General features: G+C 44.3%; 1 protein-coding gene across 2 annotated transcripts; it reads right to left on the bottom strand.

Moving 5' to 3' along the window:
* Positions 1 to 39369: 39369 nt before the first annotated feature.
* On the bottom strand, positions 39370 to 63513 carry Ly96 (lymphocyte antigen 96). Of its 2 annotated transcripts, XM_075971438.1 has the most exons (5): positions 63309 to 63510; positions 58923 to 59015; positions 53071 to 53199; positions 42319 to 42371; positions 39370 to 39506 (listed from the first exon to the last, which is right to left on the bottom strand). In XM_075971438.1, the coding sequence occupies exons 1-5, from the start codon at positions 63457 to 63459 to the stop codon at positions 39408 to 39410; spliced, it is 525 nt and encodes a 174-aa protein (XP_075827553.1). In that variant the 5' UTR covers positions 63460 to 63510; the 3' UTR covers positions 39370 to 39407. The 2 variants fall into 2 exon arrangements, with proteins under 2 accessions (XP_075827553.1, XP_075827554.1); XM_075971439.1 differs by lacking the exons at positions 39370 to 39506; positions 42319 to 42371 and adding an exon at positions 42378 to 45726 and having other exon boundaries at positions 63309 to 63513.
* Between the last annotated feature and the right edge of the window lie 8576 nt (positions 63514 to 72089).

Below are 72089 nucleotides of genomic sequence, written 5' to 3'. Positions count from 1 at the left end.
ATGAATTGATGAATATTGAATTCCAGAGAGCCAAGCAGCAGCAGGACATTTCTGAGATTACTCAGACAAGCACACTGAAAGTCAGAAGTGTGCAGTAGTTGGCCTGAGATCCCAATGTTACTTGCTGGAAAAGATTGTATGGTACAAACAAGAAATAAGCTTCAGAGGTCTGGGACCAGCTGAATAGAACCCACTCTGGAAATTAAGCCCGGTCTTCAGGATTTGGCATTTCCCAGGCACTACTTGGAATCAGTTTCTCAGACATGAATGCACGTGAGGCACACCTAGGAATCCTGTCAAAATGCACACGTCCTCTAGAAGTGCTCGTAACCACTGCACCATCTCTCCAAGCCCTGTACCGAGGCTCTTGAAAGTAATCAATGGCAATCTCCATGCTTACACATACCCACTTTTATGCCAAGTCGTTAAGACTGGGTTTCAAGTATGCTGTCATCAAAACAGTGACTGTGAAACTAGTTTTTAAATTAGTTTTGTCATGATATAACATTAAGTTAAAAAAGAAAAGCAGACCGCAGTTGTGGACTATGCAGCTCAGCAGAAAGCTTACCTGGCAGCCGCGAAGCCTGATTCCATCCCTGCACACTCACATCCAAAACCAGAGAAAATTCAAAATGAGTCAAGCGATACCCTTCGATTGCCTAACTGTATGTCTAAAGTGGGATCCCACCCACTCTCTAGAACAGCCGGAAAGCTTCCTGTTCTTTTCCTTTCCAGAAATCATCCCAGAGGAATCCTCACTCTCCTGCCTCAGCAACCAAGACCTTTTAAAGTGAGATGTTGGGCTGGGGAGACAGCTCAGAGAGCCATAGTACTTGCTGTGAAAGCATGACGTCATGAATTTGGATCCCCAGCACCATGTAAAATCTGGGCATAGTCACACATGCCTGGAACCCTGCACTGTGGGTTGGAACTCATGGGTGGAGTCAGGAGGCTCACTTGCATGTTCTATGGTCACATTCGCCTGGAACCCTGCACTGTGGGTTGGAACTCATGGGTGGAGTCAGGAGGCCCACTTGCATGTTCAGGCCTGTCAATCTAGCTCTAGCTTGGTGAGAAGACTTTGTCTCAAAGTGGACAGCAACAAAAACACTGATACCTTCCTCTGGCCTCCACACTCATGCACACATGAGTGCACACACATGCATACACCATGCAAACACTATGCATGGGGGTGGGCAGGAGGGAGGAGAAGAAAATGAGGAGGAAGATGATAAAGAAACAGAAACATGAGGCCTTAACTACACAGAGGCTTGAGGGTGGCCCATAGGAGCAAGGCAGCTGGCCACCCACCTTGACTCATCAGCACACGTTCACTGAGGGCTCACTGTGTGCCACACACCACACTAAGTGCTGAGTTGCACAACAGACACAAAGCCCTACCCCCTTGAAGATTATAACCTAGTGCAGAGAGGCTAACAGCTACAAAATTAAAGCAAGCACATTGCAGTGTCTTACTAGATGATAAATGTCACTGAAAAATAATAAATCAGGGTAGGAGAGTCAGGTACGCAAGGCTGAGAGAGGATTGCAGTGCCAGTGAGGGGCATCAATGTGGCCATGACGAAAAGGTGACGTTGCGTAAAGGGTTTATGTGAGGGGATTAATACTCATGTCTGGGGAAGAACATTCCAGGCAGACAAAACACCAGGTGCGAAGGCCCTAAAATGGAAACGTCTGAAATCTTAAAGAGCAGCAAAGAGGTCATTATATCTATAGTAGCTATATGATGGGAGAAAAAGTCAGAGATCACAGGTGAGGGACAGCTCATGCAGTTTTTACATTAACGTTATGGCTTAAAACCGAGAGTCATCAACAACCAAACACAGAGCTCAGGGAATCCTGCTAAGGACAGGGAGGAAGGATTATAGGGGCCAGAGGGGTCACCACAAGAAAACCCACAGAATCAACTTATCTGGGCTCATTCAGACGCATAGAGCTCACAGAGACTAAACCAACAACTAGGGAGCCTTGCATGGATCTGCCCTAGGCACTCTGTGTATACGTTATGGCTGTATAGCTTGATCTTCTTGTGCGTCACCTAACAGAGGGAGCAGGGGATGTCTCTGACTCTTTCGTATGCTTTTGGAACCCTTTCGCTCCCACTGGATTGCCTCACCCAGCCTAAAAATGAAGAGAGGTACCTAGTCTTACTGAAACGTGCCTTGTTTGGTTGATATTCCTGGGAGGCCTGCCCTTTTCTGAAGGGAAATGAAAGAGGAATAGATGGTGGATGATGGGAAGTGGTGGGGGGTAGAAGGGGAGGAGGGAGGAGAGAAAAGAGGGGAAATTTCAGTTGGGATGTAATATATGAGAGAAGAATAAATTTTAAAAAAAAGTTATTGGAGAGTTTCGAATTGAAACGTAGACTGATTTGGCTGATGTGTCAAAGAGTCAAGTATGTTGGACTGAGGATGTGGCTTGGTGATAGAATGCTTACCTATGCCTGGGACCCTGGACTCAACCCCATGCCCCATAAAGGGGTAGGGGGAGGATGACAATTAATGAGAATCACTGCTATCTATCTGGCCCCAAATGTGGAGTGGAGAACAAGGATAGAAACTTAGAAACCAGCTAAAAACAACTGTAATAATCCATGTCGGGAAGATGGTGAACCACACTAAAGGTAATAACAACGGAAACAGCAAGAAATCATGAGACTAAAAACCAGGAATTTCTTTAATGCATATACACCATTATGCCAGAAGAGGGCATCAGATCCCATTATAGATGGCTGTGAGCCATCACATGGTTGCTGGAAATTGAACTCAGGCCCTCTGGAAGAGTTGCCTGTGCTTTTAAGCACTGAGCCATCTCTCCAGCCCATCAGGGGATTTGATTTGAAGGATTCTATGTGGGATGCGAAAGAGGAGGAGGAGGATATGTTTGACTACATCACTTATAAAAATGAAGCAATCTTTAGCCAACATGCGAAACAATATAAGGAAAGCCAACTTGAAGAAAAGACCCAAGTTCATCTTTGGCTGTGTGATGAGAAAGACCCAATGATTGGCTGGACTTGAATACTAGGAGTGGTCATCACAGCAGCCAGGAGGGCAGAGGAGATACCCAAAGGAGGAATCAGGGAGAGACACAGACTCATCCCAAGGGCTGAGATCTGGGTGCGTCATGGAAAAAGAAAGAGGCAGAAAGTGTCTGGATAAATCTTGCCTCTCACTTTCACCTTTAAGACCTCCCACCAGTAGCTGGCGTTGTTGTTGGTTCTTAGCACCCAAACACTGGATTTCTCTTGCTTGCCAAGTCGCCAGCTTTCCTGGTTTACTCTCTCTCTCTCTCTCTCTCTCTCTCTCTCTCTCTCTCTCTCTCTCTCTCTCTCTCTCTCTCTCTCTCATCTTCCCAGACACTTTCTGCCTCTTTCTTTTTCGATGACACACCCAGATCTCAGCCCTAGGCAGTTTGGATGCTCACCTTACTAGACCTGGATGGAGGTGAGTGGTCCTTGGACTTCCCACAGGGCAGGGAACCCTGATTGCTCTTTGGGCTGATGAGGGAGGGGGACTTGATTGGGGGAGGGGGAGGGAAATGGGAGGCCATGGCGGGGAAGAGACAGAAATCTTTAGTAAATAAATAAACAGGAAAAAAAAAGATTTGGATAAAGTCAGGCAAAGGACAGGGTTAACCTTCAGGAAGGACAGAAAAGATCAACAATAGAAAGAGAAAAAGAGCCCTGTGCCTGGGATTAAAACTAGGAAGGGAAGAGGTGACGGTGCTTTGGGCCTTTAAGGACAGACTTGTACACACCTAGCTGAGACTTCTCCATGCATTCCTAAATCTATGTTCTCGTGACTCAGCCGACGCTGTTGCTGACTTACTGACTCTTTGTTCTCCAGCTCTGCCCTGAACCAAGCCTAATCTTTTAAGTTGAAGGGAATAAGTAAAGGTCACCTAGCAACAACTAAGCCATCACTCACACAAAACCTGGACTCAGTCTGTGACGTGAAGGGGGCACTTGCCACATTCTTCTCCAGCCATGAGGCATCGCTCCAGCAACGGATCTGTGTTTTTAATAGGGTTGCCTCGGCTTAGGAACAATGTTGAGAAACGCACACTGTCCCTTTCTCAGTGTTCAGCCCAAGGAGACCAGACGTCTGAGGTCAAAGCCAAGGGTGTTCCTTCTGTCATCACACACTGTCTCCTGCCACCAGCCTCCCTGCCAAGTTACCCATTTAGAACTGTCTTTCACACAAAGTCATATGTGAATGCAGAAGGGAGGATATACTTAAACCCATCAGAATAATTTCTTTTTTAACTCAAAAGTGAAAAGTCTGTCTTGAAATTTTTCCTCAACATTAGCTTTTCCTGTTTCCTATTTCCCTAGTTAAGCCAGAAGATGAAATTCATCTCTAGGGACCCTAGATCATTATATTCAAGTAGGCGATCTGTTTTGTTTCCACTCAATGGAAATGACTACCATCAACTCTCATAACTAGAGAAAAGAAAAGGTTCTGTAACACCTCTCCTTCTAGGATCCCAGTACTTTAAAACCAACCGAAAGAAAACCTTAACTCAGGAGGAACTCTATAGCATGTTGGAAAGGATGCTTTGCAAAAATAATGATGATGATGATGATGATGATGATGATGATGATGGTCAGGGAAGGTATTTCCACCACTCAAAGCTTAAAATGTTTTAGATATTATCTACTTGTTAAAGGAGAATCATCTGCAAGAAGGCGATATAAATGTGTCTGTATGAGGGCTCCTTAGCTATCTGTTTATTATTCCCACTGGTTTTCTAAACTTATGAACTTTTGTTGTAAATAATAAGCTACACGCACACATGCACATACACACATACACACATATGCACACGCACACACACCCTCACCTACAGTCATGCAAGTATATATAAACAGCCATCCAACCCACACATTTTATCTGCCAACACCCACACCTCACCAGCAAATAGGTTTCCCTGATTTAAGAAAATAAAAATCACTGGTCCTTTCTTTCTGTCCCTTTGTTCATGAGTCAGTGAACTCCTCCCCAGACTGTTTTTTTCATAATCATAATTAAAATTTCAGAGGTATAAATTGAAAATAAAAGGTGGTTCTTATTGTATCAAGTCAACCCATGGGATTTGACTCTTCACCATGTCTGTAAAATTCATTGCAGAGTAGAAATAATCAGGGTCTGAGGGAAAAAAAAAAACGAGATTCATTTACAAAACTCAAAGTAAATAATATGCTTTCTTAAAATATTATTTTTAGAAGTTGGGCTGTATAAGCAAGCTGCAGGAGATGGGCTCTGAAGGCAGCTCCTCACGAGCTAGAAGCTTGAGAGGCATATATTAAGCATCTCCCGAGCCCAGGACCAGCGGCTGATGAAACCTGACAGATTGCCTGGCATCATCTCCCCCATTCTGGGTGCTTGTCTCATGCAATCTGCTCCCACGGGGCTGAGCCATTGCCTTGTTCTAAAAACATCAGCCACACACACACACCACCTCCAATCCTGGAAACTGGAGAACGCTACACTGTGGCAAACATTTGTTCGCTGAAGTTTCCTCACTAACTTCAGATTCGGATGCACCACCTGTTAAGAGTGCACTATGTGCACAACATCCAGAGAATTTCCTCCATCGCTACTGACAAAGGTTGAAAACCATTTGCTCATCAAACCTCCTCTGAGCACCTTCCAGGCACTGCAACAGCTATTAAAGACATAAACCTAAACTGGAGATCTTTTTTACTTTTGTTTTTGATGATGGTGCTGTGTGTGTGTGTGTGTGTGTGTGTGTGTGTGTGTGTGTGCGCGCGCGCGCGCTCAGAACTAAATCCAGATCCTCACACATGCTAAGCAAGTATCTATTAAAAATAAAAACTGTATTACAGTCCATGTTCTTTCTCTTTCTTCTCCTTCTCTATCAATCAACTATTCATCTATCAATTATCTATTTGTCATCGATCTACCTACCTGTCAATCACCAATCTATCTACCTTTATCTATCTACCTATCAATCATCTATCTCTGTCTCTATCTTGGGGTTCTCTGTAGCCTGTGTAGCTTAGGCTGAAATTCTGTAAATAGCCCAAGCTGGCCTCAAATCAGTCATCCTCCTGCATCAGCTTCCCAAGTGCTGGGATCACCAGTGTGTGCCCCCCACATTGGTTCCACAACACGTATGTAAGAATCAACATCAAAAACTATGGCAAAAATAACGCAAGGGGAGAAAAGAGGTAACATGCTTGTTCTGCCTGGCACCTTGAAGAAAGCCACACTAAAGACCCTACATTAGCTGGGCTCACTGGAGGAGCTTGTGAAGAAAAGAAAGAGAGAGACCACTAGCTGCAGACCCACCAAAGCCCAGAGACCCTGCTGGAAAAGCAAGGAAATGGAATGACAGGGGCAAAGCATGGAGGTCATCAGGCTGAATGCCAGGGTAGGCAGGAAGGACTTCAAATGCCAGGCTTTTATTGGATACTAAAACAATAAGAAACTGTGAGTGACTTTTACCCAGGGATGAACAGTCGGGTCAAATCATACAATGTTATCACTGTGGCAAGCATTAAGGATGAATTGGAGTAGGCAGAGGAAAGTGGGACTTTTAGTGGGTCTGTAGTCTCCCAGAGAGAAAGAAGCGAGAGCTGGTCCAGAGAAGAGATTTGGGGGGCTCAGGAATAAGAGGAAGAATATAGCAGAGATCCAGGGGTCCCAACTGCAATGACAGACAAGACGGACTTGCATGATCAGTGAGGGCCACTCAGAAGAGACACAAGTCCGGATGCACAGAGGAGCTGGGACTTTGTGGTTTAGTGGACGGCCTCGGGATGGGCAGTCAGGCTGGGACTTTGTGGTTTAGTGGACGGCCTCGGGATGGGCAGTCAGGCTGGGACTTTGTGGTTTAGTGGACGGCCTCCGGATGCACAGATGAGCTAGGACTTTGCTGTTTAGTGGACGGCCTCCGGATGCACAGACGAGCTAGGACTTTGCTGTTTAGTGGACGGCCTCGGGATGGGCAGTCAGGCTGGGACTTTGTGGTTTAGTGGACGGCCTCCGGGTGCACAGACGAGCTAGGACTTTGCTGTTTAGTGGACGGCCTCCGGATGCACAGACGAGCTAGGACTTTGCTGTTTAGTGGACGGCCTCCGGATGGACAGACAGGCTGGGACTTTGCTGTTTAGTGGACGGCCTCCGGATGGACAGACAGGCTAGGACTTTGCTGTTTAGTGGATGGCCTCTGGATGCACAGAGGAGCTAGGACTTTGCTGTTTAGTGGACGGCCTCCGGATGGACAGACAGGCTGGGACTTTGCTGTTTAGTGGACGGCCTCCGGATGGACAGACAGGCTGGGACTTTGCTGTTTAGTGGACGGCCTCCGGATGCACAGAGGAGCTGGGACTTTGCTGTTTAGTGGACAGCCTCTGGATGGGCAGTCAGGCTGGGACTTTGTGGTTTAGTGGACGGCCTCCGGATGGACAGACAGGCTGGGACTTTGCTGTTTAGTGGACGGCCTCGGGATGAGCAGACAAGCTAGGACTTTGCTGTTTAGTGGACGGCCTCTGGATGCACAGACGAGCTAGGACTTTGCTGTTTAGTGGACGGCCTCTGGATGCACAGATGAGCTAGGACTTTGCTGTTTAGCGGATGGCCTCCGGATGCACAGATGAGCTAGGACTTTGCTGTTTAGTGGATGGCCTCCGGATGGACAGATGAGCTAGGACTTTGCTGTTTAGTGGACGGCCTCCGGATGCACAGATGAGCTAGGACTTTGCTGTTTAGTGGACGGCCTCCGGATGCACAGACGAGCTAGGACTTTGCTGTTTAGTGGACGGCCTCTGGATGGACAGACAGGCTGGGACTTTGCTGTTTAGTGGACGGCCTCGGGATGAGCAGACAAGCTAGGACTTTGCTGTTTAGTGGACGGCCTCCGGATGCACAGACGAGCTAGGACTTTGCTGTTTAGTGGACGGCCTCCGGATGCACAGATGAGCTAGGACTTTGCTGTTTAGCGGATGGCCTCCGGATGCACAGATGAGCTAGGACTTTGCTGTTTAGTGGATGGCCTCCGGATGCACAGATGAGCTAGGACTTTGCTGTTTAGTGGACGGCCTCCGGATGCACAGATGAGCTAGGACTTTGCTGTTTAGTGGACGGCCTCCGGCAGTGAAAGAGAAGGAGTGGGTGGTGGAGGTCAAGGAGTGCTACACCAAGCATCAGTGTCAAAGTCAAAGTCAGTCAGAGAACAGCAGGAGATGGTCAGGAGAGAAAGAACAACCCTGGAGTCAACAAAGTCAACAATGTGTCAGGATGCCCTGGATGTCTACACACTCTGGCAGCTTATTTAGATAGACCATAATCCCACAAAATGGACACACCTCGGGGCACATGTGTGCATCTGGCTTACTCCACAGCAATCCCAAACCTCTTTTCCACAGAGCCAGACACTCCTTTTCCAGTATTGCTTTCAACTGGAGGAGCAGTGGGGCCTTGGGAAAACTCTTGGGAGCCCCAGGAAACACAACTCCTGCCAACCTCGAATGAAGAAGTGATGCTTCTTACTTCCTTGAGCCAGCTTGTCACTGGAAGGTGACAAAAACCCACTCTATGAATGATAGCTGCAAGGTCAAAGAAAGTCCCAATTTCCATCCCTACCTCTAGGGGACTTTAGACAAAGACGAGGAAAAATGTCATATAGAAGAAAGATAAGCTCCAAATGAGCACAGGCTCCAAACGAGCACAGACAGGCTCATTCTAAGGAGAAACTGGGGGTACAAACAGCACCCTGCTGGCCTCGGCACCTGCACAATGCCTGGTACCCGATGCCTTGCTGATCAACAACCACTGAGCAGAGGGCACAGTGAAGGAAAGAGCAGCAGAGCAAGAACAGCTGAGCCAGACAGCGAGCTGGTCAGTTAGAAAGGCTGCCCTGATCGCAGCGAGGTGTGGATGGGTTTTAACCTCAGCAAGAGCGAAACCCAGCTAACTGCTCTTTGAAGCTACAGACCCCAGATTCCAGGGAGAAAAGAGCTGAAATGAGGCTTGAGAAGAAAATTATCTGAGCCAAGGTTTCATCTAGATGGTGTAGGAGGTTCTTCTGTATTTGTGTTGGTTTCATTGGTTGAATAAATAAATTGCCAAAACCTTTTGATAAGGCAGCAATTAGGTAGGCTGAGAAGACAGAACAGAATTCTGGGAGGAAGAAAGCAGAGATAGGCAGACACCATGAATCTCTTGCCCAAGACGGACACTGGTTACACAGTCAGTGGTGATACACATTAATGGAGATGGGTTAATCAAGATGTGAGAGTTAGCCAGTAAGAGGATAGAGCTAATGGGCCAGGCAGTAATTTAATTAATACAATTTCTGTGTGGTTATTTCGGGGGTTAAGCTAGCCAGGCAGCAGGGACACAGCCAGCAGCTCCTCATACAACACCTAGGCACTATTATTGGTCCGATGGTGGAGACATCAGCAAATTTCAGGAGGCCTATCCCCACTTGAATATGGGGGGGGGGGGGCGCTGTTGCATCCCAAGACATTTACAGCTGGGAAATCCACCTAGGGATGCTTAGGGAGCGGGGTAAACATAAGACATTTTGTAAAGAGCAGCCAAGTAGACATACAAAATACATTCATAGACCAGAGTCCCATGAAGAAGGAATCAAACGGAACTGTGGTCAAGTGCTGAAAGCCTATGCAACATGCAGGCACAACTCTGCTTCCAGGATTGAGACATAGTTTTTGTTTTTGTTTTGTATTTAAATAATAGTTAAATGTTCCATGTAAGGAAGAATGGTGTTTTCGTTTGTTGGTTTCACACACATAGCTCCCAAAGTCCTAACGCGTTACAGGAAAAACTAATCTGCTTCCCAATAGACCAGTCATATGTTGTGGTTAAAACTGCATTGAATGGGAGCTGGAGAGATAGCTCAGTGGTTAAGAGCATTGCCTGCTCTTCCAAAGGTTCTGAGTTCAACTCTCGGTAACCACATGGTGGCTCACAACCATCTGTAATGAGGTCTGGTGCCCTCTTCTGGCCTACAGACATACACACAGACAAAATATTGTATACATAATAAATAAATATTTTTTAAAAGACTGCATTGAATGCCTTGGTCTCTACTATTGGGCCTTCTCCTCATCTCACAGTAGGAGACAAGTCCCAGTGAGATAAAATTCTACCTATGAACCACATATTAAAAATACAGTCTGGGGCCAGCAGGATGGTAGATCAGGGAAGAGTGCTGGCCGCCAAACTTGAGAGCATGAGTCCTTGTGCCCCATGAGGAAAGAGATACCCAACTCTAGCAACATGACATGGCACGTGAGCACCCTCATGAAAGCTTGTACACACACAAAAAAAATAAATTTTCATTTTAAAACTTTTTTTCTCTCATTGAAAACACATTCTTTTTCACAAAGTATATCCTAATTATGGTTTTCCCCTCCCTCTACCCTCAAGGTTCCTCCTGACATCCTCCCCATTTGGATCCAGCCCCTTTCTGTTTCTCATTAGAAAAGAAAAGGCTTCTAAGAGATGATGTTAAAATATAGCAAAACAAGATATAATAAGACAAAAGTGCAACTATCACATTGAAGTTAGACAGGACAGAAAGAGAAGAACCCAAGACGAGACATAAGAATCAGAGACCCACTCGCTCACACACGCCGTAATCCCATAAAAATGCTACTGCACGCACTGGCTTTGTGGGAGCCTAGGCAGTTTGGATGCTCAACTTACTAGACCTGGATGGAGGTGGGGGTTCCTTGGACTTCCCACAGAACAGGGAACCCTGATTGCTTTTCGGGCTGGGGGGAGACTTAATTGGGGGAGGGGGAGGGAAATGGGAGGCGGTGGCGGGGAAGAGACAGAAATCTTTAATAAATAAATTAATTAATAAAAAAAATTAAAAAAAATGCTAAACTGGAAACATTGCTTAATGCTTCCGTCTCTGTGAGTTCTGTGAGCTTTGCTCAGTTGATTTAGAGGCCCTGTAATCCCGGTATCTCCCGCCCTTCTTCAGCGGGGCTCCCTGAGTTCTAACAGGAGGAATTTGATGGAGACTTCCCACTTAGGGCTTAGCGTTCCAAGGTCTCGCACTCTCTGCTTACTGTCTGGCTGTGGGTCTGTGTTTGTTTCCCATCTGCTGCAGAAGGAAGCTTCTCTGATGACGACTGAGCAAGGCACTGATCTGGGGGGATAGCAGAATGTCACTAGAAGTCATTTTATTGCTACATTTTAAAGAACAGTAGTATTTAGTTTTTGACCACACCTGATGAATTAAATAAATTTATGTAATTTTAAATTTTTAGAATACAGTTGGTTGTTTATTTTCACATGTTCAGCTCATGTATTGCATGAGTTGCAGGATTTGCTTCATGTAAAATGATCTTTAACATTCTAACAGAAGAGAGTTGAGAATAAATATTATATATGCTATCAAAGAATTCCTCCTCTATTTATTTAATATTATGTCTTTAAAAAGCTATTCTTATAAGAAAGTTTACTATATGTATATGCATTCACTTGATGACTGATGATTAATTAATGCATATTAATTAGTACCTCCATATGCTGGAATATGCATTTGGCGATACAAATACAGAGAGACAAGACTGGCCTAGCAGCTGCTCTCCTAGGGCTTTCCGCATTTCTAGAATCCGGCTGTCTTCTTGCCTCCACCAGGAACACTTTGGTCAAAGTCACATGTGTGATTGTTTGAGTCCTTTTCGGTGCACCTGCTTTTACTTTCGGGCCTCCAAATCTCTTCTCACCCGAAGCAGCTCCTTTAAGTGAGTTCGGGGGCTTCCTCTGCTTTAAACCCTCATCAGGAGTCAAAGCCAAAGTCTTCCTTGATAGGCTCTGGCTCCCACCCATCCTCTTGGCCCCAGATCACCCCTGCCAGCCACACGAGCCTCAAACTTGAGGTCACAGGACCTTTGCACTTGCTGCTCATTCTGCCCGGGTGACCCTCCCTCAGACACCTGGGTACTCACCCCCTCCATCCAGTCTTGCCCATGTGACCCTTCCTAACAACCTCTGGTGAAATCAGAAGCCACTCTTCCCCACGTTGGAACCATGTCCTCCCTGCTTCCTTCCCTTTTCTCCAGATCGCTTGCCACCATCTGGCAGGCATGCCGTCAGCAGGAATTCGCCCACGTGCCTGTTGTCCCACCATAGTATGCAAGCCCCAGGAAAGCAGGGGCTTCATTCTGTTTCCCTTGTGATTGCCAGAGTCTAAAACACCGTGTATCTGTCGGATAAAGGCTCACTTTCTCTCACCCTGGTTCCTGATATAGAAGGAGCCATGTACGGGCAAGCCTTGTATTAAATTCATAGTCTAGGAAAAAGACAAGCTTATCCTAAGAAATTCACAGACCTGTCTGTACTGAGAAGGGCCCTGTACTGGTTTAATGCTGTCAGCTACCGGCTTGAAATTCGTAATCATTTGGGGGGTAAAGGGTCATGATCTTGTTCTTGGCCCGCAAAGTGGTGTAGCTGCAACTGTTTTGACGATGTAGGGTAAGAGATACGTGAGTAAAGATTCCCCTGGGATAATGGAGGATGCTCAATCTACAAGGTGCCCACTCTTCGGGCAAGTCTCCGGCTGAATTTAAAGACAGGAGGACAAGAGTTCTTAAGCTATGCTGTTCTCTTCAGGTAGGAGACCTGCAGACTCAACAACCGTTTAGCTGCAAAAGTAACTTTTCTAGGCGGGCTTCAGCTTAGACTGGCGTCCCCCACCAGTGATGGGAAGATGTTCTGAGATTTGGGCTTAAATATTGATGGAAAGAGAAGTGGAGGACTGAACCCAGGAAAACGTGCTGTGGAGTGCTGGCACAAAGCAAGAAGCAGAGCCAAAGTGTAAGGACCCCCCCCCCCTTTTTTTTTTTTTTTTGTCTTAACTCAGGGCCCAGTGTCTCCCTCTCTGTGCTCCCTGGGTTTAGAGATTGGCAACAGTAGGGAGAGTCATGGGTGCTCTGCTGCCCTCTGCTGGCTTTATGAAGAAAGTGCCCTGTGTGTGCCGCTGGCGAGATGGAATAATGAATACAGGCCAAAGGATGGGGGAAAATAAGAAGACGCTGATGAGTAAAAACTTCAGTCTTCCTCCTCTTAGCATAGTGTGGTTCCAACCAGGATGCTGCAATGTCTGCAGGAACCCAAGGAAAAGGCCGAGGAAGACAGGTGTTACTGAAGTCTAGGCTAGTCCAAATTGATTTACTTTTTGCTAGCTGTTGTTTGTGTTGAATGAGGAGTTTGTATGTTTCTTCCACGAGAGGGTCTTCCATGGCCCTACAGCAGCCAGGGTATGTGTTAACGTTCTTGGCCCATGTTGCCAGCAAAGCCCACACAGGAGCCTGGGGACTGGGTTGCAACCTGTGGCCTTGTTCGTGGCTGAGGGCTGTGCTGACGCTGGAACCACACTGGTCTGGGAGACCGTGCTGCCACCCGGGGCCATGGTTTTGTCCAGGCCCAGGCTGCTGCCAAGGGCCATGTCTGGCCTCATGGCCGTACAGCTGTCAAGGTCTGGGTAGATGCCTGTAGCTCCCTTTGCAGTCAAAGACCACGTGGTTGCCCAGTAACCTGGGACCATGATGGTGCCCAAGGACCATGCTGTAGCCGGGACCATACAGATCTGAGTGGGTTGTGCTGCCACCCGGGGCCGTGGTGTCATCCCGGCCTGGACTGCTGCCGAGGGCCATGTCAGGGTACGTTGATCTGCTGCAACTGGCGTCTATGTTGATGTCCGAGGTTCCTACTGCTATCGAAGGCCGTGAGGGTGCCCAGGGTCTGAGGCCATGTGAGTGTCCAAGGGCCATGCTACCTCTGGGGCCGTGCTGATTGGAGCGGCCTGCACGGCCATCTGGAGAAATGGTGACATCCAAACCCAGCTGCAGCAGAGGGCCATGTCTGGGTCTGTGGTCCTGCTGCAGCTGAGGTTTGTGTCATCTCAGGAGGCCATAGGAACCATGCGTAATGAAATCAGAGGGCCATACTGAACCAGCCCCTCCCTTCACTGGCCCTGTGCAAGCTGGTCCTGCCCCTCGCTGGACCCTGCAACAAGAGAGCTGATTCCCCTACTCCCCACACTCCACACTTAGGAGAGATGGCCCCACCCCTCCCTTTTAAGTGAATGTGGCCCCTGAACTATGGGTACTTCCTTAGCATAAAATAGGTCTGGAAGGTCTGGGGTCTGTCACACCAGGATCTTGGTGTGGACTCCTCATTGCAGAAGGAGACTTTAGAGCTTACTACAGAACACAGAAGATTCTCAAGGGGTGAGAAGTGCTGATTACCAGAGACCACTGTCTTGGTTGACATTTAGGCACTTATAGGATTTGAGAACTCTCTAGAACAAGCAATGTTTCCTGCGGAACTTGGTCCTGCCCTGGTGAATGACAGAGCTGTTTGGATCAGCTCTTCCCGGAGGAAGTACTGCCGTGTCTGTGTTCCTAGCCTGAATCCTCTAGACAATAATCACAAGGTGTCAGCCTCCTGGAGTCAGATTTGGACAGGTATTAATAATGGCTTCCTAGGAAGCTCAGGCTGCCATGCCTCCTGTCAGAGCCAGAGATATGACTCACATTCTATTCTGTCTATTAGTAATTAAAATCCTAATGGTTTAGCCCTTTGTTTTACAGGTTGACTGTGCAGGAGGAGTTCAGCCCCAGAGCCTCCAAGCCTGATAACACTGAACAAGCAGCCCAAAGCTTTGACTTACTTTCTTTTTTAACATGATACTCATTCAGCAGAAAGCATACTTCAAATTTTGAGTGGGTGTCTCTCCCAGACTAACAATACGAGCTATGCTGCTACCTTCTCATGCTAAGCCATGGCATCAAACTGCAGCTACCGTCAGTCAGATGATCATGAGGAGAAGTTACTGACAGTCTACAGCATACTGTGTTAAAGCGCTTTTTGTATACAGGTATCCAATTAATAACGTGAGATTCAGTACCTCATTATAAAATAAGATTTGTGTTAAATAACAATATCTAAAATATTTAATATTGACTGTCAGCTTGATTGGTTTAAGAAATGCATAGGAGTCTGGTGTTGGTGCATACCTTTAATCTCAGCTTTTAGAAGGTAGAGGCAGACAGAGCTCTGTGAGTTCAAGGACAACCTTGTCTACAAATCAAGTTTCAGAGCAGCCAGGACTACACAGAAAAGCCCTGTCTCAAAAAAAAAAAACTAAATAAAATAAATAAATATGCCTAAGAGATTATATAGCACACCTTTGGTATGTCAGTAATCATAAAGGTTCTGGTCTACTCAATGGATTGGTGACTTGATTAATTAATATTATAGTGCCATGGGGTTGGAGAGATGACTCAGAGGTAAAGAGCACTGGCTACTCTTCCAGAGGTCCTGAGTTCAAGTCCTAGCAACCACATTGTGACTCACAACCATCTATAATAAGATCCTGTGCCCTCTTCTAGCACGCAGGCAGAATACTGTATACATAATAAATAAATAAATAATATTTTTAAAAATATTATAATGCCATTACAGAGAAGAAAATAAAACGTAGGAGCCTAGTGAAAAAATGTACATCATAGGGCATGTGTCTTTGGAAGCTATGTCTCAGGTCTGCCACTCCTACCGTGTGTGTGTGTGTGTGTGTGTGTGTGTGTGTGTGTGTGTGTGTGTGGTGTGTTTGTGTGTGTGGTGTGTGTGTGGTATGTGTGTGTGTGGTATATGTATGGTATGTGTGTGTGTCGTCAGTGGTATGTGGTGTGGTGTGTGTGTGTGTGTGTGTGTGTGTGTGTGTGTGTGTTCCACCTGTCCACTATGAGAAGGCTCTCACCCACCACACACTGCCTGGCATCATAGAGGCTCTACTCACAGTCATAGGACCAAACTGCCATAGACTGAACTCTGACCCATGAGCCAGAGTAAATCTTTCCACTTTAACCTTGCCTGTGACAGGTAGATTTGGGCCTTCTTGGATTTATTGAAGCTCATACGAGTTTTTAGTTTACCAAAGGAGATAAATGTTCTAAGTATATTAGCATTTTCATCGGACTGAAATCCATATTTGTAGAAAAAGCAGTCAACAGGTGTCTGTAAAACAGCTCGAACAGATTTACACCTTGGAGACATAGCAAAAGCTATGGCTTTGGGTTAGCCTGATGAAAAACATCTTTAAATCTGTCCTTAAAAGACAATAAAAAGAAATTTAAAATCTTGAACTTATGACTGAATAGTGAGTAGCCAATGTTCTATCAATTTATCCAAATGCCATTTATTAATGTTAAACTCTGAACCTCTGAAATCTCCTTTAACAATATACTTTTAGTGAACTTTGCATGTCATAAAGGGTGTATAAGATTAGTGTCTAAAACCAATCGTCCCGTCAACCTTCCATGTTTCTTTGACTACTAAGGGAACATACAGAGAAACATAGCCAGAAGAACCTGTCTTGCATGCCTCCTAAGGCAGCCAGACCAAGCCAATCCCATGGTTCTCTGTATTTCTTTTCTCTATTTCCTCTGCGCTAATCAAATACTAATCAAATGATTAGTATTTGACATTCTATATATGAACCAATTTGACTATTATTATCTTCTCTCTCAATATAATTAGAAAGTGTATTTTACACTAGATAGGAGTGGTTAGTATTGAGAGCAGTCATTGCCACGTATATCCCTCTAATGAGTTTCATCTGAAACCTAGCAAGGCAAACCTGTTTGTCTTTTCTTAACAATAGACCTGGTAGCCTTAACTAATCAATGAACTGACTAATAAACCAACAAGGTGATTGTATCCTTGAGGGAAGGAACTGATTGCCCGCTGCTTTCTAGCTGACAGGGTCACCGTTAGTTCAGCTGTTGATGTCAGAAATATGAGAAGGATTAACCAAAATTACAGAAACTAGTCCGTAGTCCTTTACCTAGACAGATATTCCAGGATCCTGTGGTCTTCATAGCAATAAGGGCAGAGGTATCAGGACAGCAGTCTTGGCTGCCAGGCCCAGAAGAAGAGAGGATTTCCTGTGAAGGAAGAACATGGGGAGACTGACTTCACCTTGTCTAGGCAAAGTGGGCAATCAGTTCTCCAGTGTCCTGCTTGTCCACAGTTTGGGCCAAGCCATGGTGAAGAACTGAGGCAGTCTTGCCCAGTGTTTAGTAATCTGTTGCTGTGTCCATTATTTTCCTGGAGACCTTGGGAGTCACCCACCGCTAGGATCTGAGAATGTCTGTCATAAACATCTTAAATGCCACATTCAGCAAATCTCTGACAGTTTGAGGACTTGAGTCAAACAATCCTTGTTTGTTTTCGGTTGTTTGTTTTAGGTTACACCTTGAAAACATGTAGGAAGCGAGATAAATTTTTCCCGTACTTGCTTACCATGACTTCCAAGTACAGTTTTAAACATCTCAAAGTTTAATCATCTTTAACAGGTTACAATAAGTTGGTCTTAAAAAAAAATGACAGTTTCTAAATTGAAGCTCTTTCTGGTATCAAGATAAGACTTTTAACTCATAAACATAGTCTACAAAGAGACTAGGAACATTCCTGACCCTTTTATGATGCTATTACAGAACACGAGTTCCTTGTACTACTTGGTTTACCCGTAGCTACAGCTTAACAATGCTAGAAAAAAACATAGAGGTTAAATATATATCTTTAAACCATTTCTTATAAGGTTTAAAAAACTTTAAGTAAGGAGAGACATTTTCTAAGCAAATATTTTTTTTCTTTTTATGTCGTTCATTGTTATGAATCTCAATGCAAATGTCTGACATTCAGGTAACCTTAGGTTACTCATATAAAAAGGCCTTTGGACCCCAATGGGTTGTGAGGTTGAGAAACTGCTCTATATTCTTTGCCAGGCAGTTTAAAGTCCCCATCTTACAATATCATAAGATAGAAATGTCCCAGTTTCTGGTGTTCAGCCGTGGCACTAACTTTAGTTGGCCAGTGACTACACTGGGTGTTTAGGACTCCAGTATAGTCTTGAGCTTTTAAGCATAAAAACCATATTTTCAGTTGATATATTCCTGAAACCAGGAGAGTTCCAGATTTTATTTTCCTGATTTTATATTACTTGCATAAATATAATGAGATGCCTTAGGGATGGGATTCAAGTTTATTCAAGGGAATAAAAAAATCCATCTGTTTTTTGTGTACATCTTACATGTGCATGTAATGTAATATTTTTGATGCACCTGTGTTTTGACTGTGAATTCATGACCTGAGGTTAAATGTGGAATTTTAGTACTCAGAGCAGTTTAAGCTTTGGAGTATTTCAGATTTAGGAATTATGCCTATGAAATTAAGAAGGAAATCCAATCTGATGGCACAAAAGACCAGATCCCTGGATTCCTAGACAGACGGGCACAGGATACTGACACTTGAGAAAAAATGAGGAAGTCTTGAGCGGTAGAAATATCTTCCATCTTGACTATAGTGCAAAAAAGATATCATATATACTTATAAGAACTCCTCAAATATATATAGTAAAATCAGGGTGTCATGTTTTATAGACTTTTTTATAAAGTTGCCAAATGCAAAAATGTTTATCTATTTAATTTAGAACTGGAGGTAAATCACCCATCCAAAAAAAAAAAACAAAATGAAAACTGTTCCAAAGTTTAAGTCTATGGCATTAGTTGTCTAATTCATATTATCTACCACAACAACAAATCAAAATTCTATCTCTACAAACGACACACGCACACAAAATACACAAAGTTGGAAGTCAGTATTAGCTGCAAATATACATCTACAGGCACCATCATTTCATGACTAATATAGCTTGTTCTAAAATTTAAGCTTTGAACCCCCTAAATTATAGGTCTGGGGTACAAAAATTATATAAAATATATACATTGTGGCCTCAGGAACATTGAAAGTCTGATTAAGGAGTTTCAAGTTTAATCATATAAGAAATAAACACATCTAAAATTGTATTTAAATATTTATTTAAATGCAAAGAAATATTCAGTTAATTCCAAAGATTTTAATCTATTGACAAACACTAAGTGCTGGGCACTGGTTGGATCTGAGCTACAATGGGCCAGAATTAGAAGATTTTTATGAAATCATAACAAGTTTCAAGAACTTAATTTGTCATAGAGGAAATATAAAATTACCTTTGTGTTTTATTCTCTTTTTATCATTCAAAAATGATATAGTTGAATAAGTTTTTTCCAATGCACAGTCTCATGAAAAATCAACATTGTGTAATAGACTGGATATTTTCACAGAATGAGAAAGAAATGTCTGGTTTCAGACTTACAGAACCAATTAAATTGTTAATACATGCCTGTAAAATTGTTTTCTCAGAATAATGGGCAGGGAAAAGACCAAAATGCTTGATTTTGATTTTTGTTTTCAACAAAATCTGGTAGGATTGGACTTGCATGTAAGTTGGGCTCCTATTGGCTCACAGCTGAGATCCAGTCAGAGGGAACAGTTGGGGTCTGTGTGTTTCGAGCAAGCTCACCTTCCTCTCTGTCATCTTTGTTCTTTCTTTCAATCCCTAGGTCGTAAGACCATAAATCCTGGGCTCTGTCATTTTGAACTTATCTTTCCTTGGGGCTACCATCCTCCAGTCCTCAGACAAAACCATCCCTGCAAGTTCACCATGAATCCTTGCTGTCCATAGTCTTCAATTTGTCCTGCAGGATATTTCATGGTTGGCACCCTTTAGGGAGCCTTGTCTACACTTAGCGTTCATAACATGGAACACATGTGTTATTAGTGGGCTTTGCTTTTGTTTCTTTCTCTATATTTTGTTTTGTGTTGGTTTTTGTTGTTTACTCACTTTTCTCTTGACTACCAGCAAAGGGTGCTGGAAAATTCTCCAAACACTTGTATGGCACAAGTGCAAGGTATTTTAGGAAAAATTCTCTGAACACGGAGAACATTAATTATTGCCTTCTAATGGAAGCAGATCTATACTGATTCAATCCTTTATTAAAAAGACACAACTAAGACCCTCTCTGATTTCTGGCATCAAGACTTTGGGGTAATAAATATTTGCTGTATTGACCAACAGAGAAAGATGTTGGAAAGGGGGCACCAGAATTACAAAGAGTGGAACTAAACTTTGAATTACCTAACTAACATCTTAGTTAGGCTCTCTATTGTTTTGAGTTCTTATAAAGGAAGACATTTAATTGGAACTTGGTTACAGGTTCAAAGGTTTAGTCCATTATCATCACGTTGGGAAACATGGTGTCCTGCAGACAGACAATGGTGCTGAAGAGGTATCTTAAGAGTTCTATGTCTAAATTCTGACTTCACTACTGACTTACCCTGTGACTAAGGACAATGACTAGTCATGTGAGTGGCTCAGTTTACTCATCTGTAAGACAGAAATCATAGTAACACATCATACATGGCCACTGTGGATTGAACTGCTATGTCTAGAACTCTTGAGAGTCCCTGGCACATAGGAAGTAAGCTTGCCCCTCTGTTTCATGAGCCAATAATCTCCTTTACTAGTTATGCCACTTTGATTGGGGGCAGGGGGAGTTATGCTATTCACAGCAGAGCACATCCCAACACAGAAAAGACAGGTTGGCTCTAGGTAGAAGGGGCTGAAGAGCGAAGACGTAGAGGAAGAAAGCAGCCTAACCCCCGCTTTGGCACCTGAAGCTCAGCACGAGATAAAAGCACTCAAGAATGGGGCGGAAGATGGACTCTAGGGCCATAACAGCAAGCAAATGTGCATCAGGCCAGGCACACAGACGGTGTCCTATGGGTACCGGAGTAAGATGGAATGTGGGAATACGGCCATAACGTGCTTCAGTTTCTACACACATCACTGGTGAGTTCGAAATGGGTGGAAATGAAGTCTGAGAAACCACTTAACCTAGGAGAGGAATTATGAAACCCTGAAAGGCATTAAGAGTAGGGATGTAAAGGAAATAAATCCAAGAGACAAAGATTTCTAGAGGCCAAATCAGGTTGTGTTACCTGCTGGTTGTGGGAAGGAAAGCAGAGGGGGGAGTCGGAGCTCTGCCCACCTCCCTAACTTGGGTTCTTGGCAGTTAGTGGAACCATTTGTTGACATGGGGCATACAGATGGAGTTCCATTTTTGACATGTTGAGTATCAGGGGCTGTGGGATGTGAAAGGATTGTTTGGCAGGTACAGTAATGTCCCACATGGTGCTTTTAAACTGGTTTTTAGTGGTTTAAAATAACCACTGATGGTGCAGTTTTTAGGTCAGGAGCCCGACACGGGTCTCACTGTGCGGACCGCTGTCTGAAGAGCTTCATTGCATTAGGGAGTCTCCTTCCCTTTGCCCTGCCGTCTAGACACTCCATACTCTTTGCCTCACATCTCCCCTAATGGGCCTTCAAAGCCAGCAACTTCCTCATCTCCTCCAGCTCCATCTGTCCAACTACACTCGTATCTACAGAGTTAATCTGTGCTGGTCAACCCAGGCTATGGTCTCCATCCCACGGCCCTTTACCTAGATCATACTTTCTAGGTCCTTCTTACCATAGAAGATGACATACTCTCGAATTTTGGAGATTTGGATGTGGACGTCTGGGGGTGTAATTTTTCTGCCTAGCACAGTCCCCATTCAGATGGCAAAGCATGTGCAGGTTTGGGAACAAACATAAGGATTTGGAGTAAGCATCCAACTATTTACTGGAGGAAGCAGAAGGGGATGGGTGCACTAGGGGATAGCTGGTGCGTTGTGCTGACGCCCATGAATGGTGCCTCTGTCCGTATGCCTCGGAAAAGGGATGGGCAGTGAGGTGGACTAGTGGGATATTTAAATTAGAGCTAATTAATGGAATGTCTAGTTCCGTTGGCAGGGCAGATTTGGAGAGCTGAGTTGGGTGGTAGTCAGGGAATTTAACTCTGGTATTCCAGAGCTAAAAACGAAAGTCATAGTATGCTATGTCATGACCCCACCTGGAGGGAAAACTGCTCACCTCCTTGACTGGGTAATATTGACTTTGAGGGGAGACGGGGGTCGTTGTTAGAGGGACCTGATACCTGGTGCTCTCCAGCTTTTCAAGCCCATTGCCAGGGTTGAGTGACTATATTTTATGTAAAGTCTAACTTCTTTTCTTGGAAAATTATATCTGACCCTATTGGACCACTATTCCATATGGTAAATATCTTTGTACATGTGTGTATATGTGTAGGTGTGTGCTTATGTGTGTATGTGTATGTGTGTGTGTAGGAGGAGGGTACACATGTGTGAAGGTATACATGTGTGTGTATGTGTGTGTGTGGAGGAGGAGGGTACACATGTGTGCAGGTGTATAAATGTGTGTGTGTAGGAGGAGGGTACACATGTGTGCAGGTATATAAATGTGTGTATATGTAGAAAAAGGGTACACATGTGTGCAGGCATGCATGTGTGTGAGTATGTAAAAGGAGGAGAATACACATGTGTGCAGATATGTGTGTGTGTGTATATGAGAGAGAGAGAGAGAGAGAGAGAGAGAGAGAGAGAGAGAGAGAGAGAGAGAGAGATGTGTATACATATGTGTATGTGGGTGCTCACACCTGGAGACCTGAGGAAGATGCTGGGTGTCCTCCTCTATGCCTCTCTGTTATGCCCTTGAGATAGGATCTCCTACTGAACCTGGAACTTCCTGGTTCCTAGCTAAACTGTCTGGCCAATGAACCCCAACAATCCTGTGTCCATCCCCCAGCAGCTCTAGAGTTACAGGCCCATGTGGTTGTGCCCGGATTTTTGCATGGCTGCCTAGAATCCACATTTAGGTACTGGTGCTTGAGCAGTAAGTGTCCTTACACACTGAACTATCCCCTAGCTCCCACCCCAGCCCTATTCCTTGAGTTCTGGAGCTGGCCCCTGCACTCTGGAAGGAAGGACCCCACCCCTCACCACAGGCGAGGGTGATCCTACCGTGAGGATATGCATGTAGGGAAGCTGAGTGGCCCCAGTTGCTCAATCTGACCTGCCTTGGATTGACCCACCATAGCATCTACCCCGTCTGGGTCTTTCTGGAGCTCGTGAAGGGACTGGTCCTACAGAACGATACATGCAAGTTCTACAAGACACAGGGTACCCCAGAAGAGCTCCTGTGAGAATCCAGAGAAGGTGTACCAAAACCCAGAGGCCTTGAACCACACCAAGAACTCATTGCCAGTCAAGCTGATGGGACAAAGGGGTATAATATATGACACACTGAACCCCCAATGCCACAGAAGCAGAGATATTTCTGTTTTGGGTGTGGTTTTTTGTTCTGTTTTGGTTTATTAAGTTTTGTTGTTGTTGTTTGTCTATTGTTCTTGCTTTTGTTTACTTGCTTGCTTGCTTGCTTACTTTGTCTTATGTTGTTTCATAGGGGATGCAACAGGGATGAGGGGTACTATGGGGGGACCAGAAAATGAACAGAATTGGGGTGCATGGTGTGAACCCCCTAAAGTTTCAATTAAAAATTTTAAAGGGGAAAAAAAGAAAAAAATATCTCCCTCAGGCTGGCCTCTAGGCCAGTCCGTGTGGCATTTTCTTTACCAGTGGTTGACGTGAGAGCATCCAGCCCACTGCGGGCAATGCTGTCCCTGGGCTGGCGGTCCTGTGATGCGGAAGAAAGCACCTGAGAAAGAAAGCCATCAAGTACAAGCCAGGAAGCAGCATTCCTCCATTGTCTTTGCTTAAGTTCCTGCCTCCAGATTCCAGCCCTGGCTGCCTATTGCTGATCCTGTTTCTCTGCACACAGAAGCCCTGTGCTCCCCTCTTGCCTGAAAGCACATTGCTCTCGTTAGCAATGCAGCTGCTCAGGCCCCCTCCTCCGCATGTGAGCGTGAAGGAAACAGAAGCCTCCCACTTCCTTTCCTGGCTTTAAGAATCATAATTGAATCTTATACAGGAAAACGTGCTTCTGCACATTAGCCACATTTGTGTCTATATTTAGAACAGCTCCCCTCTTCTTTTCTCTATTACCAATAACATCTTAGAGGTTGTAGATATTTTTAACAGAGGATTAGAGAACCGGCTGTGGTGGTACATGCCAGAGATCCCAGCACTCGGGAGATTGAGGCAGGAAGATTGTGTATTTAAGGCCAGCATTGGCTACCAGAGAGAATTGTAGGCCACCTTGAGATACGTGAGACCCTGTCACAGAAAGAAAAAAAAAGTTATACGATCTGAAAGTTCAGCAAAGAAATTTAAGCAACAGCAAAATGGTCTGCACTCAGGAGCGTGTGGGTGTGTGGGTGTGTGTGTGTGTGGGTGTGGGTGTGTGTGTGGGTGTGTGTGTGTGTGTGCGCGCGCGCGCGCGCACGCACAGTAAGAAACCAGACCCATGCGTTCCTATTTTCATCAAATGCTTTATTAAGCTCCTATTAAGTACCAGACACTGGGATAGATGGAAAGGACATGGTGATGATCAAAGCCATACAAAGCCCATGCTCTTTTGTACAGAATGCAGTCTAATAAGATATTTAGATATTAATTAAATCTAAATTAGTCATTCTGAAAGAGACCACTAGGTGTCCCCATTATCTACTCAGACCTCCAAGTTCTTACTTGAGCCCAAGTAAGGGCATTTTCCAGGCTCCTTTACAGCTAAATATAGCCACATAATGAACTTTTGATAAGTAAGAAGTGAGTGCAAGCTTGCTAGGTCCATGCTCTCATAAGCAGTAGGTGTGTCCTCCACCCCTCCCAGCCACTCAAAAGGAGGTACAATATAGAGTCTGTACTGGTGAGGGCCCTAGGGATGACTGTATCCAAAAGTAAACAGTTCTAAGAGTGCAGCCTTCAGTCAAGCCCTGGGCTGCTTACCTCTGTGCCACTGAAAGCCATAAAGAAACATCTGTCTTATTAAAGTCACTCTGAGTTTCTGTCTCATCAACAGATCTAGTTCTTAACTACAAAGAGTGGTGTTCTGGGGACCAGGGATATCTGTCTGTGCATAGAGTGCTTGTCCAGCATACAGAATGCTCTGGTTTTGATCCCCAGTACCACTTGGTGGCACATGCCTGGAATCTCAGCACTTAAGAGACTGAAGAAGAAAGATCAGAAGTCAAGGTCATTCATCCTCAGGTAGCCAGTGAGTTTAAGGCCATTCTGGGATGCATAAGACACAGTCTCAGAACATTAGAAGAGAGGTTTGCAGAAAAGACATGTAAGGGATAGGGTAGGTCCTTTCCTAAGGAGGTGGGCATTGTATGAGCCATTGGGAAGCCATGAAAGTATATTAAGCCCAGTAATGAGCTCAACAGATTTATGTTTCAGATAAATTTTCCTAGGTGGGACTAAGTACAATTGGGCCAGCTTGTACTGCTTCTGTCAAGAGAGAAATGATGGTGTTCTTGTTTAACACTGCAGTCCTTGTAAACATCAAGACTGCACTGATGCAATAGTATAAAAATACCTATTACATTCGAAGAGACTAGAACTTTTGCTGGGCCTCACAGCAAGAGTTAATCATTTATCTTGAGGTCACTTAGGACTTACGACTGCCCTTCTACTGTGTACTCAGTTCATTTGCTTACCCTACTTTTAACAGAACAATGTAACAATCACCCTTACTTGCCTTAGATTTCCCATCAACCTTTACAACCTAAATTAATGCAGAGCTGTAATCTTAAATCATTCACTCTTGCATGTCCCTGACCCAGAAGAGAGCATCCATTTGCTGAAGGTTGCAGACACAGGGATTGAAAACAATCTTCCAAAATCTACCATAAAGGTTGAGCATATATTCATGGATATTGGCTGATAAACAATGACCTTTTCTAATACTTTTTTGTTGTCTTGGTCAGTTGGGATCAGTTGGAGCCAATGATTTAAACCTTTGTAAAGCTCTGCATGTATATCTGTGTACCATATGTGTGCCTGGTACTTGTGGAGACCAGAAGACAGCATCAGATCTCCCAGAACTGGAATTACAGATACTTGTAAACCACCATGAGGGTGCCAGGATCCAAACTTGGGTCCTCTGAAAGAACAGCCACTACTCTTAAATTTTGAGTCTTCTTTCCAGGCCCCAGACCGCCACTACCTTTTTTTTTTGAGACAGTCTCGCTATGTAGCCCTGGATATCTTGGAAATCTCTTTGTACTCTTGGTAGGGCAGACTGGCTATGAATTTAGAGAGATCCGCCTGCCTTTGCCTCCTGAGTTCTGGGATTAAAGGTGTGCACCATTACACCTGGCTCTACATTAGTATATTTTAGGTAGGATTGCGTATATAAGCTCTCTGTGTCCTTTGCATCAAGCACAGTCCTTGGCATGGACTAGAACTCAGAACACACACGTTGAATGCCTAGAGAATGGCCATTATAAATGCCATCCATTAAAGAACAAAGATCATCACACAGTGCTCTGCTCATCTGGGCATAGGTGAGCTGTTTTGTTACCAGAGTCTTAGGGCAAAGCTATTCTGGGAGACCCAATGGGACAGTCTCGGCTGCTTGCCCCAGGTGATCAAACAGGAGACTCACAGCAACAAAGCATGAAAGAATTTCTTTGTAGGGTGACTGGCCTAGGATAATACCAGAGTGCTGACTTTGGAGTATCAGCAAAAGCTTTGGGGTAATATACGCAAAGAAAAGTGCCAAGCATCAAGCAGAGCCAGGTGATAGTCTGGCTAGGAATGGCCACACAAAGTCATTATTGGAGTCAAAAAAGTCTCTGCTGCTGGGGCGCAGGTTCTGTTTCTGTCACCGGATATGGCTCTCTCAGATCTGTGATCCTGGAATCTAAGACAAACTGAGAAAAGGATTAACTGAAGAGAATGAAAGAGAGAGAGAGAGAGAGAGAGAGAGAGAGAGAGAGAGAGAGAGAGAGAGAGAGAGAGAGAGAGAGGAGTTAGTTCAACCAAGGAATGGATCTTCCTTCAATTCTCTGAAGTGTAACAGTGACTGCCAGGGAGGTGAGAAGCTCCACAGCTTAGTAACAGAGGTGGATAATGTTAGTCAAGAATTAGAAATGAGCCCAGCCTTCCACTTTTCCACTCTGAAGGAAATTTTTATTCATGGGGAATAAGGAGTTAGGAGGAATGTAAAAGGAACCCTTCGACTTGCCAGGCTGCTAACAGGGCAGCTAAGACATGTGAGACTGGGCCATTTTTCTTTGCTTTGGAAGAAAGTTAATGCAGTTAACTCATGAATTTTTAAATAAGCTAATAGGCTTGGAAGAAGAAAAATGCCAATCTTAGAAGTTTTTAAGGAGAAGAATTGGGGCAGAGATGGGGGACATGTGCAGTCAGGAGACAGAAGCATCATCATCATCATCTATGCTCCGGCAATGCTTAAGCATGCATGGGCAGCCCATTTGCGGCGGTTCTCCAGCTGCTCCTATCCTGGGCAGTCCTAGATGCTTGTGTTATTGTCACACCCAAGGCTCCACAGTCTTCCTCTATGCTGTCTGTCTATCCAGTGTTTTTCAGGCCTTCCTCTTCACTTTATCCCCTTCACTCCTCCAAGCAGTGCTATATTCGGGTATCTGCCGTCATTCATTCTCATAACATGGCCAAAGTATCTCAAGTGCCATTGTGTATCCTGTAGTTTACTTCCTTCTGTAGATGGAGATGTTTCTTAATGTCATCGTTGCACAGCCTGTCTCTTTGTGTAACGCCTAGAATCCTCCGGAGACATGCCATCTCAAACACATTCAGCCGCTGTTCTGAGGAACGTTTCATTGTCCAGGTTTTGGAGTTGTAAAGAAGGCAGCTCAAGACAAATGTCTCATACACTTGAAATTTTGTTGTCATTATGCCTCTTGCTGACCAGACCTTTCCTAGTGCCTGGAATGCAGCCATTGCTTCCCCTATCTGCCTTTTGATGTCTGAAATAGTTTCCTCCCAGATAGACAAAGTTGACTGTTGCTTGATGTTCTGATTCCTTATTACAATGTTAAAGTCCTTGTGTGCCCTTCCCATGTGTTGTATCTCAGTCTTCTCGATGTTGCCTTTCACACCAAGGTTTTCACTGACTTCCACCACTCTATTTACCACGGCCTGCAGCTCATTTAGACTTTCAGCAAGTAGTGCTGTATCCTCAGCGAAACACAGGTTATTGATTTGCACACCACCTATCTCCTCATCCTCCAGGGTTGTTGCTATTATTAATTCCAGGAATATATTAAAGAGGAGGGGTGAGAAGACGCATCCCCTGCAACACTCCTATGATTGTCTTAAACTGATCACTTAGTTCTCCACAGACTTTGATTGATTCAAAGGTGTGCTTAAAGGCATTATCTAGTATCCTTATTATTTCCTCTGGGTTCCTGTAGAACCTCACTGTTGCCCAAAGTTCTTTCCTCCAAATGCTGTCAAATGCCTTTCTGAAGTAAATGTCACAGACATATAAGTCTTTTCCAAATTCTTTGTATTTTTCTGTCAGTTGCCTCAAAGTGAAGATCTGACCAACTGTGCTCCTGTTAGCTCTGAATCTGCACTGGGCCTCTGCTAGGATTTCCTCTGTTTGACCTTGATCCTTTGCAGGATAATGGAGGAGAAGATCTCACTGCTATGGCACAACAAATTAATGCCTCTGTAATTTGAGCAGCCCAGCTTGTCCTTCTTCTCGTGTATGGGAATTAGGACTGAGTGCTTCCCCTCTGTGGGAATCACTTTGTGTTCCCATATCTCTCCAAAGAGACTGAGAAGCGCATCGGCCCCTGAGCCTATTGTATCCACCTCTAGCTCCTCCACCGTGATGTCATTAACTCCTGGGGCCTTTCTGTGTTTTGCTCTCTTGATAGCTTCCTCTATCTCAATCCCATCGATATTTAATATTCCTCATCATCTCTGGTTTTTGAGTGGCTGCCGAAGTGTTTCTCATTGTAGTCTACGCTGACAGCATTAGGGTCATTGCATAGGGTGTCAAAGTCTTGTCTCCATCTTTGCTTTACTTCCCCTGGTTCTGTTAATAAATGACCTTGCCCATCTTTAATCACTTGAATCTACAGAGCGTATCCGGCAGTTATCCATCTGATAGCTTCATAGACAAGATGTGTTTTATTATAGAGTCTAGCCTCTTCCACCTCTTTGCATATACCTCGTATATACAGTTCTCTATCCTTCTTTGCTCTTCGTTCTGCCCTCCCTGCACAGATAGTTGTGGTGTTTTGCTGCCTGCAGATTGCCTCCTGTTTGCTCTTTACCTTCCGTCTTTCTTCAGCCAGGTTGATCGTCTCTGCAGTAAACCATTTTTCTGGTGTTGCCCTTTTTGCATAACCAAGGGTCTCCTTTGAAGCTTCCTGTATAGCTCTTTTGATTTTCTCTCTTCATTTTCTATATTTGTAAAAGTTTGTTTAGCCAATTCCCTCATCTTTTTTCAATAGGTTCTCTTATATTCTCTCTGTACAGCGGGGTTCATCAGTTGTTTAGATTGACCTTCTGGTTCGTCTTGCCTGGCATGCCTCTCCTAAGTTTCAGGTGAATGTTGGCCATAACAAGTTAGTGATCTGACCCTAAGTCAGCACTAGGAAATGATCAGTTGTTTTGGATGCTAGATAAGAGTTTCTTACTGACCAGAAAATAGTCAATATGTCCCTATGTGCGTTTCTCAGGGGATTCCATCCAGCATCTTGATGGTTTGGCCTTCTTGAATTTTGTGTTGGATATGAACCCATTAGCCCTGTTTAGTTGATTTTGCAGATCATGTTCTCCTGGTGAATTCGACCCTTCTGGTTCCTGCAATCCTTTTTCTCCCTTTTCTTCCAGGTTCCCTGAGCTCTGAGGGGAGGGAGTGGATGGAGGTCTCTAATTTGAACTCACTCTTCACCTAATATTTGACTGTAGGTTCATGCATCTGTTTCTGTCAGCTGCTGGATGAAGCTTCTCTGATGATGACTGGGTTAGGCACCAGTCTGTGAGTATAATAGAATATCATTAGGAATCATTTTACTGATTTTTTTTTCTATCCTAGGTCTTTGGGCTATCCAGGATCTGGTTCCTGGTCATCTAGGCAATGGCAAGCATGGGCTCCATCTAGTGGTGTGGACCTCAGATGAGACCAGTCATTAGTTAACCACTCCCATAAATTCATTGGTTAAGCAATAAAAAGAAACTGCTTGGCCCTCATAGGTTAAAACATAGGTGGGAGGAGTAAACAGAACAAAATGCTGGGAGGAAGAGGAAGTGAGCTCAGAAACCATGCAGCTCCTCTCAGAGTCGCCATGATTCTCCCACTCCAGGCAGATGCAGGTTAAGATCATTCCTGGAAAGCCAGCTTGTGGGCTAAACAGATTATAAGAAATGGGCTAGTCCAGGTGCCAGAGTTAGCTGAGAAGAGGCTAGATAGAAATGGGCCAAGCAGTGTTTAAAAGAATACAGTTTCCGTGTAATTATTTCGGGGCATAGGCTAGAGCTAGCCATGTGGGCGGCCGGGTGCCGGGATGCAGCCCCGCCACTCTTATTACTACAACTTTTGGTATTTTTTGATATTTGGTACCTGAATTACGTCTGCAGATAAAGAAGTTCCTAAAAGCAATTCTACTTGTGCGTGAGAGGCAAAAACTGAAAAAGTAACATATATGACTGTAAATAGTTTGTAAGACTAGCACAAGAAAGCCAAGTAGGAATTTCTCTATTACCTCATAGAAGAAAGTCCTGCTTCCTTGAACAACATGGAATCCCCAGAAATTCTTACAAACTTATCTCCCTGAAAAGTGAAACCAATTACTTGAAGAGAGGAGGAAGCAGGGTGAGCAAGAGAAACATGAGATCATGAAACTGTTTTATGTATGACAAAGTTGAGTTCCAAACACTTCTTTCTTTATTTGGACTTATGGAGTGAATCCTGAAATCAACTACCCAGTCAGAACACTGTGAAGAACAATGGGGAAATTCAGAAAAAATATGCTGAAAAGTACAAGACGACAAGAGAAAGACCACGGCCAACCCCTAAGCAGTGTGTTTACAAGTTCTTAATAGTAATAAGACTACAATAATAAGTAAGCTATAAAGCAATGATGTTACCTCATAACTCTCTTTGGAGTGTATTGTAAGTGGAAGGTGCCATCTGGGTCACAGATTTGATTAGGAGTCACTTCAGACTATGCAGGCCAGATCCAGAGAAAAGTTGCCTGAGTCCTCACATCACATCCCTCCTGGACAAGAGAAAACTAACTTTCTGCCTGGCACCACCCTTGTGTATGACCTCATAACACCACTCAGAGATGGACAGTTTAACATACCATCTTGGGCAAAGAGGCATACACAATGTGACCAGATAGAAAAGCTGCCCCATGCCCGGGAAGGATGACTACAAATACTGAAGATACTCAAGGAAGAGACTGCATACCCAGAACCAAATTAAAGGTGGCAAGAGAAGTAGGTAACAGAATTGGAAAGGTAGGCTTGGGGATGGGGGCTCATGATTGACAGGATTGAGAGCTATTCGGGTTAGTAAAGCTGGGTATATCTATTAGAATATTTCCAACAACAGTTAGATTGTGATGTCTCTGACCTTGCCTGGCTGTTCTTAGAAAGCAAGATGAGACATTAACCTGTAGCCAAACTGCAGGGTGCTAACCTCATTCAGGTATACTACTAAAAAGTATAGCTTACTACTTTAATTATCTATGCTTAATCATCTCATCTTATATTGGGATATTAATATCTATCTCTTCATTGTTGTTACGAGGATTAAGTGCAAAATGCCAAGAAAAGAGCCTATCATCTGACAGGCTCAGTGACAGATCCCAGTGCTGACATCAGCTGTCAATATCTTTAATACTCCGAGTCCCAGTTTGAGACATTGGCATAAGCTCTTCCTTGCCTGGACTAGACTTCACTAAATTAATTTAAAATGCACCTTTCAGACCTCAGCTGCAATGTCACTGACTCCTGCTGGCATACTGGGCAAGTGCTTGCCCATTGTTGTGACCTCAACGAGAAATGTTCTCCATAAGGACACTTCAGTTGACACTGAGCTATTTGGGAATTGGGAGCATTGCTGGGGAAACATGTCACTGGGACAGATCTTGAGATTTTGTAGGCCAGGTACACTTTCTGTCCATTCTGTTTAGTGTTCTTCCAAAAGGGGGGATTAAGGAATCTCAGCTACACATTCCTGCCATCAGGAGGGCCATAACTTCCTTTCTGTAATGTACTGTCTCCTCTCAGACTGTAACTTGCTTTTGTCACAAGAAAAGTATCTAATGTGGCCATTCACTTCATCCCTGTCTAGCAGTCCCTCCTCAGTGCCCCTTCTAAATCCTGTCTCCTCTTGTCTCCCACTTACTGATGACACACACAAGGGCACACGTCCCAGAAATTACCAGGGAAAAGACAACAGGGAAAGAAAGGGGCTGGAGAAGAAAGAGCAGTACTAGTCTAAAGAACATGCGAGCTCTCCATTGATGCAACAAGAACAGACATTGTACTGGGGTTGCCAAAGGCTCTGAAACAGTTACTCATGGAAGCTGGCTTCTTTCTTTTAAATCTCTTCCTTGTGACTTAAGGGAATTTCCCATGTAAGAAATTGTGCAATGAACAGGTCGTCCCTAGAAACATCCTGCAGGTGAGTTCTTGGTAAGTTCTTCTCTTGCGGCCACGGATGCAAGGACAAGTATGATCCCTGTATAACATCTTCTATGGACTAAAGGAACAACAGGCTGTGTCCCTTGTCCCCACGAATGTCTCCTTTACTATTTTACCATTACTCTATACTTCTTCCCTAGTGATGACCTCCACCAAATTGTGCCATAATTTGTTCTGTGGCTTGCTTTTTCAGCTAGATTCAAATTCTGGGAAGTGAGAGACTGTTGCTGTTTGTCTTGTCACCCTGTCTTAAGTCCTAATCAAGTCTTAATGCAGTTTATTAAAAAAATAGCATGCAATATATATATATATATAATGTCGAAGTCTGTTTACATAGCAGCCTTTGATACTGGCAAAATTCCTCACAGTGAACAACATGATCACTAATCCTATAGACATATTTTGACTTCATGGGGCTCAAAACCCTTTGATTTTTATGAACTCCCTTCTTTCACTAAAAACAAAAAAAATTAATTGTATTTGATAACTACCTTCGTACAGTGATGAATAAATATTATTATATATTTATTGCTTTTACTTTGTGTATAACCATCCCACCCCTTATTTTATTTTTTCTTTTACTCTTTGTTTGTTTGTTTTTGTTTTTTTTTTTTTGAGGGAGAGTTTCTCTGGAGCTTTGGAGCCTGTCCTGGAACTAGTTCTTGGAGACCAGGCTGACCTCAAACTCACAGAGATCTGCCTGCCTCTGCCTCCTGAGTGCTGGGATTAAAAAGACATGTGCCACCACCGTCTGCCTTCTTTTACTCTTTTTTAGATAGGTTCTCACTATGTTTCCCAGGTAACTCCTGAGCTAAAGAGATGTTCTTAACTCAGTCTTCCAAGGAGGTTATGTTATCATATTTTTTAAATTCTGATTTTAAATGAAATTAAAATTAAAACATTTATAAAACTGGATATGACAACACATACCTGTAGTCTCAGCACTCAAGAGGCTGAAACAGGAGGATTGCTGTGAGATTAAGGACAGTATAGACTATATAAAATGAGGACCAGGCCAGCCAGAGCTAGGGCAAGACCTTCTTTCCAAAATAAAATAAAATAAAGCACAGATTCCTATACATAAAGTAAACACTTATGCCTTGTGTATACATTGGCCCTGACAACATTAGCAATAGAAACATTTAAAGTGGGGATGAGGCTGTAATTCAGTGATAAAGAACTTCTTTAGAATGCTCCAAGCCCTGATTTTGATACTCAGCCGAGAGAGACAGAGACAGAGACAGAGAGAGAAGGGTAAAAAGCACCAAGAGGAAATGGAGCAGAAAGGGCTAGATGTTGACACTGGCCTGCTTGGGGGATGGAGCGGCAGAGTAGCAGAGAAACAAGCAGAATGCTGGTAGTGCAAACACTGGGGCTCCTCCAGGCACTCAGCCCATCAGTGGGAAGTTCGGAGCCTGCGGGGATGCAGGCTGGGCTCCTTCACGGGCGTTAGCAGTGCTCATGTTCCCTTGGATTGACCATTCCCTATGTGCAGCATCAGAGTCATCAGGAAGCCAGTTCTACTGTGGCCATCCACGATGCATGAGCAGAAAGGGGGCATTAAGCCTTCTGGTCTACCTCTGATTACACAGACAAGGAATTTGTGCCCTTCCCTACTGACAAGCTGGTGCCTGTCATATGCCCAACCTAGACAATCACAGTACCTGGGGAGGACCTCATACTGACTGTCCTGGTAAATCCAGGTCAAACCCAGAGCAGAGATGCAGCAAAATCAGGGAACAAGAAATCTGGCAGGAGACCCACACTGGAGCATCGGACTAAGCTCCCAAAGTCCCAATGAGGAGCAGAAGGAGGGAGAACATGAGCAAGGAAGTCAGGACCACGAGAGGTGCACCCACCCACTGAGACAGTGGGGCTGATCTATTGGGAGCTCACCAAGGCCAGCTGGACTGTGACTGAAAAAGCATGGGATAAAACCGGACTCTGAACATGGCAGACAATGAGGGCTGATGAGAAGCCAAGGACAATGGCATGGGGTTTTGTTCCTACTTCATGTTCTGGCTTTGTGGGAGCCTAGCCAGTTTGGATGTTCACCTTCCTAGACCTGGATGAAGGGGGGAGGACCTTGGACTTTCCACAGGGCAGGGAACCCTGACTGCTCTTTGGACTGGAGAGGGAGGGGGAGAGGAGTGGGGAGAGAGGAAGAGGGGCGGGAGGAGGGAGAGAAAATGGGAGGCTGGGAGGAGGCAGAAATTTTTTTCAATAAAAAAAAATTTAAAAAAAGAAATCTGGCAGCCCATTCCATAGTCCTGAGAATCCCTCACCTCACTAAGTGTAGGTCAGGGATCTCCTGTCCCTTTTTTTTTTTTTTTTTTGAGTCAGCGCCTTAATATGTAGACCTGGCTATCCTAGAACTCTCTATGTAGACAAAGCTGGTATCAAACTCAAAGATCCACATTCCTATGCCTCCCAAGTGCTGGAATAAAGGCATGAGCCACCACATTCAGCTCTCAAGGAACTTTTAATACAAGGGAGAATCTTAAATAAGATTTGTGGAGGATATTCTGAAAGAAAGCTATGTTACAAGCCCTGTCCACACTCCTCAGTCTTTAGTAACAAAACAGAGGTGGGTAGAGAAATGCCCTACCTCAAACATTAGTGGGTTACCACAGGGCTGCTCACAGAGCTTACTGTGTGATCCCACACTTGAGAGACACAGAACCAAAACTGGTGCTTGACAGAATTTAGTAGCTCCCTACCGGTGACATCATCAAATCCCAAGATGACCTCCACATGCTAAGTATAAAGGTCAACATTTAGTTTCCACCTTAGTTAACAAACACAGCAGCACAGCAAAGCAGCTCAAAGGCATCTGGCTTCCAACAGACCACCTTGCCGGCTCCTTCCCCTCCTCCTCTTTCGCCTGCCCCTCTCCCTCTTTCTCTCACTGGGTAGCGAATGCAGGTCCTCCTTCTACGCAAGTACCTTACTATGGAATTATATCCCTAGCCCTCTCTTTTAACTGCTGTTTTGAAGATTTTCTTTCATTTTAAGTAGTGTGTGTGTGTGTGTGTGTGTGTGTGTGTGTGTGTGTGTGTGTGTAGCTGGATCCTGTAGACCTGGAGCCAGAGTTACAGGTATTTGTAAGCTCCCTGACATGGGGGCTGGGAACCAAACTCTGGTCTCCTGGAAGAACAGGACATTCTCTTAACTATTGAGCCATTTCTCAAGCCCTTTGCCTATTATTTTGAAATGGTCCTGACAAGATGTCCAGGCAGACCTTGAACTTGTGATCCTCCTACCTCATTCAGCCTCGAGTCACCAGGTCCCACTTCCAGTTCAATCTTTTTGCAGCTCCTTCTAAGGCCCACACCCTTTGTCAGCAGATATATATATATTCATTACCTCTGTTTGTTGACAACTTCCAAGTCTTTGTCTCCAGTCCAGAACTCATTCCTGAACTTCAGACTCAACAGTCTTTGCCTTTTCAGTCTCCACTAGATGGCTCAAATATATATATTTCCAAATCCTTTCCTTCTAAAACCTGTTCCTCCCAGACTTCCCCGCCTCAAACAATAACAGATCCATGTTTTCATTTGCTCAAACAAAGCAATGAAATCATCCCAGCTTCTCTTTTTCATATCTTACATCCAGTCAATACCAAAAACAATTTTGCAGTTGGTTCCATCTTCAGAATAAATCTGGTAGAGATCACTCTTACATCTCTTCCCTCTCATACCTGGAGGACTTCTAGTCTCTCGACTTCCTTCTTCATTCCCGATCCGAAATGCTGCCAAAACTCATGCAACTTCTTTCCGTGTCCGCAGACGGATGCCAGACAGTGTCCTTTTCAAGTGTAAGTGATGTTGTTCCCTACAGCCCTCTAGCGGTGTTCCTTCTCTTCCAGAGCAGAGCTCAAGTCCTAAGGATGGCTTGCCGAACTCCAGCTGAGACACTCCCCACACCTGACTCAACTCACACATTTTACCTGAGCACCTCCTTCTCCCTCCTCAAGAATACCGTGCACTCCACTTTCTGAGTGACCCAGCGTAAAGCTACAATGTCACCTCCTTCCCTGCTGCCGTGTCTGCCGTCCCTGTAAGTGTGGCACCTGAATGGCATGTGTGCTTGTGAATAGTGTCACTCAGACATTTTCCATAAACATAGAGGTTCTGTGAAGACAGAGATTTTATTTTGTAGTGGGATTTCTGTTGTTAAATGCTGTAACTGCAACGCTTAAAACAGAGATGGGCATACAGCAGGTAACCACTAAGCATTCGTCCAAAAATGACACACACACATTATTTGAACTTTTACAACAGGTAATTTGTCCAACACATGCAGGCCTGGGTTTCTCCTGGTGGCTTGTCGATCGAGGTGAGCAAGCAACTGACCATCCTGCCAGGCCCAGGGAGTTTAGCCCAATGATGAATGATCAAATGATGAGAAGGGGAAGGGTAGGCCGATGAGAAGGCTGGCAGGTGTTCCTGCAGATGATACTTTTATCACAAAAAGAATGAGAAGCCACAGGGAGGGCTCTTTTCTTTTTTTCCGGTTCACTTTTCAGGGTTTCCATTGCAGCAGCAGGACTAGAGCTTTGCAGGTCAAAGCTTGAGAACTGCCTGCACAGTTGCAAGTTCAGCTGGAAAGGCCTCCAGAGAAGCATGGGAGGGAGGGCAGCAGTAGAGATCTCCCCAAAGTAACAGCAGAAAATAGAAAGTGTCAACAAATTCAAAAAGTCTCTCTACTAGTGCAAAAACCATGAAAAAGTATCATATCCTGGTTTGTTTGTTTGTTAGTTAGTTTGTTTGTTTTTTGGTTGTTTTGTATTTATTGTTGGTAGTTTTATTTTGTTTTGTTTGTTCATTTGTTGTTGTTGTTGTTGTTTTTTAAAACAGGGTATCTCTGTGTAGCCCTGGTTGTCCTGGAACTTGCTCTGTAGACCAGGTTGGCTTTGAACACACAGAGCTCCACCTGCCTCTGTCTCCTGAGTGCTGGGATTAAAGGTGTGCACCACCACCACCCAGAAACCATATCCTTTTTTAACTGTGTACTTCTGATGCTTTGACACTGAGACATTTAACTAGGCCCCATGGGTCCTTAAGAGTAGCTAGGGGCTGAGTGTTGGTAAGATCTGTAGACAGTGTTGATTCTGCGATAGGCTTCTGTTGTAAGCTCCCTTTCCGGCTTTCCTTTTCAAATAATGGAAGCTGTCAGAGCTTAGCTCTTGTGACTGTGCAGCATTTGACAGACAACTGTCAAACCCTTTCTTCCCTGGGCCTGATTGCCTTGCACAGGGAGCAATCAATCAGCCCGCTGCTTCTGTGGAAACCAGCTACATTGTCATCATGGGAGTTAAGTTGCTCTGAATAATTTCCAGATGTCCCAAGGAATTTCCAATCCAGCTGTGAACACCATTGCAACCATAGCTGTTTCTGCTGAAGCCACTTCTACTTCTAGAGGCTCTGCTCCCGTTGTAGCCTATGTACATACATGGCTTGTACCAAATATACAAAATGTCACTTTGCTCAAGACAAATAGTGATGACCTCCAGACAGCTGATCACAGAGGAGCACATTGCAACTGCCCCACCTACTTAGGTAAGGAGAAGCACTTCCTCCAGTGACTCAGTGAAAATCTGATTGACAGGAAGAAAGGAGGCTGCCCACACATGGGATGTATATGGGAGGCTCATGACCCTGTGAACATGCAAGCCTTGTAGACCTAGAAGCCACACACACGCAAGGTTGTGATGCTGTGCACAACCGTGTCATACTCTTTCTTCATTGTATAAGCTTCTTTCGGCTGCTCTGGGAGACTTCCCTGATGTGTACCGCCCCTGGGTATTTATCCATGCATTAAAAAGCTTCTGCTCAGTGCTCCTTTTCCCCCTTTCCGTTATTGCTTCTTTGGAGGGAGGGACAGAGGTCAGAAGACCGCTTTCAGGAGTCATTTCTCACCTAGCAGTTTTGGGGGCAGTGAAAGACCTGGATAAATCCAGAGACCCCTCTAGCAGGAAGAGAAAAGCCAAAAATCTAGGATTAGCTGGTTCAGTGACTTGTTTCAGGAACTAGCTGAAGATAAAGTTAGATTGTAATCTTGAGAATAATCTTGAGAAACAGGGAGTTGCCCCCTTGTGATCATCACTGGTATTTTCGGAATTTTCTATGACACCCTCCCTGCCCCCTTCAGATTACTAGGTTGTGGTTTCTTCCCTTAAATACCCCTTCTCCTGGTCACTCGGGGTCGAACTCCTACCCTGCGTGGGTTATGAATTTCAGCCCCAGTGTACTGGTACCTGTCAATAAACCTCGTGTGACTGCAGCAAGGACGGTCTCTCGTGAGTTACTTGGGGGGGGGGGGGTCGTGTTATCCCTAGAGTTGAGTGAGAGTCTCCCTACACTGGCGGTCTTTCAGCAGGATCTCTCTGCTTCCGAACTATGGCTTTCACATCCCACTTTCTGTGTGTGTTCCAGAAATCAGGCTCAAATTGTCAGGCCTACTAGGTGTGTCCATCAGGATTCTCAGGAGGAGTAGAACCAACATCATGAATATATGGTGTAATAGTTCGAATGTAAGGTGCCCCCATAATCTCATAGGGAGTGGCACTATTAGGAGGTGTGGCTTTGTTGGAGAAACTGTGCCACTGAGGAGGAGGAGCCAGAGGAGGGAGAGCAGAGGGAAGAGAAATGGGGAGCAGGGGGAGAAGGAGGGAGAGCAGAGGGAGAAGAAATGGGGAGCAGGGAGAAGAGGGGAAGTAGAGGGAGGAGAAATGGGGAGCAGAGAGAGGAGGAGCAGCAGCAGCTGGACATCAGGCTACACACTTTAATTCCATCATTGGAGAAACAGAAGCAGTAAGATCTGAGTTCCAGGCCAGTCTGATCTACACACATACACACACACACACACACACACACACACACACACACACACACACAATAATTGTGAAAGTTTTTTTAAGGAAAACAGAACGCCATTTTCCAAAAATAAAGATATATATATTCTGAGTTTATTCTACTTGACATTAGTACCGTGAACGACAGTAAAATTCAAACAGAACAGCCTTTCTCGATCATCCCCTACAATGGCTTCCGCAATGCACTTGTATCGGCCCTAGAATAAGGAATAATAAAGACAAACTGTTATTCTTTTTTAAAAATGCTGCAAGATCCCCGCGGCAGTAGGCAGCAGAAATGCTGTAGGTCCCAAATGGTGGCGGCAGGCCATGTGGTGGCAGGCAGTGGGCCCTGGGAGCAGCCAGTCCCAGGCAGAGACGGCTGCTGGTCTCAGAGCAGTGGTGGTGGGCCATGTGGCAGCAGGCAGTGGGCCCCAGACAGAGACGGCTGCTGGTCCCCGAGCAATGGCTGGTTCCAGGCAGGGAGACACATGGCGGTCAGGCAGAAGACAGAAACATGGATAGACAGGACATGCAGGATGAGGTTGAATGTTTATTCAAGGGGTTATGGAGGAGGAAGGGTGAAGGGGGGAACAGAGAGAAAGGGAGAGAGAGAGAGAGAGAGAGAGAGAGAGAGAGAGAGAGAGAGAAGAGGAGAAAGAGACAGAGAAGGGGGGAAGCAGAGAAGTGGGGAGAGAGGCAGAAGCAACGCTGCCTCTCCGAGAGGAAGACGGAAAAGAGAACGAGCTCAGGCCAGAAGCTGAAGATCAGCCTGCCTCAGCGGATGGGGAGGGGAATGGGTGTGGCTTGTCTCTTAAAGGGACCAAAACCATAACACAAACAATACAAAATATTAGGTGCTGTGATTCACAAACTCTGTAAGAACGTTCTTCTTTTCTTTCTTTTTGTTTTGTTTTGAGACAGGCTTTCATTATGTAGCCCTAACTAGTCTGGAACTCACTATGTAGACCAGGCTGGTCTCAAACTCACAGAGATCCATCTGTTAAGATTAAAGACGTAAGCCTGGCAAGAACTTTGTTCTTATCAGTATATAACATTGAAATTGAATTGGGTTTGTGTGTGTGTGTGTGTGTGTGTGTGTGTGTGTGTGTGTGTGTGGTGAATGGAATCAAACCCAGGGCTTGATGCCTGCCTCTCAATACTCTAGCACAGAGCTAATTCCCAAGCCCAATTACACTCTCTTAGTTTCCCAATAAGATAGAAACCTGCATGAATGTCTTCTAAAATTGTGCCTGTGTGCATGCATTTGTGTGAGTGTGTGCATGCATTCATGTGAGGGGGGGGGCGGGCAGCTGAGCACGCCAGATCATTCAGATAAAAACCTGCATGCATGCCTTTTAAATTGTGCATGTGTGCATGCATTTGTGTAAGTGTGTGCATGCCGCATCATTCAGGTGGTGGTCAGGGGACAATGGGAGTCAGATCTCTCCTCCTGTCATGTGAGTCTCAGCAAGAGAATTCCATTCATCTTGGAAGTAAGCACCTGTATCCACAGCCATCTTACTGGTCTCTGCATAAGTTTTAATTGTTTCTCAATTAGAAAGTGAGGATGTCTCTCTGTGAGTTCGAGACCAGCCTGGTCTACAAGAGCTAGTTCCAGGACAGGCTCCAAAACCACAGAGAAACCCTGTCTCGAAAAACAAAACAAAACAAAACAAACAAAAAAAAAGTGAGGATGTCTTTTTAAATAGTCCACAAGACTATTCCAGAGAATGGCTCAGAGGGGAGGGGCACTTGCTGTACAAGCATAAGCTCCTGAGTTCAAATCCCCAGAACTGACATAAAAAAAAAATAACAAAATACCTAAAACCAAAACTCTTGACTGTGGTCATGCTACCCTGAACACACCCAATCTCAATTGAATAACTATTCTTTTTGTTTGGCTGGTTTTTGGTTTTGTTTGGTTTGGTGTTTGCTTGTTTGTTTGTTTTTGAGACAGGGTTTCTTTGTAGCTTTGGAGCCTGTCCTGGAACTAGCTCTGGTAGACCAGCTGGCCTCGAACTCACATCCACTTTGCCTCTGCCTCCCCAAGAACTGGGATTAAAGTCGTGTGCCACTACCGCCTAGAGAGTAACTATTCTTAAAAGTGGTGAATTGCTTTTTTCAATTCTTAACATACGTTGTTTGAATAAGAATGGCCCCCATAGACAGACTTAGTTGACTCCCCAGGAGAGGTCTTACCCTCTCTGAGGAGCGATGCGGTAAGGGGTGTAGGAGAAGTGGGGGAGCGGGAGGAGAGGAGGGAGGGGGATTGGTATGTAGATAAATAAATTTTTACCTTAAAAAAATGGTCCCCATAGATTCATAGATTTGAATGCTTGATCACCAGTGAGTGGCACTATTAGAAGGTGTGGCCTAGTTGGGGTAGGTGTGGCTTTGTTAGAGAAAGTGTGTCCCTGGGGGTAGACTTTGCACAGTTCAGAAGCTCAAATCAGGTCCAGTGAGTGTCTCTCTTCCTGCCAATCCAGAAACAGAACTCTGGGCTCCTTCTCCAGCACCGTATCTTCCTGAGTGCCACCATGCTTCCCACCATGACAATAATAGACTAAACCTCTGAACTGAAAGCCAGCCCCAATTAAATGTTTTCCTTTTTATAAGTGTTTCCATGGTCATGGAGACTCACAGCAATCCTGACTGATGTGGGAAGTCCTTCTGTATATGTGTTGTTTTTATTGGTTAATGAATAAAGCAGTTTTGGCCAAAAGTCTAACCAAGTAAAGCTAGGCACGAAATTCGAACAGAGATAGAGAGTCAAAGAGATGCCATATAGCAAAAGAAGGACACGCCGGAACCTTACCAGTAGGCAATAGCCTGTGGTAATACACGGATTAGTAGAAAGGGGTTAATTCAAGATGTAAGAACTAGTTAAAAATATGCCTAAGTCATTGGCCAAGCAGTATTGTAATTAATATAGTTTCTGTGTGATTATTTGGGTCTGGGCAGCCAGGAAATGAATGAGCAGCCTCCATTTACAAGTGAAGAAAGAGCAAAATATTTCTTGAACAATACCTTAGGAAGTATTACTCCCTTGAAGGAAAATGGTACTCTTGTATTCACAGTCTCTGAAAACAAAACACAAACATTATTAGTCATCTTGGGTGATTTCTTTTTTAAAAATATGAAGTGTAGTTTTATGGAGTGCCCTTACTAATAACAGAAGCATTTCTAAGGAAAAATGTGGAGAAATGACTCCTACACCCTACCTACTCCATCCACAGTGCTCCACCCTGACACTCAAGTACATGAGAGTCCCTCCCGGAACCAGCCCATGTCTCATCTCCTAGGGCATCTGAAGTTTTGCCACCTATCAGTCTCAGTGAATTGATTAATATATACATCAAGCTAGATTATGTATGTACAAATTTAACTTTTAGATGCACCTCTAGTTGGATAGAACAGATAAGAATCTCCCTAAACACAGATGTTTCTTTTGACAACACTGAGAATTGACCCTAGGGCCTCATGCATGCTGGGCACAATATCATCTTAGTTATATCCTCCCTGAGACAGTACAAACACAGCCAGAATCCTTACACCCCTTCCAATCACACCACCAAGAAGCATAAGGCTTCAGCCTATGTTTAAATAAGCAGCCATGAGACTGTCCCTTTCTGTATAAGCCACAGAGCATAAAGGTAGACCAGCAGAAAAAGCCAAACAGCTTGAGGTAGAGGTAAAGTCAGAAAGATGGAAATGTTTTGAATGTCAAATAAAAGAAATACTGGTCTTTAAAAAGCAAAACTGTGTGTGTGTGTGTGTGTGTGTGTGTGTGTGTGTGTGTGTGTGTGCGCGCGCGCGCACACACACACACAAAAGCACTGCTGTGCACAGCATGACACAGAAGTCGGGGACACCTTGTAGCAGGCACCATGTGGGTTCCAGCAGTGGAACTCAAGCCCGCATGGTTCTGCACGGCAGCAAGCATCTTCACCTAATGGACCATCTCACCAGCTTAGCTGTCTAACTACGTACCAAGGGAGTCCATGAGACAACATCTGAGTCCCTGAATCAGAAGGATGGGTGCTTGGAACAGATCCTGTGTCCTCAGTGCATTGAGCCATCTCTTTAGTTCCTTAATTTAAAATTTTAATAACAGTTCAAAGACTATTAGCTGAAAGCCCACTTTGTGCCAGGGAATAACGAGACAATGGTGGTTAGCCCATAATTGTCTCTTCCTGAAAACAAGTTAATTTATTCAGAACATAAATATGTAAAAAAACCAAACATACGATGCACAATGGGAGCTGGGTGTGGTGGTTCACCCCTTTGCATTAAGTACCAGGGAGCAGAGGTAGGGGAATCTCTGCAAGTTTGAGGCCAGCTTGGTCTACTTATTGATCTCCAGGCTAGCCAGGGCTACATAGAAAGAGTCTGCCTCAAAAAAGAAAAAGGATGCACCCCTTGCGCTCCTGAGTTCCTTGCTCGTGCTCTCTCTCCTTCTGCTCCTGATTTGGACCTTGAGATTTATGTCCGGTGCTCCAATGTGGGTCTCTGTCTCTGTCTCCTTTCATCGCCTGATGAAGGTTAATATTCAGGAGGATGCCTATATGTTTTTCTTTGGGTTCTCCTTATTTAGCTTCTCTAGGATCACTAATTATAGGCACAATGAGACAATGGGGATGTTCTATTGGGAACTCACCAAGGCCAGCTGGCCTGGGTCTGAAAAAGTCTGGGATAAAACCAGACTCACTGAACATAGCAGACAATGAGGACTACTGAGAACTCAAGAACAATGGCAATGGGTTTTTGATCCTACTGCACGCACTGGCTTTGTGGGAGCCTAGGCAGTTTGGATGCTCACCTTACTAGACCTGGATGGAGGTGGGTGGTCCTTGGACTTCCCACAGGGCAGGGAACCCTGATTGCTCTTCGGGCTGAGGAGGGAGGGGGACTTGATTGGGGGAGGGGGAGGGAAATGGGAGGCGGTGGCGGGGAAGAGACAGAAATCTTTAACAAATAAATAAATTTAATTAAAAAAACTTAAAAAAAGAAAAAGGGAAAAAGAAAAGCAGTGAGAAAGAAACAGTGATTAAGGTGTGTGAGGTGGTGGCCAGGGTGATGGCACTCAGCATCTCTCTCTCCCTCCCTCCACATTCCTGTCACAGGGTTACCATGTTGCACCCTCCATGCAAGGATTCACTCCCACATGGTTGCTCAGTGGACAGTACCTGACTCCCGACACCACAGAGCATCCATCCCTGGTTCTGAGTCTCCCTGCACCCAGAAACCACGAGGAATGAGAAGAGAAGTGTGGTGCAGGCCTCCAGGTGCCAGCAGAGGAGCAGACACACACCATGGTCTCAGTAGGAAGCCAACACAGCACATTTGCAGCAGGAAAGGAGAAGACTAAGGCCTGGGGATCTGGTGGCACACGCCTTCAACCCCAGCACTCAGGAGGCAGAGGCAGGTGGATCTCTGTGAGTTTGAGACCAGCCTGGTCTACAAGAGCTAGTTCCAGGACAGGCTCCAAAGCTACAAAGAAACCCTGTAAAACCACAGACACACACACACACACACAATGACCTGGGGTTCTGGGAAGGAAATCAGAAGGAACAGCCAGGTTTCTGCCCTGGGGGCTGTGTTGGTCAGTTGTCCCTCTCTTTTTTGATGCGACATTAGCTAGAAGCCTCTAAGTGCACTAAAGAAGCCAGAAAGACACCAAGCTGGACCAGAGAAAATAAAGACAGAAGCCCCTCTCTGGTCCCTCTCTACTCTTCCAAAAGGTGACCCATGGTCCCAGACCAGTTATGAAGTAGTAGTGAAAATAATTTTATGGTTGGGGGGTCACCACAGCATAAGGAATTGTACTGAAGGGTCGTAGCACTGGGAAGGGTGAGAACCACTGATCTAGAGCAAAGTACAGGCCTTCCTGCCAGGAAGTTCTACACTTCTCTCATTCCATGAATTCTGTGTCCTTGTCATCCAGTTTTGTCCCATTGAGTTCTAATTCATGTTATGCCGCTAAATTTAATAAATGCCTGTAAGCCACCTTGCATCCCCTTTTAAATAAGACCAGTCTCGGAATAGTGGTAAATAATTATATGAGAAAAACAAATTTCAAGAGTAAGTTTTTAAAGTTAATAAAAATTTAGTACAAATTTTTAACCTAATTTTTTAAAAAAGTGTCTTCATGCTGGGCATGGTAGTACACTGATGTAGGAGGGTCATCTGTCTATGTGTTATTTCATTGGTTAATAAAGAAACTGCCTTGGCCTTTTGATAGGCCAGCCCCTTAGGTGAGTGGAGTAGACAGAACAGAATGCTGGGAGAAAGAAGCAGAGCCAGGCAGCCGGGAGCCGGGAGCCAGGTGGCAGGAACGCAGCCGCTGCTCCTTCTACAGTACAGTCCTTTAATCCCAGCACTCAGGAGGCAGCGGCAAGCAGATTTCCAAGACAGCCAAGGATCCATGGAGAGACCCTGTCTCAAAACAAAACAAAAGTCTTCAGCTTTGTTTTTAAAGTTATAAGGCTAGATTCTAACACAGGCAGATTAAACTGACTGGTGTAATGTTGATTTAAGACAGCACAAGATACGAATTGGTTTGAAAAGCAGCTTGGGTTAGAACAAACAAAAACTGTAAATATGTTCAAATATTTTACCTGGAAATCTCTGGAAGTCATCCATAACTCTCCTAAGAATGGGAATATTCAAGCCTAATATATACAAAAGACTATACATAGAAACATATTCATTACATTATTGTTAGGGTTTGAATATCGAATGTCCCTACACAGACTTGTGTGTCTGAACACTTGGTTCCCAGCTGCTGATGGTGTTTGGGAGGTGGTGAGCACTGGGGCCTAGCTGCACTCCTACTGCTGTTCCTCCTCAGCATGAAGAAATGTCCTCAGATCATGAAACCCAATAGACCCCTCTGCGCTCGCTCGCCCTCCCTCCCTCCCTCTCTCCCTCCCTCCCTCCCCCCCCCACTGGATTTTTTTATTCTTTTTTTCAATTTCATCTTACATTGCGACCGCAGTTTGCCCTTCTGCCCCTGCTCCCACTCCCCTAACCTCCCATCCAAGATTTATTTATTTATCATGTATACAGTGTTCTGCCTGCATGTATGCTGCAGGCCAGAAGAGGGCACCAGATCTTGTTATAGGTGGCTATGAGCCACCATGTGGTTGCTGGGAATAGAACTCAGGACCTCTGGAAGAACAGCCAGTGCTTTTAATCTCTGAGCCATCTTTTCAGCTCTCCTCTTTCAATTTTTTAAGAAAGGGTTTCTCTGTTTAACATCCCTGGTTGTCCTGGAACTTGCTCTGTAGCCCAGGCCGGCCTCACACTCACAAAGATCCACCTGCCTCTGCCTCAGGACTGCTGGGATTAAAGGTCTGTGCCACCACTGTCTGACTTTCGTTCCTTTTTTTAATAAATAATTTATTTTATGTGCATGAATGTCTTGCCTGCATGTATACACATGTACCACATGTTTGAATAGTGTCCAAAGAGGTCAGAAGAGGGTGTCCAGTCCCCTGGAACTGGAATTGCAGACAGACGTGAGCTGCCTTGTGGGTTCCAAGAATCAAACCTGGGTCCTCTGGAAGAGCAGCAGGGGCTCTTAACCACCCAGCAGTCTCTCCAGCCCCAATCTTTCTTCTCTTACATTGCTTTTTGTCAGGATCTGATCTCAACAATAAGAGAAGTAGCTAATTCAGTTCTTTATAATAGGGAAAGCAGTAGAAGGAAATTAAACATTAAGTAAAAAGAAAGCATATCCACTGTCTTAGTCTGGTTTCTGTTCCAGTGAAAAACACCATGACTGTGGGGAGCCATGAAGCCTCGTCTTGGATCAGCCTATGAACGTCTGTCCCATGGGTCCCTAGGCAATGCCATGGAAGACAATCTCTCACTTGGCAAAAACCAGTGGACCACAGAGCAGCGTGGGATTTTGATGAATTCATGCAGCTTGCAGGCTCTTTTCTCTCTGGTTATTGTTGATTCTTTGGGAAGGTTCAAGTTTTATTTTGTCAGTCACAAACACAACAGCTGTAATTTTCTCTGGAAATTCTGTTCATTTCCCCTAAGAGTCAGAAGGGGATTATTGCTTCTCAAATCTCTTATCTGGAATTACTAACTACAACTCCTAATCCTGGGAAGTTTTCTGACTCAACAGAAACAGTTAGCTACATCTGGGAAAACAATACTTGGAACATTAAGCATGTCTCACAGGTCTGGCAGGGAGAGAGAGGCAAGCATCCATAGAGCAGGCGAAGGCCTCAGGAATACACATAGTGCCAGCTGCAGAGAGTAAGTTCACTGGACACCAAGTATAGAAGCTTTGGTAGGATCTGGTATGCTCCAAGAGGAATAAGTACAACATAAAATGTGGGATGGACAGATCCACCTTTGCCATACACAGGAGCTTACGTTGGTGGAAGAAGTGTGGTTATGGTGGGGTGGAAAAGAGTGCCTTACCAAAGTCTGCCTATTGCAGACAGATGGAGACTTGGGACCCTCTTGCAGAAAAGGGAACTATAAAAAAAGCATATCTTACAGACATGAAAGAATTGTTTTGGTTTAAATACTGTTGTCCTTAAAGCATCGTGCCCACGTCTATTACTTTTTAACTCTGTAGCCACAAGTAGCTGCAGTTGATGAACCTGCTGCAAGAGCAGGACTTTCTGTCTTGTTTACTAAAGCCTGCAAAATGCTCAACTCTGTCTAGAAGAAGGTTATGTAGAGGGTGGGAAAGCATATCTTGAGAAGCATAAAACGGAAACGATGGAGGCTTTCTATAATGATTACAATGTATTTCTTAAAATATGACATAGTTCTTTTTTTTTTTTTGGTTTTTTTGAGACAGGGTTTCTCTGTAGCTTTGGAGCCTGTCTTGGAACTAGCTCTTGTCGACCAGGCTGGCCTGGAACTCACAAAGATCCACCTCCCTCTGCCTCCCAAGTGCTGGGATTAAAGGCGTGCACCACGACCGCCCACTGCCCGGCATGACATAGTTCTTAAAAGTCAAAAATAATAGCAAATAATAAAGCTGTTCAGGCAAGCCCGGTAGGAAAAAAAAACTCTGTTAAAGTATAAATAAAAACATCTTAAGCTATTTGGGACCACTTGAGTGTGCTCCACCGGGTGATTAGAACCTTTCTTTGCACCAACGCCCCTTCCTCATCTCAGAACCTGAACCCAAGCCAAGGCTAGACCCTGGGCATATGACCAAAACCAGTTTGAAGTGGAAATGGTGTATTTAGTTTACAAATTACAGAAGCCAAGACAGGAACTCAAGATAGGGACCTGGAGACAGGAACTGAGGCAGAGATCACTGAGGAATGCTACCTACTACTCAATCCCAACTTTGCTTATACAACCCAAAACTGCCTGCCTAGAAGTGACACCAGCCAGTGGGCTGGACTATGTCTTCCCACATCAACCATTAGTCAAGACAATTTACCGTGGACAAGCTCACAGGCCAATCTAATGGAGGCTGTTATTCAATTGAGGTCCACTCTTCCATAGTGATTCTAGTTTGTGTTAAAAAAAAAAAAACAAGCCAGAACACCCACTAAGTGAGACTTCCCTCTCTAATATGTATGTCCTGATCTGTTAAACAAATGAAGTAACTATTCAAAGAGTAAACTCAATTTCTTAAAAGAAAATTAAAACTTGCAACATGATATAGCAACTACATAAGCAATGTTCATTCATTTTTAAACATAAGAACTCACACTAATCTAAGAAAAGTCCTCTTGCAACGGATGGTGACAATTACAGAAAATCACAACAATCAGGTCTATGGTGTCGCACACCTTTAATCCCAACACTTGGAAGGCAGAGGAATGTAGATTTCCAAGTTAGAGACTAGCCTGGTCTATATCATGAGTTCCAGGACAGCCAGAGCTACACAGAAAAACTCAGAAAACAAGGGAAGGAAGGAAGGAGGGAAGGAGGGAAGGAGGGAGGGGGAGGGAGGGAGGGAGGAAAAAAGGAAGGAAGGAAGGAAGGAAGGAAGGAAGGAAGGAAGGAAGGAAGGAAGGAAGGGGAAAGGAAAACCACAACAGATCAAAATGCAGGGAACAAGTAGCAGAGTGGTTGGCATACAGTCCTGTCTGTTGATATACTGACCACACAATTCCTGCACCTGAGGCTCAGAAAGCACAGTGGAAGAGGGGGCAGAAAGACTGTAAAGGCCAGAGGAAAACAGGTTCACTGTGAAAGCATATCATAGGAATGTCAGGGAAGTTATGTCCATTAAGTCTTACCAACATGACTGCCTAAACATGACCAGAAAAGAGACAACACAAATAGTTATGCCAACATGGGAAGAGGTAAAGTTTGTGAGACCTTGCCATGGTTTGAAAGAAAATGGTCCCTAAAGGGAGGGGACCATTAGGAGGTGTGGCCTTGTTGGAGTAGGTGTGGTCTTGCTGAGGCAGTGAGTGTCTCATATATGCTCAAGACACTGTCCAGTGTCTCAGATCACTTCCTGTTGCCTGCAATGTGTAGGACTCTCAGCTCCTTCTCCAGCACCATGTCTGCCTGCATGCCACCATGTCCCTCCATGATGATAATGAACTGAACTTCTGAAACTGTAAGCAAGGCACCCCAATTAAATGTTTTCCTTTATAAATGACTTGCTGTGGCCATGGTGTCTCTTCACAGCAATAGAAATCCTAAGACAAACCTTAACCCTAAACGAAGAATTTCAGACAACTAAGGGTTGTAAGTTTTTGTTTGTGTTCTGACAAATAGAGCTTGCATGGAGATCAGAGGGCAGATCTAGCCACTAGCTAGCCACAGAGGTCTGGAGATCCGTACAGAGAGGAGACAAGAAGTGAGAACGTGGCACCGAGAGAGGACGTGATAAGGCGGGGCATAGACAGGATCTCAGCCCCTCTTTGTCTCAGGATTCAGAGGAAGTAAGAAGTCTCTGGTAGCTTCTGCTCTGCTTCTCTGATCTTTCAGCTTTTACCCCGATATCTGACTCTGGATTTTTATTGATTAAGACTATTAGGATCATGCTTCAACTAAGGAACACTCAGTGGGAGAAATGGACATCCAAGGGAAGAGCCCCCTGTAGTAATAAGGGCGGCGGGGCTTCTTCCCCAGCACCCCGGCCGCCTGCACAGCTAGCTTATGCCCCGAAATAACAACACACAAACGGTATTCATTTAATCACTGCTTGGCCCATTTCTATCTAGCCTCTTCTCGGCTAACTCTCGCACCTGGACTAGCCCATTTCTGATATTCTATGTAGCACAGCTAGGTGCGCTTATGGAAAGATTCTAGCCTATGTCCATCCTGGGTCGGAGCTTCATCGCTTGCATCTGCCTGGGAGCTGGGAGCATGGTGTCTCTCTGAGGCGTCTGCTCCCGAGAGGAGAGCTGTGGAGTCTGAGATCACTTCCTCTTCCTCCCAGCATTCTGTTCTGTTTACTCCTCCCACCTATCTTCTAACCAATGAGGGCCAAGCAGTTTCTTTTTATTTAACCAATGACCTTCCTCCATCATCCCCCAATTGGTTGTCCAGAATTAAGTGGTCAGCCCTGAAATCATATACATACAAGTAACATTACACAAACTGAGAAGGTTGTATCCATATATTTAGGAATATATGTATGTGTGCGCATGTGTGCATGTGTATGTGCGTGTGTGTATGTGTGTGTGTGTACAATAACAAAAAAGGTAGAAGTTATGAATCTGAGAGAGAATGGGATGGGGAGATGGCTAGGGGAGGTTGGGGTGAGAAAAAGGAAAGGCGAAGCAGGATAATTTTATTTTTTTATTTATTTTTTTTAAATATTTATTTACTTATTATGTATACAATATTCTGTCTGTGTGTATGTCTGCAGGCCAGAAGAGGGCACCAGGCCTCACTACAGATGGTTGTGAGTCACCATGTGGTCGCTGGGAATTGAACTCAGGACGTTTGGAAGAGCAGGCAATGCTCTTAACCACTGAGCCATTTCTCCAACCCCAGCAGGATAATTTTAATTTAAAATTTAAACGAAGTTTTAAAGGAAAAGCAGCTCCCCATGAGCCTAAAAGCAGGCCACTGAACAGCATCCCCTATTTTTCTCAGCTTTGTCTCTGCCCCATCGTCCTGCCCTGAGTTCCTGTCCTACCTTCCCCCGTGTCAGACTAGAAGCTGGAAGATGAAACTTCTCCTCCCAAGGTGCAACTCGGACAAGCACCCCACTAAATAAGGACAAGAGTGCTGAAAAGCTCTAGGATGGTGTGTCGAGGGACGCCGGATAGACACCTCCACAATTATAAAACATTCCACCCACGTTCAAACATTTTAGCTCTTAAGCCATATAAAAGTCATAGACATACTGTGAAGATAAATGTGGAATACGGCCTAAAAACAAATAAATAAAATAAATAAATACAAATGAAAAACTAAGAAGAACCAGGCGGTGGTTGTGTATACCTTTACTCCCACAGCTCAGGAGGAAGAGACAGGTGGATCTCTGTGAGGTGGAGGCCAGCCTGGTCTACAGAATAAATTTCCGGACATCTAGGGCTACACAGAGATAACCTAGAAAAAAACTAAACTAAACAAACAAAACACACACACAAGAAAAGAAGTTCTAAAGTGCTTTTTAGAAATAAGATTTTATCACTATTTTGTTGTATTATTTCCAATTATGCTAATATAAAAGTATGATATTTATATACTGAAACTATTTTAAATACTTAAAACTATTAAGGGGAAAAAGCATGAGTTTGGATTAAGTGACCTTTACATTCCCAAATTCTGAATTTTACTATTCTGTTAACAGACCAAAAGCTGAGAAGACTGAATAAATAGATCAGGGGTAGATCACTTGCTTGCCTCGCATGTATAAGATTCTGGTTTCCATCGCTGAGGTAGGCCCTCCCAGCAACAAAGTATATCCAGAAGTGGTGGCCTAAGCCTCTAATCCCAGCACTTTGGAAGCAGAAGTAAGCGTGCGAGAGGACAGCCAGGGGCCACAGAGACAAACAACAACAGCAACAAAAGGGAGATGGGGCATGAAGTCCAGGAAGTTCAAATCAGCCTTGACTACATACAGAGTTCAATACCATCCAGGGCGAAAATGACGCTCTGTCTCAAAAAGTCAATAGCAACAATTCCAGGATTCAGATAAAAAGGAGATCATTAAAGAAATCAATATAAGTGCAGAGTCAAAACCAGACAAGTGTCTATAGAAAGCTCTACAGGCAATGTTTGGGAAAAGACATCTGTAGCCAAGAGTGAATGTGAGACCTTCATCTAAAAAGGTGAGAATTTATTACCCCTGCAAACACATCCACACTGCACCATTTTAGTAATGGCATGTGAACATCACTGTAAAATATTTATGCTTCAAAGAGTAAAATTTCAGAGGGAATTGGCTGTGGAGTAGTCCTGTACACTGTGAAAGTGTGCTGCTCTCGTTGTGAATAAAAAGCTGATTGGCTGGTAACCAGGAAGGTGGAACAAGCAAACTTAGGACTAGAAGGAGGGCGGAGTCAGAGGAGTCGCAGGCCAGAAGCAGCTCAGCGGGAGCAGAAGATGAAACGTGCTGTGTTAATTAAGACACCACCACGTGGCAGAGCATAAATAAAGAATGTGGATTAATTTAAAATGTAAGAGCTAATTTGCAATAAGCCTGAGCTGGCCGAGCATTTGTAATTCATATTCGTGAACTGGCGGTCGGGACAGGAAATCTCCACCTACAGGAACCCGAGCATTATGTCAGTAAAGGAGCTTCACGATTCCCGTGTTTCCTCGTCCTAACAGCCTCACAAAGAATCATGGTCTACTCTAAAGCCAAATGCTTACCTCCCTTCAGAGCTCTGCAAAAAGAATAATCGTCATCATATCCATGGCAAATAATTTCTTCGCGCACTGGCAGCTTTACGGAGTTGACATGAACGTAGAGGTTGAAGTATAATTTTTTTAAGTCTCTTCCTTAAGAAAAAAAATAGAGATCCAGTAAGGTGTACAGAGTGTTTGTTGTGTCCTTAGTGTGTGCCGTGTGCTCTTTTCCTAGATTGCTTCCCCATGACTATCTATAAAGTTATTAGTATCTTTTTTTTTAAAGATGTATTTATTTACTATGTATACATTGTTCTGCCTGTATGTATCCGTGCACGCCAGAAGAGGCACCATTACAGATGGTTGTGAGCCACCATGTGATTGCAGGGAACTGAATGCAGGACTTTGGGAGAACAACCAGTACTCTTAACCGCTGAGCCATCTCTCCAGCCCCAAGGTTTAGTATCTTTATTCCAGTGATAAAACTAAAGTTCTAAGAAGGCACCTTTGTAGAAAAATTGAATGTTCCACAGTGACAGCTATATAAAATATCCCCTCCCACCAAAAAAAAAAAATCTCAAATTGTGACAACTACCAAAGATGTAAGATTTCTAGCTTTGGTGAGCTCATCCAGAAAATTAAAAGGACTGGGAATCATAAACTCATCAGCTTTTGGAGTTGGATGAGCAATGTCTAAAAAAGAGAATTGAAGACCAGGTCTATCGGTGCATGCCTTTAATTCCAGCACTCGAGATGCAGAGGCAGGCCCATCTCTCTGAGTTAAAGGCTAGCCTGATCTACATAAAGAGACCCTGGCTCAAATAAAATAAAACAATAAAAACAATAAACAAGAGAAAGAAGACTGAAGCAGAAGGTTCACAAGTTGGAAACCTGTCTGGTCTACGGAGTGAGTTCAAGGCAAACCCTTGATAACTTAAACCTTGTTACTAAACAAAAAGTATAAAGGACTGGGGTATTACACAAGTCAGAGGTACAGTGCTTGCCATAGCAAGTAGGATTTCAATCCCCAGTAATAGGATAGGTAGATTGATAGAAGATACATAAGTAGATGATAGAACATCTCCAGTAAACATACATGTTTCTGACTCTCCAGAGGTATTTATTTGTCCTAAGATGTATAATATTATATATATAATATAATATATAAGATATATAATATTATAATGATATATATATTGAAAGACTCCCGAGGAGGGGAGACTCTTACTCAAGTCTGGGGATAACACAAGCCCCCAGAAACTCATGAAAGACTGTCCTTGCTGCAATCACACAAGATTTATTGACAGGACTGCCGCTGGGGCTGAATCTCATTTCCCACACAAGGGTAGAGGAGTTCAACCCCGAGTAGCTGGAAGAGGAGGTATTTAGAGGAAAATACACAACCCAAAGCGGGTAGGGAAGGTGTCATTGGAAAATTCCAAATTTTCCAGTGGTAATCACAAGGGGCTAACTCCCCATTTCTCAAGATTATAATCTAACTTTATGATCAGCTAGTTCCTGAAACAGAGTCACTGAACTGGCTAACCTAGATTTTTGGTTCTTCTCTCCCTGCTAGATTTTTGGCTCTACTCTTTCTGCTAGAGGGGTCTGAATTTATCTGGGTCTTTCAAAACATACATAGATATAGCTTTTTTAAAGACAGGGTCTCATTGTGTACCCTTGACTGTCCTGAAAACCATTAGGTAGATCAGGCTGACCTCAAATTCACAAAGATCCACCTGCCTCTGCCTCTGAATGCTGGGAATAAAGATGTGATAAGTTCATCATAAATCACTGTAGGACAATAAAAAGCAGTTTTTCCATCTTCAGACGGAACTTGGCTGTGCTTGACAGAACTGCCAGATCCTTCTCCTGGCCCCTTTTTGAGGCTGGTTCTACCAGCTTGCTGCTGTCCACCCACATCTCCGACTCCTCTGTGTCATTGAGTCTCCTCTCTTATAGTTCATCCTCAGCCCTCAGCTCTCACCCTGAACATTCTTCCTGGCTTTAGGTGCCACATGACCGTATACTATTCTACATCCTTAGTCAAACATTTCTCAGTTCCATCACACAACAAACTCAAAGGGGATTTCCCATCATCAACGTCAAACTGGTGTTATAGGAATCTTTCTGGAAAAGTCCTCCAACACCGAGACCGGAAGAGAGAGATCACAGTGGACTCAAGCCAGGACCCATCCTGTCTTCCAGCTGATCCTAGTTGGCTCTGTTTCCAGCTGCATCCTCATTTCATACCCTAAAACCACAGTAGGGTGGGCAAGCAAGCAAAAGGCATATGTGCAGTCAGAAGGGTGTGAAGGCCTGCAACCAATGGTTTCCGCCTTTTCTCCAGGTCATCCTGTCTCAGGCAGCAGGTGGAGTTGTGCTTGGCGAGTAGGCAGGACCAGCAGTGCTTTAAACAAAACACTAAATAAACCAGTAAATCTGCATCTAATAATTAATCTTTTCTACTGTATTCTACTTCACTGGCAATAGAATCCCGTCCCATTAAATCTTACTCACCCCTTTTTTATTCCCACTGCCCTAGGGTCAGCAGAGGTCTTCCAAGCCTGAAGACCACCAAATGGCCTACATTTTCTCCACATCGTTACTTCCTGGGTTAGGTGTGGAAAAATTATTATAGGACCAGTTAAAAATCTTTTTTATTCATTTTATATTTCAACCAGAGTTCTCCCTTCCACCCCTCCCCCAACACCTCCTTCCTACCCCCCCCCCCATCTGCTTGCCTAAAGGGAAGTCAACAAAGCTTCGCACATTAAGTTGAGGACCAAGGCCCTGCCCCCTGCATCAAGTCTGAGCAAAGCATCCTACCAAAGGGAATGGGCTCCAAAAGCTAGCTCATGCACCAGGAATAGATCCTGGGAGCAGTTAAAAAATCTTACCAAAAAAAAAAGTTGGTCCCATGGACCCTCTAAACTCCAGTGTGTGTGTGTGTGTGTGTGTGTGTGTGTGTGTGTGTGTGTGTGTGTGTGCGGGGGGGGGGGTGAAAAGATGATCCCACAAGGAATTCGAGAGACACAGACCAGGCTCTGTGGTGCGCACATGGCAGACAGCACTGCGATCCTGGATGATGTCAATGCAAAACAAAGAGCCTCTTTCTAGGCTCAAGAGGCCCAGCGTGCTTCCAGTCTTCAGGAAGTCCTGCTTTGACAGCTCAGTGGTCGTGGACATGACTACAGTCACAGTTATGAGCCATGGCTGTAATGACATAACACTTCTGGGGCTTAGCTGGCCAAGGGCATCAATGTGAGTGGGAGGGGGGTAGGGGATGGGGATGAGGAACAGAGTGATCATCATGATAGAACAAGGTAAACATTTTCGAGTTTGCCCAGGACATCTCCAGGAATTGCCAGAAATAACACTGAAGGGACTGATCTACTGCACGGGTGTGTTCATAGGTTTGTTTCTGTTACACAAAGACCGGCTAGCAAGCCTGAGAAGTACCAAAGATATCTCCGTTCCCACTCAATTTTTGACTCAGGGTTATAACTATTGTTTGATCAAAAGCTTCCCTGACACCCCTATATCCAAGGACTCTGGGGTATTTGGATTGGAAGCGTTTCGTCTCCCCCCCCCCCACACACACACACGCGGGCGCTTTTCCCTCACCATGCTCCCAACTACCTGGGAGTGCGGCAGTAAATGTGGGCATTCATTTGGTCTAATTTGGTCTGACTGGAACTATTTACATAGGCAGAGAGGCTAGTCTTAAGATTACTCCTAATAGATGGAGGTTTCCCACAGAGGGGCCTGTTTTTCCCACGAGCTCAGCGCCACGTGCTGGAAAACGCCCTTCTCATGTGCTCCCTGCCAGGCTAACATCGGCTTCGACACAGTGAGTTCCCATTTTGGAGTACATGGCCGGTAGTGTGGGGGGTGGAGGGGCATTCACATCTATTTTTGTCGATTTTCGGACTTTCCGATAAAGTCACGGCTGTGCTGGAAGTCCAACTCATGCGGTAAGCCATGCCTCACCGAGATGAGACTTCAGTGTGTTTGGAGATGTCCAGCTCACTCGTTTCTCATGCACCCCCGTTTTGACTCAAGAGCACTGTACGGTGGACATATTGCCACAGGCTTGAGTCCCACAGTTGGCTTGGGTTTCTAAAGGGTCCTTGCGATTATGCAAATATCCTTGGGCGGCCTTTCACAAAAATCCTTTTAAATTGGGACTAACATCTAATGTAAAGCAAACAAGGCTCCATAGCCGGCAGTAGCTAGATTCGTGCTCCCGCCTGCTCCCATCCCTCTCCTTTCCTTCCCCCCTCCCTGCTTCTGTAAGCTGTTTTTATGATCCTTTTATGATCACCAAACTCATGAACTCAAGCAATCCTCCTACCCCTGTCCCATATGACTACAAGGGCTTAGCACATGCTGGCCTCTTGCTTTTCAAAGGTCTCATAGCTGCACTCCAGCTCAATCCCTGCACGCCTTCTCTAGTCTGCTCTCACAAGCACGTATCCCTCAACACTACCCCCAAATCATCTAAATTTTTAATCCCTTCTTGGACTCCACCTCTGTCCAAGTGCTGGGATTAAAAGCAAATACCACCACGCCCAGTTTCTTTCTCAACCAGCCTTTTTCCTTATGAACTACGATCTGAGGAAGAGGGAATGTTTCTTTAAGCTTATCTACATGATACTGGACATAGTGGACAGACATATAATCCCAGCACTGGGGAGGGAGAGAAAAGAAGGTTGCCACAAGTCCTAGGCCAATTTGTGCTGTGTCGTAATTTTTAGACCAGCCTGGGCTACATAGTGACACCTTGTCTCAAAAGCAGAAGGAAAGAGAAAAATAACAACAAAAAAGTATTGGTATTAGGGAGATGGCTAATCAGTGGTTAAGAGTGCTCTTCTAAAAGACTGAAATTCAGTTCCTAGCATTTACGCACCCATCTCTAACTCCAGTTCCATGGAATCTAACACTCTGCTCTGGCCTCCGTGGGCACCCACACATACGGTAAACACACAGATAAATATATATACATGTACCTAAGTAAAATAATGAAAAATGTGTCTTTTATAAAAGCTTGTTCTTCACATCGTAGCACTCTGAAAAGTATAAAATGTGCTCCAAGTCTATGCCGAGAATGAAGACCATAGTGCTAAAGACCAAAATTATATTTCCTGAGAGCCAGACTTGCACGCCTTTTATCCCAGCACTCGGGAGGCAGAGGCAGGCACATCTCTGTGAGTTCAAGGCCAGCCTGTTCTACAGATGGAGTTTCAGGACAGTAAGGTTTATACAGATAAACCAAGTCTCAGGGGAGGAAAATCACAGATTTTTCCAACTGAAACTCAGTGTCTCTCACAACTGAATGGTTGACAAGGGCCATACATTATTAGAAGGTTGAAGTTGTTCCCATTTCTAACCTATGTCCTTGTAAAACCCTCCATATGCCTGTGAGTTGGTCTAAAATACAGCAAAAATGACAGATTATCACTTCCTTGATCAAGCCATTTAATGCTCTTCCATCTTGTTATCCTTTGCCAGTTTTGATGAATCAAGCAGCTCCAATAATAAAGTCCATGTAGCCAACAGCCAGAATCCAGAAACTGCTACCAACAGCCACATGAGCTTAGAAGGAGTTCCTTCCATAGTCGACCCCAAACGTGGTCAACATTTTGATTATAGGTTATGGGGGCCCCCGGACAACATGGGTAAGCCATGCTCAGACACCATCACACAAAGACAGTAGGTAAGTACTGTGTAGAAGTCACTAGACTAAGAGTGTGGTAACTTACAGTATAGCAGTAGATAACAAACACAGATGTGCTTGGAACAGAGTCATTCTGGTTGAATTTCTACAGCCTTTCAGCTAATTAACAAAAATGAAAGTTTATATTTGTACTTACTTGGAATGAAGTTAACATATACAAATCCGCTGGTTCCCTTCAATGTTATACAGGGTTCAGAAGTAATCAAAATGGGGTAAGATTTCATGTTATCTAAAAAGAATAAGGAAAACTTTAACATGATTGTAAATAACTTCCAGTAAATATGGCATTCTGAATATCAGTCCCCAAATGATGATTTTTGTGTTCAAAATTATAATGAGAACAATTGAAGGTCATTGAAAATCTCTCTCTCTAGAACACTGACAGTTGTAGTACAGTTGAAGAAGAGGACCCAGGTTTTCCCTCAAGTACAAACTCCATGTGTAAAAACCCAGAAAATAATGAAGTCTCCAGCACATGCAAACACCCAAACTGTACTCAGTAGTATCTCTACGAAGATTCGGGAATGCTCTCTTGAGAGTCCCTGACCCCAGCACCACCATACAATTAGGAAGCCTCTCCAACCCCAGTCTCACCTGCATGCTCAATACCCTAACTCTTCCAGTTCAGCTCCCAAAGCACTGACTTCCAGGCTGTGCATCCTGGAGTTCTGATAGTCCGCACGGCCTAGTTACACCATCGGAGCCGACAGACACTACTTCTGCTCCACATGTGCGAAGACCAAAACTGCCAGTTCTCAGCTTTTCCATGATGAGAGGAAGAATTGATATAGTCTTCTAATTAACACCCATCTCACTAATCCTGGAATTCTAATGAGTGTGGGTGACAGTGAAAGGAGCAGGCAAAAGCACCTTGGCTTGAGTACTGCCATTTTGACTTCACACTCCATTTTATCTGTAGGGTGGGAAACAGTTCAAGTTCCTAAGGGAAGCTGAGAACTTTCTAATGGCGGAACAACAACCTTCCTAAGCCATATAAACAGTCTATTATCCCCCTTAGTTCCTATTATGGCTGTTCCTAACACAGAAATAAAACAAATGAATCTGACTGGTTGGACTAAAACACTCCCATTTTGTGTCCATTGATAATGATGGAACACACAAGGAAAGTTCCTAATCTTTGGCTTCTGATTGGTGAAAATTATAACTGTAACTTGGCAATAACTGTTTATGATTTTTTTGTACTTTTAAACCCCACTTTTGCCCCTACTTAGAGCTGCCAGAAGAAACAAGGCTCCGAAGTCCTTGTCCTGCAGCCCTGATCCATCAGTGACCTGCCTGTGTGGTGATTTATTAGACTCTCTAGAAACCATAAGTGTTGTCTTTCTCCTTCGTCATGGCATGCAATGGACGGAGTGGAACAACACAATCTATCTTCTTGGGGTAAAAGATGTTGCTAGAATTGGTGGGTGTCAGTCCAAAATAAATTCAAGTCAGCAGAGGGACAAAGATCAATGTCAAAAGCATACCTAGCCATGCACAGTTCAGGCCCAGCACTACTAAATAAATAAATCTATGAAAAGTAAATAAATAATTCAAGTGAGTCCGCCAGCATCTTTGGGACAAACTGTTTATTCATCTTTGTTTTGTGAGACAGGATCTTACTTTCTAGCATGGGCTGTTCTAGGACTCACTATGTAGACCAGGCCTCAAAATTGCAACAATCTTCCTGCCTTGACCTCATGAATGCTAGAATTAGAAGCATGAAACACCATGCCCAGGCTAAGTGGGATTTTTCGTGGACCTTAGAAAGTTACTATAAAAGCCAGGCTTGGCGGGATAAGCTTTAATCTTAGCACTCCAGAGCCTGAGATGGGAGAATCTCCATGAATTTTAAGGCTAATCTGGGCTAGCCTGCACTACAGAGTGAGTTAAAGGTCATCTTGAGTTACAGTGAAATCCTGCTTCAAAAACCACTTCCTAATATTATTACAGTTTGACGTGAGTTTGTCAGAGCATATACATCCAAAACCATAGCATCCCTTCAGCAAGCCAAGGAAAATCCCAATGTACCAAAATCTTGATTTTTGAATTCCAGATCAGTCCATAATAAATGTTTCTTATTTAAGCCCCCCAAACTATAGTGGTTGGGTTTTTTGTTTGTTTGATTGTTCTTTTGTTTTGGTTTGTTGGTTTTGGGTTTTGGTTTTTCCTGACAAGTTTCTCTGTGTAGCCTTGGTGGTCCTGGAACTCTCTCTGTAGACCAGGCTGGCCTTGAATTCCCAGAGATTGGCCTGCCTCTGTCTTACAAGTGTTGGGATTAAAGGCATGCAGCACCAAGCCCGACTCCATAGTGATTTGTTCCAGCAAGTCAAAATCACTAACCCTACCCAGAAAAGATATGTCTCTTCTCTTTCTAGGAAATGATCCTCATAGTAAGGACTGAATCAGGTGTCACGATAACTAGCACTCACCTGCCAATTCTAGAGGGATTAACCCTTTCCAAAGGGAGGTATTTCTGTCTTAGTGGACTCTCCCAGGCACAGGAGGGATAACGTTCTTGTAAGGCAGCAGCCTGTGGAGTTCTAGAGACCCTTTTTGCTTTCTTTCTAGCCTGTGTCAGGGGGCTCCAGGGAAGGTCCAGGACTTGTTGGTGTTACAGAACAAAGGGGCAGGTTCTACCTCAGAAAGTCTCACCAGAAGACAGAGGAAGCCAGGTGTGTGTCCGGTGTGGTATCCCATGCCTTTAGTCCCAGAATTCAGGAAGCAGAGTCAGGCAGGTCTCTTAGTTTGAAACCAGCCTAGTTACATACCAGAGCTACATAGAGAGACTCTATATCAAAAGACAAACCACAAACAAAGACAAAGGGATCCAAACTGTTACTAAAAGAGTACAGATGAATAATAACATGTATTATACATTACTAATAGGCATATGATGAGTCACTATGTAGCACCAAAGAGGCAGATTCAGAACTGCACAGGTGGCTCAGAGGTTGAGCTCCAGCCTAGGATCCACCCACATTAGTCTGCTCAAGTAGCCTGTTAACTCCAGTTCCAGGGAATCTAATGTCCTCTCCTGACTTCTGGGGGCACGAGCATGCACATGGTTCACATATATACCCAGAACATACACACACACAAAGATAAGTAAACTGACAGAAGAGGGGGCCAAAAAAGAGAGGAAAACAGAGGTTAGCAGACTGGGGACTTTCCTAATGGCCCAGAAGTGAACAGCTATTAACCACAGTCAGAGAGCTTCATAAGCCAGGCCCCCAGGAAACTGTGACTGTGCAGATCTCAGTACTGCACTTCTCAAGGGACGTCTCTAAAGTCCCTGCAGCACTTCCGGACCTCAAGCTGCAGATCTTGCTTTTCTAAGAACTGGCATTTCAGAAGGCATCACCTCCCAACCATTCGATATTTCGAGAGGCGGCAAAAATGGACAACCAACGGAGTGATCAACAAAAGAGAAAACAGACTGAAACAGCTACCAAGTCCCTGTGCTAGGTCTTCACAAACCAGGCATCTGCTAACTGTGCAGGGACAAGGGCATTAATTAGGAACCAGTAGCATCAGAGTTTAGCTCAACTGAAAAATATTTGCAGTTCCAGCCCTGGGGAGGTTGGGGAAACAAGGAGCTTGCGTTTGAGGCCAGCATAGAGTGTATAGTGAGTTCCAAGCAAAAATAAGCAAATAACTCTAGAGGCAGAGGAAGGGGGATTTCTTCGAGTTCCAGGCCAGTTTGGTCCATATAGCAAGTTCCAGGCTAGCCCAGGGCTATATACTGATATCCTGTCTAAAAAATAATAGTAAAATATGCGGGGTGTGGTGACTCACACCTTTAATCCCGGGAAGTAAGGGCAGACAGATCTCTGATTTCTAAGCCAGCCCATCTCCAGGCCAACCACCACGGCTACATAGTGAGACCCTGTCTCAAAACGAATTATAGAGTAATAATAATAATAATAATAACCGCATAAATCCAAAAATCAATCTTACTTTTTATAAGTGACTCTTAGGTAAAATTCTTAACTCTAGCAATCCTCATAAAGTGAACTCTAAAATCACTTTCACTTTGCAACTAAAAAAAAAATGAGGCAGAGAATGCCTAAAAATTGCTGAAGATCATACAGTTGGTGAAAGAGAGAGATCAAGCTAACAACCCAAAAACAGAGATGCTCGATGAGCCCTCCAGGACCACCGACTGGAGCAGAAACCCCCACTGGGGAGCAGCTCCCATTCTGCCTCCTTAGGAGGAACCAGTTTGTCGGGTCTGGGACTCTGAAACAAACAATTCCACTGGAACTGACAGCTCAGCAACGACAGAAACACAGGAGCTAAAAACACACGGTTCAGATCAGTAAGGAGAACGAGACGGGATGGGGGGGGGCACACCCGGAAGTGGTCGATCGCTCCACCCCCACCCCATCCCCATCCCCACCCCAGACCTCAGCAGCCCTCACAGCTGGAATCGCAGAGGCTTTCTCCCCGGCCCTCCGGTTCTGTGAAAACTTTCTCTGAAAACAGCTGGAGCTGCAGTTAGTTGCTGCCGATCTCTTACCGCAGTAGGTGTAGGAAATAGTCGTGTCGGAGGAGTTGCAGAACCACTGTTGCTCAGATTTGGCAAACGTGGGAGGAAGCAGCGTAGAGAAGAGAATAAATGGCAACATGATGTGATATCTCCAACACTTTACACACACAAGGAAGACCATCGGACTCGACAGTAAGGAGGAAAGATTCGACTTAGTCACCAGTCATGTGATTTCAAAGTTCCCATCCAACTGTTTCCTCTTTTTACGCTTGTGTGACTGTTTGTATACTTGTTTTTACTCTCTGAGCACTTCCTGCTGCAAAGCAAGTGAGAAAGACCGATCTAGAATATACTGTTTCTGAACACTTAAAGTAAATCAAAGTAATTAGCACTTCAACATACAGCGAGTTTTCGGTGAGACCAAATGCCCTACTGGAGACGCTGTCTAAAATCAACTGAACGGGGCATAGTGATGCACACCTTTAAACCCAGCACTTGGGAAGCAGAGGCAGGTGGGTTTCTGTCAGTTCGAGGCCAGCCTATCTACCGAGTGAGTTCCAGAACAGCTAGGGCTACCTAGTGAGACTCTATCTCTAGAAATGAAGTCCTCTTCAATCCAAGAGAAGATACACTACTTTTCTGTGTACACATTTTTCTCTACAGCAAGTTCATACAGTGATTCTTCCAGGCCTGAGCCAGTTGGTCTCTTGAAAACCATTTCGAACCAACGACAAATAGGTTCAGCCACAAAACAGACAGGCTAGATGATACCCCACATGGTCACGTCCGCTGCAATTCCCAGCTGAGACATCACCAATCTCTAGAGCACACACAAAAGGAAGCTGAGCTTGAGGCAGTGGTGTTGAAGTGGAGTGGACTGGGTTTGGATTTGCTGTGCATGCTAACAAGTGCTCTTCCACTGAGTAACATTTTGAGGCAAAAGTTTGAATCCCAATAATGAAATGCCATTGCTTTGTTCTGGCATCTATTTCATGTCAGGACTCTGTTTTAGTCAAATGCCTCTTCCTTCAGCCGCATTGCTACTTCATCCTTTGTAGGATCTCAGTGTAGGATTATCAGCCAAAACGGCTTGGAAATGTGGCCTGCAATCCTGGTCTGCTGGTAACATTGAACAGACCACACAGACCTGTGAAAGTAGCAAGGAAACTTTATTTCAAGCAAAGCAATAGAAAAGATCAGAATGGTACTGGAGAGACGACTCACTGGTTAAGAGCACTGGCTGCTCTTCCAGAACTACCTGGGTTCAATTGCCAGCACATGGCAACAATTCCCACATGGCAGCTCACAACTGTCTGTAACTCCAAGATCTGATACCCTCACACAGACATGCATGCAGGAAAAAAAATCAATATACACAAAATGCACATAAAATAAAAATAAATATTTAAAAATCAGAATATAATGCAAGACAGCAATGATCCATGTGAGGCCATACCAAGCTATAGCCTGGGACCCCTTATGGGGCTAAAGGAAGGAGGAGTTTGCACTAAGGGGCACAGTGTTGATGGTTCTGTATTTTTAAAATATTTATTTATTTTTTATGTATAAATAGTCTATCTGTATGTATAGATAGGCCAGAAGAGGGCACCAGACCTCATTCAGGTGGTTGTGAGCCACCATGTGGTTGCTGGGAATTGAACTCAGAACCTTTGGAAGAGCAGGCAGTGCTCTTAACCACTGAGCCATCTCTCCAGCCCCGATGGTTCTGTATTTTCATTGATAGATTATGTCATAAAATAATTTTCCTACTACACATTCCCCTTCCTATAATGCATCTGATTTTGATTATATGTATACCCAAATATGCATTAGAGTAAGATGGTAAATAGGAGATTCCTCCTAAATGTTCACTTACAGGACACAATTTTTCTTAGTGAGCATGTGTCCAAATCCAGTTCAGGCCAAATAGGATTTTCCATTCTTTGTACTGTATACACTGGGAGTATATGTGAATAGAGACTGTCTAAGTCTGATGGCTGTTAGGGGAGGACATACATATCCCATTATTCATAGAAGGGTGTGTGTGGATACACAGGTGGATACCCAAGGTTGCTGGGTGCATTGTTGGGGGGGGGGGGGGCCAGTACACACAGGTAAAGGAGCTAGGCTGCCAACTCTGTTGTTAGAAGGGGGGGGGGGGGTTGCCCAGTACACACAGGTAAAGGAGCTAGGCTGCCAACTGTATTGTTAGAAGGGGGGGTAATACATAACCTAATCCAAATAGAGCCTCAGGTTACTAGAATATTCCTTATGCTTACCTGCCTCGCTGTACACATAAGAAAATATTTTGATAAAAATATTTATACCTAGAACTGCACCTTTCTATTATTTTTAATAATTGGGGGTGGGGCCCTCACTCATGTGTGGAGGTCGGACAGCTACTTGTGGGAGCTGGTTTTCTTCTACCACATGAATTGAAGGTATTCTATTTAAGTCATCAGCCTTGGCAACAAGCAGCTTTACTCACTCAGTTCTCTCTCTCTCTCTCTCTCTCTCTCTCTCTCTCTCTCTCTCTCTCTCTCTCTCTCTCACTATATAGCTCTGCCTGGCCTAGAACTCACTATGTAGACCAGGTTGGCTTGGAACTCACAGAGATTTACCTGCCTCTACCTCTTGAGTGCTTGAGTTTGATACATATCCACCTTTCTTATACTTTAAAAACTACAGAGTAAATTCAAGAACAGCCTGGCCAACTTATGCAGAAGGTCCAGCAAGATGGCTCAACAGGCAAAGGTACATGCTACCTAACCTGGTAACTTGAGTTCAAGTTCTAGAACTCACACGGTGGAAGGAGAGAACCAACGTCTGCAGGTTGTCCTTGACTGCCGCATGTGTGCTGCCACATGCACGTGTGAAATGATCATTCTTCTACAATGCAGAGGCTGCAGAGATGTCTCAGGGAGTAGGAGTACTTGCTGTTCTTCTGAAGACCCAGGTTTGCTTCCTTAGCTAGGGTTTCTACTGCTGTGAAGAGACACCATGACCACAGAAACTCTCGTAAAGAAAAACATTTAATTCAGCTGGTTTACAGTTTCAGAGGGTTAGTCCATTATCCTCATGACAGGACATGGCAGCATGCAAGCAGACATGGTGCTGGAGAAGGAGCTGAGAATTCTACATCTTGATCCATAGGCATCATGAAGTAAACTGTATCACTGGGCATAGCTTGAGCATAGGAGACCGCAAAGCCTACCCTCACAGTGACACACTTCCACCAATAAGGCCACACCTACTCCAAAATGCCACACCTCCTAGTAGTGCCACTCCCTTTGGGGGGGTCATTTTCTTTCAAACCACCACAGTTCTCATATCTGGCAATTCACAATAGCCTGTAACTTTAGCTCTAAGGGAGTCCAGTGTCCTCTTCTGATCACTGTGGGAACTACATTCATGTGTGCAAATATACACACACAGAGACACATACACATATAATGCTTAGAAAATTTACTAGGCAGTGGTAGTGTATGCCTTTAATTCCAGCACTTGTGGGGCAGAAGTAGGCAGATCTCTGCAAGACTGAGGTCATCCTGGTCTACAGAGCAAGTTGCAGGACAGCCAAGGTTACACAGAGAAACCCTGTCTTGAAAAGCAAAGATAGATAGAAGATAGATGATGGATGGATGGATGGATACATAGACACATAGATAATTGGTGCTTTATCTGAGACATAGCTCAGCTATAACAAGCTTTGGCTCTTGCCAAGGGCCAGGGCTCAATTCTCAGCAACTACATAGAGGCTTACAACCATCTGTAACTCCAGTTCCAGAGCAGGGTATTCAATGCCCTCTTCTGAACTCCATGGACACCAGACACACACAAGGTACACAGACATACATGCACACAAAACAACCATACACATAAAATATATTTTTTTAAAAATATAATATAATAAAAACACTTCTTAAATCAGGCTGTAGTGACACATGTCTTTAATCCCAGCATTTGGGGAGCAGAGGCAGGTGGATCTCTGTGAGTTCGAGGCCAGCCTGGTCTACAAGAGCTAGTTCCAGGACAACTAGGGTTGTTACACAGAGAAACCCTGCCTCAAAAAACAAACAAGCAACAAAAATTTCTTAAAGTGCTAAAGATAGAGCTCAACAAGACCCTAGGATCCTTTACTTATTATAAGTAAGTAAAGGAAGGAAGACAGAAAGAAAGACAGAGAGAGAGAGAGAGAGAGAGAGAGAGAGAGAGAAGAAGAAAGAAAGAGAGGGAGGGAGGGAGGGAGGGAGGGAAGCAGGGAAGGAGGGAGGAAGGAAGGAAGAAAGTTGTGGGGTGGGCAGTGGTGACACACACCTTTAATCCCAGCACTTAGGAGGCAGAGGCAGGTGACTATTCATGAGTTTGAGGGCAGCCTGGTCTATAAAGTGAGTTCCAGGAGGCCAGAGCAGTTACACAGAGAAACCCTGTCTCAAAAACTTCCAAAATAATATTGATGATAATAATAATAATTATAAAATTAAAAAATAAATTATGGTGGTCTGAATGAAGATGACTCCCCGTTGACTCATAGGGAGTGGCATTATTGGAGGTGCAGCCTTGTTGGAGTAGGTGTGAACTTGCAGAAGGAAGTGTGTCACTGGGGTGTGCTTTGAGGTTTCAGAAGCTCAAGCCAGGTCTAGTGGGTCACAGTCTCTTCCTGCTGCCTGCTGATATGATATAGAACTCTCAGCTACCTCCCCAGTACCTTGTCTGCCTGTGTACCACCATGTTTCCCTCCATGGCAATGATGGATTAAACCTCTGAAACTGTAAGCCAGTCCCAATTAAATGTTTCCTTTCTAAGAGTCGCCAAGTCTTGGCGTCTCTTCACAGCAATAGAAACCCTAACAAGACATAAATAAACAAACAAACAAACAAATAAATAAGCAAACAAGGAAAAGACAAGCGAGAGAGCAAACGAAATAAAGGCAGGCAAACAACCTGAATGTCCCATCAAGGTCTCAAAATACCATTTTCTACTAAAAGGAAGCAGACTTTCTTAGAAAAATTGTTGACTCCAGGTATGGGGTAGAACATGTACAAGATGAACCAGGAACACTGCCCATTTGAAAAGGGTTTCGGGAACCAAAGATGAACTCACTAGTTCCCTGGTACGGCTCTAAAGAGCTGCGCAGGGCTGGAAAGCTGGCTCTGTGGTTAAGGGCACTTCTCACTCTTACAGAGGTCTCAGGTTTGGATCTCAGCACCCACAGGGTGACTTAAAACCATCTGTAACTCCAGTTCCAGGGATTCTGACTCCCTTTTCTGAACTCGGGGGGCACCAGACACTCACATGGTACACATACATATTCAAGCAAAACATTAAAACACGTAAAGTAGATCTAAAAATTAATTTGTGAAAGAGCTGAAAACAATGCAAATGTTTCCTGTGGTTCCAGATGAAATTACCTGGCGCAAGTGAGAAGGAAGCACAGAAGATGCAACAAACCCCGCATAGAAGTTTATTAGAGGAGATGTGTACAGGCCTGGGAAGTCAGTGTGCAGAGAAGGTGGCGGGAGACGGTGGTCCAACCTTTAAAAGCAGCCTAGCGCATGCGCACAGGGGTTGCCGAGGCTATGTCATACGCAGATGACAAAGGGCTCATGCATGCAGCAAGGACTTAGCTGAGTCATACGTAGATCATATGGGGGGCCCTTTAACGTGGGGAGGGGGCGTTAGGCACTTCTGCCTGAGGGATTGTCTGCACCTGCATGACCCCTAGAACCTGGAATTATCAGCCTTATGTGGCTGAAATCATTACACCAGAGGTCAGATTATGAAGTCAGTTTCACTGAACTGAAGTCAAGGCATTGATACTGACTGTGATGATTTGAATAGGAATGGCCCCATATGTTTGAATGCTTGACTGACAGGGAGTGGCACTATCAGCAGGTGTGGTGTTGTTGGAATAGGAGTGGCCTTGTTGGAGGAAGTGTGGCACTATGGGTGCCACCTAAGAGGTCTCAGATGTTCAAGCTAGGCCTAGTGTGGCATTCTGTTTCCTGCTGCCTACAGATCCATCCGTAGACCCCTCAGCTCCTTCCCCAGCACCACGTCTGCCTGTGCACAGCTACGCTTCCTGCCATGATGCTAACAGACTAAACCTGTGAAACTGTCAGTGTTTCCTTTATAAGGGTTGCCATGATCATGGTGTCTCCTCACAGCAATAGAATCCCTAAGACGCTGGCTGAGGGCCCATTGCTCCACAGAAGTCAAAACTGTGGCATTGCTTTTTGCCAAAAGAAAAAGTTTGAAATCCCACATGAAGATAAGAGGTCCACTCAAATCTGCCCTTTTCCTGGTAGGTTAGGAAGAAATTGTAAAGGCTCTAGACAAGAGAGACAGAGGTTCCTCCATGTTTACATCTGCACTCTAGTCAAGATGGAACTTGTGAATGTTTCGGAATCAGAAGTTTTTGATGTCTGCTACTCTGGTCCACACTGGGTCGATGGTGGCACCATTCTCTTCAAGTCTAGGCTGTTAGTCCCTGTTCTTGCCCCTCAGGTTCCACTCATTGTGGAGACTGTAATTCCTTGAACTCTTGGGGACAGTTATATCAGTTCTTGGGATTCTGCAATGTGTCCTGAAAAACAGCATCAATGGTTCCTGGGGCAGAAAGGCTGCCTTTATGGCTCAATTCCAGAGTCTGCAGCTCCTACTGGAGACTCTAGGGGGAGAATTCTTTTTTTTTTTTCTTCTTTTTTTGGTTTTTCGAGACAGGGTTTCTCTGTGGCTTTGGAGCCTGTCCTGGAACTAGCTCTGTAAACCAGGCTGGTCTCGAACTCACAGAGATCTGCCGCTCCAAGTACTAATCCTTACATTCCTCTCATCTCAAATTAAAGCCCTCCAGACTCTCCTTCCATGGATCTCTTTCCTTCTCTTATTGCCTGTCTTCGTCTGACTGGGACTTCAACTAGCCAATATGGAGTCCCAAGCAGAAGAGAGATGAAAGACTAGTAATGATGGGAATTACATATTTGGATGTTCTAACGCCCAGCGCAAGTTTTTCAGGTAATTTCAGCCATTTAATATTTAACAAAGATGCCAAAATCATAAGCCGAAGAAAAGACTATTCAACACATGGCGCTGGGGAAGCAGGATGCTCACATGCAGGTTAGAGAAATAGACCTGTATCTATCAGGTTGCACAAAAAACAACTCCAAAAGATCAAAGGCTCAAACATGAAAACCGAAACTGCTCAAAGAAAACACAGACAGTACCCTGTGTGATATAAGTACAGGAAAGGACTTCCTGAATAGGACTCCGTTTCCCGAGAATTAAGGCCATCAACTGATAAGTGAGACTTCATGAAACCCAAAGGCTTCTGCACAGTTCAAGAAACAATTAAGTAAAGAGGAAGCCCAGAGAATGGGGGGAATCTGTTCCACCTATATATCTGACAGAGGATTACTGTCCATACTGTATAAAGAGCTCAAAAGACAAAGCATCAGGCTGGAGTGATGGCTCAGAGGTTAAGGGCACTGACTGATTTCCAGAGGTTTTGAGTTCAATTCCCAGCAACCACATGGTGGCTCACAACCATCAGTAATGAGATCTAGTGCCCTCTTCTGGCATATGTGCAGGAAGAACCCTGTATATATAATTAATAAATAAGTCTAAAAAAAAAAGACCAAGCATCAAAAACATACAAGCAAACAGAAATGACATGCCGGGTGTTGGTGGCTCAGGTCTTTAATTGGATCACCCGGAGGCAGAGGCAGGTGGGTCTCTGTGAGTTCAAAGCCAGCCTGGTCTACAAAAAGAGTTCCAAGACAAAAACAAAAGGAAACAAACAAATGACACATTCAAAAAATAGACCTGGGACCTGAACAGAGAGTTCTCAAAATAAGAAAAAAGAATGGCTAAGAAATATCTCAAAACATATTATTCATCAACTCCAGCAATTAGCAATTAGGGAAATACAAATCAAAACAACTTTGAGATTTTATCTTACTCCAGCCAGAATGACAAAGATCAACAAAACAACTGACAACAGACGCTGGGAGGGTGGGGAGAACCCTTCTTCACCATGGGTGGGACTTCAAGCCTGTGGAGCCACCGTGGAAAAATCAATGCAGAGAATTCTCAAAATGCTAAAAATAAAGCTATCATATGACCCAGCTACACCCCTCCACCCTACTCCACAGACACTTGCTCGACCATCTTCACTGTTGCTCTACTCACAATCGCTAGGAAATTCTGTCTCAACGAAACAAAACAAACAAAAGACTATGAATATATTTTCAGCCAATTTATTCAAGCTAAGACTATCAATCTACCTAAGTGCCATTTTGTTACTTTTAAAAAGGATTTATTTTTATTTTATACAAATGAATGAATGTTTTGCTGTGCACCATGTTCCTTGCACGTTAGTGGCTCGCGTCCATGGAGGCCAGGAGAGGGTGCTATATCCCCTAGAATCAGATTTGAGATAGTTATGTGCTGCTCTTTGGATGCTGGTAACCAAACTCGGGATCTTTGGAAGAGCAGCAAATGCTTTTAACTGTTAAGACAATTATCACATGTACTCATTCATAGGTGGTTTTCAAACATAAAGCAAAGAAAACCAGCCTACAAACCACAATCCCAGATAACTTAAACAACAATGAGAACACTAAGAGAGACTTACGAAGATCTAATCTACATGGGAAGTAGAAAAAGACAAGATCTCCTGAGTAAATTAGGAGCATGTGGACCTTGGGGAAGGGTTGAAGGGGTAAGGAGGAGAGGCGGGGAGGGGAACAGAGAAAAATGTAGAGTTCCATAAAAATAAAAAAAAGTCATCTTATCAGCCCCCATTTTGTCACT

This window comes from Microtus pennsylvanicus, chromosome 5 (genome assembly GCF_037038515.1).
Source record: "Microtus pennsylvanicus isolate mMicPen1 chromosome 5, mMicPen1.hap1, whole genome shotgun sequence".
NCBI classification, from domain to species: Eukaryota; Metazoa; Chordata; class Mammalia; order Rodentia; family Cricetidae; genus Microtus; species Microtus pennsylvanicus.
This window is presented reverse-complemented; position numbering and strand designations above follow the sequence as displayed.

Excerpts from the sequence above, each read along its gene's own strand:
- Ly96 (XM_075971438.1), bottom strand. The coding sequence starts at position 63,459 with ATGGTCTTCCTTGTGTGTGTAAAGTGTTGGAGATATCACATCATGTTG. Across the intron at positions 59,016-63,308 it reads TATTTCCTACACCTACTGCG|ATAACATGAAATCTTACCCC; the intron begins GTAAGAGATCGG and ends TATTCTTTTTAG. Across the intron at positions 53,200-58,922 it reads ATATGTTAACTTCATTCCAA|GAAGAGACTTAAAAAAATTA; the intron begins GTAAGTACAAAT and ends TTTTTTCTTAAG.